Consider the following 58,456-nt stretch of genomic DNA (forward strand, 5'->3'; position numbering starts at 1 on the left):
CGAACCCAGGGCCTTGCACTTGCTAGGCAAGCGCTCTACCACTGAGTCAAATCCCCAACCCTAAACCATTGGTATTCTGTTTAGGAAATTTGCCCCAGTGCCCATGTGTGCAAGGCTCTTCCCCCACTTTCTCTATTAGTTTCAGTGTGTCTGGTTTTATGTGGAAGTCCTTGATCCACTTGGACTTTAGCTTTGTACAAGGTGATAAGAAAGGATCCATTTGCATTTTTTTACATGCTGGCCACCAGTTGAACCAGCACCATTTGTTAAAAATGCTATTTTTCCCCCCACTGGATGGTTTTCGCTCCTTTGTCAAAGATCAAGTGACTATAGGTGTGTGGGTCCATTTCTGGCTCTTCAGTTCTATTCCATTGATGTACCTGCCTGTCTCTGTACTAATACCATACAGTTTTTCTTTTTAATCATAATTGCTCTGTAATACAGCTGGAGGTTAGGGATGGTGATTCCTCCAGAAGTTCTTTAATTGTTCAGAATAGTTTTTGCTGTCCTGGGTTTTTTGTTATTCCAAATGAATTTGCAAATTTCTCTTCCTGAAGAATTGACTTGGGATTTTGATGGGGATTTCATTGAATCTGTAGATTGCTTTTGGCAAAATGGCTATTTTTACTATATTAATTCAGCCAATCCATGAGCATGGGAGATCTTTCCATCTTCTGAGGTCTTCTTCAATTTCTTTCTTCAGAGACTTGATGTTCATGTCATACAGATCTGTCACTTGCTTGGTTAGAGTCACACTGAGGTATTTTACTTTATTTGGGACTATTGTGAAGGGTGTCATTTCCCTAATTTCTTTCTCAGCCTGTTTATCCTCTGCATAGAGGAAGGTTACTGATTTGTTTGAGTTAATTTTATATCCAGCCACTTTGCTGAAGTTGTTTATCAGCTGTAGGAGCTCTCTAGTGGAATTTTTGGGACCACCTAAGTATACTATCATATCATCTGCAAATGGTGATATTATGACTTCTTCTTTTCCAATTTGTATCCCTTTGACCTCCTTTTGTTGTCTAATTGCTCTGACTAGGACTTTGAATACTTTATTGAATAGGGAGGGAGAGAGTGGGCAGCCTTGTTTAGTCCCTGATTTTAGTGGGATTGTTTCAAGTTTCTCTTCATCTAGTTTGATGTTGGTTACTAGTTTGCTGTATATGGCTTTTACTATGTTTAGGTATGGGCCTTGAATTTATGATCTCTCCAAGACTTTTACTATGAAGGGGTGTTGAATTTTGTCAAATGCTTTCTCAGCATCTAACGAAATGATCATGTGGGTTTTTTTTTAGTTTGTTTATATAATGGATTATGTTGATGGATTTCTGTTTATTGAACCATCTCTGCATCCCTGGCATGAAGCTTACTTAATCGTGATGGATGATCATTTTGATATGTTCTTGGATTCGGTTTGCAAGAATTTGATTGAGTATTTTTGTGTCGATATTCAAAAGGGAAATTGGTCTGAAGTTCTCTTTCTTTGTTGGGTCTTTGTGTGGTTTGGTATAAGTGTAATTGTGGCTTCATAGAAGGAATTGAGTAGTGTTCCTTTTGTTTCTATTTTGTGGAATAGTTTGTGCAGTATTGGTATTAGATCTTCTATGAAGGTCTGATAGAATTCTGCACTGGGCTTTTTTCTTTTTTGGAGACTTTTGGTGACTGCTTCTATTTCTTTAGGGTTTATGGAACTGGTCCTTGCCATCTGCATTCCTTTCTTTGCAAATTTGTCCATCACTATGCAAACAATGCAGTTAATGATTCCAGGGTCCGAGGGCAGCTGGAGTTTCTCAAGCAGCAACTTGAGTTTCTCTCCTTCCTCTTGCTCATACTATATAGTATGAGAAATCGGCTGCTATGATAGAAAACCACTGAAATTTGGGGATTTGGGGTTTTTAAAGCGCAAATTAACCTATTCGTACTAATAAAACAATCATTATACATATTACATAATTGTGTGTATTAAATGCTTGATAAGTAGTGGGTACTATCTATTATGTATCTACATCACTTGAGGCACATGGATTTTTTTCCCATGGTGATTTCTTCCCTTCGACCACAAGTCTATGGTGCCAAGGTGCGGTGCTACCTTGTCTTTTAGCCCGATCACAATTTTAGTGACGAGCCTCTCTCCAGACCTTGATTTTCTAACCCCATCTCTTTGCAAAACTCTGGGAAGGGTGTAGAGGGGATGTTTCTGTTGACATGATAACAGTTCTGAAGTGAGTCAGAAGCACGAGGCGGTCCAACTGGCAGGGTTCATCACAGCTCCATTTTTGCTTTCCACATTTCTGTACGAAGAGTTGAATTAGTTTGAGAGCTGAGTCCAGGAGCAGCACAATCTGCTCCTCTGGGGAAAACATTTCATAGAAACCGTTCCTGTCGAATTTTCATGCAACTTCCAATTTTTAATTAGAAACGGGGGTTGGGGGGACCAGATGGGTGGTGAGAGGAATTTAAGGTAACTAGAGAGCAAGTGCTTATAGCCTGAGGTTGAAATCAATAATTGTGATTGCTGGTGGCACTTAATCAATATAATTAGAGTAGTTTCAGGGTGTGCTTTCTGGAGGACCTCCGACATCTCCTGCACTTCAAGTTGGTAAGACCTGAAGTTCTTCACAGCAACTCAGTTAATGCCTCTTTGCAGTTTTGTTTTTGAGATATGGTCTTGCTAGGTAGTCCGGGCTGATCTTGAACTCATGATCCTCCATGTGCCTATCCTCCCGAGTGCTAGGATTAAGGATGTGATATTTCTTAGACCTCGCAATTCTTCTGCAAGTCATAATTTATAGTCACAGATGAGGAGACTCCATAAAACCAAGTAATCTGTACAAGGGAGTAAAGGACGGAGCAAAAGCTCATCGACATAGCCAGGTGTCACCGTCTCTCTACTGTCCTTGAGTCTGCTACAGTTAAGGTTTCATTCTTTTGGATTAAACATTTCCTGAGTAATTGATCACCCAAACAAATACCTTATTCTAATCTTAACATACAACCAGAAAATTTCTGGTACTAGTAATTTAGGATCATAGAGGCCAGCACAAGAAATCAAGTACAGAAGCTAATGAGGTTAAAGTACCAGTCCTCTGTTTAAGTGCAAATAGCCTAGGATGGCCCACTATAGGCAACTTCTAATGTCCTGTGGGATCCTCCATCACCTGAGAGGAAACGAATCAATAACGGGCCCAGAATAAGCATCTCAGAATATAAAGAAATGGGAAAAAGGAAGGAAGGAAGGAAGGAAGGAAGGAAGGAAGGAAGGAGGGAGGGAAGGAAGGAAGGACAACATGCAACCTCATGGTTGCTTCAGGGTCGGTCTGATCGTGGAAGATCTAAGATCTCTAGCTAACAGAGTCCGTGGTTCTTACCACTGATGTTTTAAAACTGTTACTGTTGAAATGGGGAAAATCTAGAGTTCACAAGAAAAATAAATCCCAACTTAAGAGGCCTTCTCTTCTCTTAAAGTGTGTCTGAACTCTAGAAATATCAGAGTTCTCTGTGTGCTTTTTAAAAGGTCAATGGTCTGACCTTTATGCAAACACGAATGGGTATGTGTCAAGGATTTACTTGGTTTACTAGTGTGGTTCAGAGGAGAGGTGACGGCACCTGCATCATGCGGGAGCTAGAGAACAAACATCCTAACGGCAGCTCTCTAAGACCGGTTAATTCATATGTGAGCAAAGCCAAAGCCTCAGCTTTTAACCTTTCAAATTCATTCACATCTGTTCTGGACTCGGGGCTGTACGCCAAGGTATGGCCTCTGGTCCTGAGCCTTTGATTATGTGATACAAACAACAATGTAAAGGAAGAGAGATTTACTTTGGTTTCTGATTTCAGACTTTCCAGTCTACGGTGCTGGTTGTGTTACAGCTGGGCCTGTGGGAAGGCAGTGTTCACTATGAAGAGCGTGAAAGAGGGGGGCCATTGAGCTGATTAACAGCTTCAAGGAAGAAGAAAGAGCAACGGAAGGGACAAGAGAAGATCTTCCTCTTCCTTCCTTCCTTCCTTCTTCCTCTTTTCTTTCTTTCCTTTAAAAAGATTTAGTTTTTAATTTTATGTGTGAACATATGTTTGCTTGTGTCCATTGTGGCTTTCTGGAGAACTAAGAATGCTGATGGCAAGAAGCAGAGAGGGGATAAAAAAGTAGCCCCTGAGCAGGCTAACTCAAAGTCCTGGAGCTGCAGGATGCAAGACAGGGGTGTGGGCACTGGCTTGTGACTTGACAAAGGCCAGGACAAGGTGTGGCAAGTTGAAAGAGTGGCACTTTTTGTTTCCTCCTGTAGTTCGTGCCGTTGATAACTCCTACCGAGGATATCGGTCTTTATTCTACCCAAAAACCCTTGCTAGGAATAGTGTCACCTTCATCCTTAGGGGGACTTTTAAAAAAGGGAAAAAATGGACTTAATGGAAAATGGCCAGACCTTGCAAGGTTGCTCAACTGGTAACACTGCTTACCACCAAACCTGGTGACCTTAGTTCCATCCCTGGGACCCAGAAGGTAGAAAGAAAGAACTGACTCCTCCCACATACACTGTGACATGTGGACACACATCAACAGACAAGTAAATGAATATATGCTCTTAGAAAGACAAGAAATGACCAATTATATCTCCTTGGGTTCAAATCTTATTTCTGCCTTGCTAGGTTTGTGAATGGTTGATCCCACGACTTTCTTTACTGAGAAGATGGGCACACGCTCAGTGCACACCTCTGAGGGCTGCTGTGAGGAGTGAGGGATGGAGTGTGGTACATTCTAAGGCTCTTAGCGCAGTGCTCAGTGGGAGAGGCAGTGAGTGTGGTGCCTTCTTCTTGTCCACTGTCCTTATTTGTCATTCTCCTCCTCATCTCTGATGTCCTGAAACCCTTCACAACTTCTTTCTGAGGACTGGAAGGTAAAGCAAGAAGGGTTGTTCCTACTCTTTCTGAAGCAAAATGGCCAAGAGGGGAGCTGTCCACTGCTACATCAGCTGATGTATGCTACAGCTAATAGGAGGAGGAAAGCTAAGCCCTGGGGATAGCCCATGGGACAGACTAAGACAGTTATAGAGACTTAAGCATAAACTTAACCAACAAATTAGTCGGAAAATCTGTGGGGCTGTTGCTGCCCCCTAGACTGGCCTGGCCCTTCCCCATACTCTGCATCAGGATTGTGTGAGGCTTGAGGACAGGAACTCTGCAGGTCTCCTTTTAGATGAATGTCTAGTGTCATGCTGTGTTTCACATGGAGGACATATACTTGTTGAAAGAAGTGATGGAGGAATAGTGTGTTCACAGTTAAAAAAAAAGATTAAGGGGTTGGGGATTTAGCTCAGTGGTAGAGCGCTTACCTAGGAAGCACAAGGCCCTGGGTTCGGTCCCCAGCTCCGAAAAAAAGAACTAAAAAAAAAAAAAAAAAAAAAAAAAAAAAAGATTAAGCAGATTCAGTGTTGTGTGGGTAATCTAGGTAATGTAATATATCAGTGAACCTTGGACAATGTACAAGCCAACCACTCACTCGAGGCCTGTGCTATCACTAATGACACTTAGAAGAGTCACAAAAAGAGCTGCGTTCTTTGTGATCGTTTAAATACTTAAAGTTTGGGCTCTTTTGTTAAGCTAATTCTTCTTATATCTGACTCAACTTCTGAAAAGAGACCTGAGCTATGCCTCTGGATTGCTCTGAGACTCACCCTGTTCTGCAACGAGAGTCCCAGGAACACAGGCCCAGGGCTCAGTGGGCACTGTCTTCACTTAGTCTTATCCACAAAGCTGAGAATCAATGGAGGAGCTGGTCTTGATCTGGGTTATAGATAATCATATCCGTTCTCCAGCTCTGAAGGCCTGTTTTTCTCTCTCATCCTTTCCTTCCAAGATCCTTCTGACAGATTCAGGAGGAGGCTCTTATATTCGGTGAGGAGACATTGGATAACAGGAGGCAGGTCATGAGCAAGGTCTTGTAAAAATCATTTCTTTGCTGTGGCAATCCCAGGGAAGCACACATTAAATCCCTTCCATCAGTGAAGAAACTGAGAATGCAAAATCATAAAGACTTGACCAAATGGCTAGCTTATAACTAGAAAAACCAAGACCTGAGTCACAGCCCCCCCCCAAGTAGGTGTGTCACATTGACTTAAGAAGACCTAAGACGTCCCTCAGGTGTCCCCAGAACCTTGAGAGCCAGTAGGTGTCACCCGAGAGCCTCCAGAGACAGGAGCTTAGAGCTAACATAGATAAGAGCTGTCCTAGATTTATTTCACAGGCTCCAGAAAGGAGAAAATCACACAATGGACAGTTTGGAAACAGACAGAAGGCAGAATACAAAATATCTGTTCTTCTGACTATCACTGTGGTTCCCCAGGTTTCTGGTCCCTCATCTGTACTATGTCCAAAGCTGGCGAAATAGCAGTCAAGTTAACACATGAGAAGCACTAGGCCTGAAGGAGACTTTCCCCCTCTCCTTGCCTCCATTGCTCAGAGCAGTGGGGCCCTGTGAGACCCCGGTGAAAGTGTGGCTCAGAAACTGTTAGAGCCCACCCTTGCCTGGACCCACAGGGCAATCCTATGGTCATAACGGGTTCTCTCATCCCCGTGCTATTTTCTCGGGTCAAATTCTTTGCTTCTTGGGTCACCATTCCTACGGAAACTAAGGGGAGTGACAGAGGCAACAAGTCACTGGAGCAATAGAACACACTTAGTTCTTCCAGAATGAGAGCACAAAGCGAAACAAAGGGAAACAGAACCCCTTCCAAAGGGGAAGAAAAAAACAAAAGCCTAAAATCCGACAACACACAAGTCCAAATTTCTGAAGCTTTCACAGTCTAGCTGTGAGGTTTTCCACTTAACATCACAATCTTAAACCAAAGAACAAGCGTGACAATTTAATAAAAGGGAAATTCAAAAGAACAGTTAACACTTTCCCTTGACTGCAGGGAACTGTCTTCAGACTAGCATCAACAGAAGGAAGATGAGCCCACATGCTTTCCATTCCATAGTTCACTGACTCAGCCTCGCTCTGAGGCAGCAGCTCTGAGAGCCACTGCTATTCCATAATGCTACCCCAAAGTATATTTTAGCTAAGTTAATTTTACTCTGCCCATGGTATAGAATTAACCTTACTTTATTTCCCAAGCAACATTGTTTTGTAGAATAGACTTCTGTCTCAGGGAAGTTCATGGACAGATTGGATAAAAATATTCATACATATTTCTGGAAAAAACACTAAAAATTAAGATCATACTTTGTTATCTGAGATCACTTAGTCCCGTTTATTTCTTATTTAGTGTTGTTTACTATAGTTGTTTGGACAGGCTTTTCACGTACCCGAAGCTGGACTAACTAGAAATTGCTATGTAGCTCATGCTGGTTACAAACCCATAATCCTCCTGCTTCCCACAGCCAGATTATAGGTGTGGATCCCCTTGTATGGGTTATTATAATTATTACTGCATATAACTTGTGTATGTTAAGGGTTCCACTGTGGTATTTCTATACATGGGTATGACCTGTTCTGTTTATTTTTGGTTTAAACTTATGCATCTTTGTTAAAGGAAGTACACATGTTGACCATTCACAAAGTGAAAACACTTCCAGACCTAGGGCTTTTTAAATATTTATTTGTTTATTTTATTTAGTGTATATGAGTATACTGTAGCTGTCTTCAAACACACCACAAGAGGGCATCAAATCCCATTACAGATGGTTGTGAGCGACCATGTGGTTGCTGGGAATTGAACTCAGGACCTCTGGAAGAGTAGTCAGTGCTCTTAACCGCTGAGCCATCTCTACAGCCCCTAGACCTTGTCTTTTGAGCACAGTGTTTTTTTCTAGAGAGAGAATTTAGGGAGTCAAAGGATATTAACTCTGTAGAGATGGGGATGGTGAAGCCTAATAAAAGGATGTCTTGGCTAAGAGCACAGGGCCATGCCTCCTTTCTTATCAGAACTGCCCATTTGTTTCAGATTCTATACTGGCAGTATGTAGGTTCCTTGAATTAATGGATACGTTATTGATAAATGTTTAGAAAACTGCACCAAAAGATTCACTATGTTTTCAACCATGCAATCCTCTTTGGTTCCTTCTTGGCCAGAGATCTAAGTACATTTGGGACAGGATAATTCTTCATTGTGTATGAAGGACCCAAGATTTGTAGCCTTTGAACATTTTTCATCCAGCACATGCAAATGAAATTTTCTAGCTAGGTTGATGGCAGAACTCCCCACAGTCATTTCCAAGGACTTCCTAGAAAGGCATGAGTGTTCTGAATTAATATCCACACACAGGATGAGAATTCTAGAGCCAAAATAAAATGAGAAGTCCTCATGTGTCTCCACAGCCTCTGCTTCCACAGCCTTCTATAACATCCCCCTTGCTAAATAAGGACTCATTCTGTCCTGAGCATTCCTTGAGCATCCAAGAATATCCATAAATAATGTTCATCTATTCACTAGCTGCAGGCCCATAGCACCAAGCGAAGCAAAACAAAACGCTCAAGAAAAAGAAAAAAAAACAGGAAGGCAACTAGACCTAGTGTTTTCAGATGTCTAGAACACGCAAGCAGCTTCTACTCATTACTTTTCAGTGTGCCAAAACCTGTTCGACACTGCCCTTGCCTTTTCAATAATTGCTTCCTAGTTGGGTTGCTGGCAGGGAAAGTTTATAAGGAGAGCATCATTAGAGATAACGTAGCCCAAGAATTTCCTTGGAAAACCAGAGCAAAGGCATTAAGAGTTGTACCCAAGGTTGCACAGGTCGCAGGTTCGTGGGCAGAAACCAACCGTGGTCCATCACCTTTCCATTCTGTCTCAGAGACAATCCTCCCACAGGCCAGCCCTTCCAACCCAGTCCTGTCGATGCAGCTAGAGCAGTGTTTGAGCCCAATACTCACCATCTCGTGGAAGCCCCATACTCGCACAACTTCCTCCATGTAGACGGGGGTGAGATCACCTTTCCTCAGCTTTATTCCAGGAAACCACTGCGGTGCATGGAGACCTGTGGAGATGGAGAGATTATTAAACTCATAGAATCTAAGGTTATGATTCTAAGCTACTTAACCTTGCTGAACCTCAGTTTCCTGACTTAAAACTGGAGGGCCAAATCTATGGTATAATGACTAAGTGGGATATTTTATTCTAAAGCATATAGAACAGTTCTTGGAACAAGATAAAGCAACAATATAGGTTAATCATCATCGCCGCCATCACCACCACCACCATCATCACCATCACACTATTTATCATCACCATGATCAATCAACAACACTGTTTTCCTTCTCTGAGAAACAATTGAATCAGGCGAAAAAGTGGTTCAATTTCTGCTGCCAACGTGAGTCAGGAGTGGCTCTTCCCTTATTAAGCCGGAGCCCCCATTCACTTTCAGCTCAGCCTCGAAACATGAAATGTATAACGTCAGCCATGGAGACCAGTGGTACAATGAAGTGAAATGTGATTTAATTTTTTTAACAGTAAATAAAAACTCAAGCTCATACCTCTAAGTCAACATTTCTTTTCCTCAAACAGTTTTGCCTCCTTTCCCTGGCTAGCGACCACTCCCTTAAGGGAACAGAGAAGTAAGTTGTGTGCCCTCCCTTCAAAGAAGCCTTTTTAAGCCATCAGACCTGCTCCCTTTCTTCTCACTTGACTGCAGTCTCCACTCTGCTTCCTTCTTGTCCTTTTGTTGGAGACCATCACTCCTGCTGGAGTTGTCGTTAAGCCTCCATATTGTTTATAGTTCTTTTATGTCCCAATCAGCTTTCTATTGAAGAATAGGTAGAAGATAGGAGTTAAGTATGTCTTCTCTCCTGGACTCCAATGTTTTGGCATCTAGGCCCAGGCTGAGCTGGAGGGACTGCCTTTCTCTAGCTAATTTCCAGAGATAGCAATTGACTTACCAAGGAGGAAGATTTTATACACACACACACACACACACACACACACACACACAGAGAGAGAGAGAGAGAGAGAGAGAGAGAGAGAGAGAGAGATCAATGCAGACTCCCTTCCCTACCAAGCACTGCTCTATCAGGCTCCCAGACCCCAGTCCCCATATCCTGATCACATCAGCCAAGAACCAAAAACCCAGGAATAGCCTTCCTTCGTCTGCCTCACCTATTTCTTCAGAAGAGGCTGTTTCTCCTTGTTCAACATGTCTGCCTCTTGGCCAACCCTGACACTTCCCTAGGTATCAGAGAGGTGTGCTTCTGCAGGATCCCTTAGAGTTCATTGGAGGATTCCCTCAAAAGTTCCAGTGGGTAGACTTTAAAAATCAAAACAAAACAAAAAGCAAGTTATAGCTTAGCATGATAGCACACCTATAAGCCAAGCACTTGAGAGGTAGAGGTAAGTAGATCTCTGTGAGTTCAAGGCCAGCTGTGAGTACCAGGACAGCCAGAGATAAATAGTGAGACCCTGTCTCAAAACAACAACAACTAAATTATAACCTCTCTGTGACATAGGTATTATGAGCTTTCAGATTTTCTCGTGTGATTCCAAAGTTTAGCTAAGTTTGAGACCCGTGTTGAGTTTCCACAGTGCATATTTTGAAGCTTGCAGATCTTCATTGTGCTAAATCTCTCATGTCTTCTTTTGGACACTGGAAATGCAAAAGGTATTTTAACCTAGAAACTCACCCCACCCACAACTACATTCATGCAATTGCACAGGCATTCCATAGAGAGGTTGAATTTTGTCATTGAAAAATGACTTTATACAAGGCCGTGAGGGAGTTTTTGGTGAAGAAGGAGTTAAGGGGAATAGCTCTCTCAGATGCATGCTGGGAATTGTAGTTCAATAGCAATGCCTTAAGGCTCTGGTACTGTTGGCGTCCAAAGCAACACACAGTATATCCAGTTCCCTGTGGCTCATCAGAGAGGCAGCTAACTCTGTGGATGCCAGTCAGAAGTCTCAGGTTAGAGCCCAGAACCAGTCTCACTAGCTAGGGTGGCCCTGAACCAAGCTTCTTCTGACTGTACTTCCTTTTCTGTGACTAAAGGGGGAAGAATAATAGTCCTTTCTAGAAGTGGTAGGGGTGGGGATAATAGCAACACCTAGCACAGGGGACTGCTGTGACTTAGTACATGGAATCTGCATTAGGATGTCAGCTGGCATCGGACAGGCATTATATAAGCATCTGATTTTGTTTTTTATTCCTCCGAGCCAAAGCTTTGTTCTCTTGGGTCAGAAGAGGTAAAACCCCACCGATTCTCTCTTTGGAGGAGCACGGTCTACTTGTCCTTTGAGAAATGTTCCATAGCTGTTTGTGCAAACAGTCTTCTCACCATTTCTCTGGAAAACAGTGCAGCTGGGTGTGGTGGGATAGGGCCGGGGAAACAGCAACAGTTAGCTAGCAGATCCAGGTGCCATGGTATGTGCCCCTCCGGTTCGCCTGCCCAGTGCCCATTCCTCTGCCTCCAGAAGCAGCAGCAAGCTTTCCTTCAGAAACCAGCCCTCTCCCATCCCCCGCCTCTGTGGGAATGCCAGCCAAGACGCTTGTGATCGCAGCTGATGGATGATGGGCACCTGGCACCAGCAGCTTAGCCCTCGGTCTCTCACCTTTGAGGAGATACATAAGGATAAGAGAAGGCCACCAAGGTCCCCAAGCTCTCACAAGTTTCTCTATCTTAAAACCTGCTTGGCCAGCCCTTTCTTGGATTCATGAGGCTATCACCATGGAAACAGGTTCCTGTATGCTTAGGTTGGCAGAGGTGGAACAGAGTCTCTCACTTGCTACCAAAGAGTCCTAAATGATACTACTCATAAATCCTCATAGAGAGCTGGCCCTCCTCCGGCTGCCTTTACCACTTCCTATGCAATTCTGACAGAACCGTCAGTCATTGAATACCTCCATCAAGCACACACACACACACACACACACACACACACACACACACACACACACACACAGAGAGAGAGAGAGAGACAGAGACAGAGACAGAGACAGAGACAGAGAGAGACAGAGAGATGCACAGACACATACAGAGACACACACAGACACATACACATACAGACACACACACACACAGACACATGCGCATCATAATTTATCCTAATGTTAATAATGCAAACATGGTATTATTTTGACCTTATCAATGTAGAAAGTGAGACACAGAGAGGCCAAGCAATGCGTTCAAGGCCACGGAGCAAGTAGGAACGATATTCCAGCAGGCCCAATGTCTGCCGTCCATCAGCAAGTGAAGGTTACTGGATCATTTCTCTGCTGCTTCACAGATCCTGGGTGTGGTCAAAGATCCTTAGCCTATTCTGATCTGGTGTGTTGGGGGTTTTATCTCCTTCTCTCCCCTTCCTCTTCACTTCAGTCTTTCTTTTCTTCAGCTGTAAGTCACTTTATAAGAAACACAATTTCTGTCAGCACAATGGACTCAAGCACGCACACATACTGAATGGAGTCAAAAAGCTCACAGTGGCAACAGTTACCCTTACGAGAGCAACTCATTGCAATTCAGAATCATGAACTTTCAAAATCTGCTCGTACCCACAAGACTGATTTCCTAGCTAACTGCTTCTCCTGATTCTCAGCTTCAAAACCCCCGATCTACTCAGAAAGCTGTTTTAAAACGACACTGGTTTGCTTGCCCGGGTGTTTGCAGAAGGGGGTGGGGCCAGGCCCGTTCTTTAGGGTTCCTAATGATTTGTTTACCGCAGTTAATGTGGGGTTTCCTAGGCCACGCCAGGCTGAAGGGAAAATTGGGCTCGTACCCACAGCACAGGCTGTTCCTCTCTCCTCTGCTTTCATCCGCCCTTCTAGATCGCCAGCGCACTCCTGGGACCCACTTCGGCAGCTCTGAGCGTGGCCAGTTCCTCCAATGGCTGCAGAGCTTGGCCCACCAAGGTTGAGCCTCTGCTAAAGCAAAGCATCAGTGACTCTGGTGACTCTCAGCCTTGGCCCTGGATAAAGGTGTCATCTGCCTCATATCACTGCAAAAGCCCGGTACCTCCTCTGTGTGCAATTGTCATGGTATATACCACATGCTCACACCATGGTGATGGCTCTAACTAGAGGAGACCACCACCTTGGTACCGGGGTCTCAAAACAGAGTCCTCTTACCCTCTTCGGCTCACACATGCTCAAGGGCTGTGGGTTAAGAAGAACATTCACCCTCTCTCTTGGAAACCTCTTTTTCAAACTCTGGACCACGTCTAGGTCAACCCTAGGTGTGGAAGTTCTCACCAGACTGGTGGGGTTGTTTTGTTTTGTTTTTGGTTCATTTGGTTCGTTTTAGTTCCTTCATGTGGTTAAACTCTATACCATCAGCACCTGCCATCTTAAGAGAAGTGGCAGCTTCCTAGAGTGACCACAGATATCAACTGACTTGGTATTTATGTGAAAACGTTGCTTACCAAGTCCTGGGAGCCACATGGTCTAAAGTCCTCTTATTTCGGTGACGATGGTGATGGTGATGATGGTGATGGTGATGATGATGATGATGATGGATGGATGGATGGATGGATGGATGGATGGATATTTCTTAAGTATCAGATTCACACCAAGCATTTAGTTTGGTGACCTTTAGTATTCTCAGCAACTCTATGTGCAATGTCCCAACAAGGAAAAAAAACAACAACAACTGTGACTTAAGAAGTTAAGTAGGCCCATGGTCACACTGCTGGCAAGGTACGGAGCCAGCCTTGGATCCTTCTCTGTTGCTCCTCTGCGGCTCAGACTAGGCTCGGAGCCTGTTTCAGCCGGGCCTTCCAGCTAGCTCCCCTGGGTCTCCTGCCAACTCTGCTTTCATTTTTTCTAGGCTCTTCTCCCAAAGGCCACCAGAGTCCACAGGTAGGTTGCCAACTTTATCTCAGGACCTCCAAGTTGTGGAAACTTCTAGCCCTGCAGTCTCCATTTCTTATATCTGCTCCACACTCCCCCCCCCCCCGGGGGGAAGCTTCCCGAGAGAGCAGGATGAGAGGCATCATCAGGGGGATGGCCGGTGGTCTGTCCTCTCTCAAGATTTTCCAAGCCCTTCCTCAGAGTCCTTTCTACGGCTTCTTCCAGAAAGGCTGTCGGCATCCTGCATGGCATGGTTTAAACTGTGCCTGATCTTGGTGGGCGTTTTAATTGAGTAAGGAATTCAAGTCTGGGCTCTAAATGCCATAGAAAAAGAAAAAGTTACTGTCTTTTCAAAATGCCCATTGTAGCTTGTCCTTAGTGCCCCTCACCCCTCAAGGGTCCTTTCTCCATTCGAACTGACAAACTGAGCTGAGCAACTGCAAGTGAATGGTAGGGACATAGTTTCTTACCGTCGCATAGTATCCTCCTGGATTTACCACATCAAAAAAAATAATAAAAATAAAAAAATAAAAAAAAAGACTGCTTGGCCTTCTGGGAGCCCAAAGGCTTATCAATCTTGGTAACTGGTTGTATTTGAGAGCCAATCCTAGGGAGGGGGTATCCTCTTTGACCACACCGATTGTTTGAATCACATGTTTTCCATTGTTTTGTGCCATGCAGGGTAGCGACTCTGTCAATAGGCATCTGTACGGGGGCTTTGGACCTCAGTTTCCCCATCAAGATGTAACATGCAGGGATTGGATTCAAGATCTAGGGTCGCTGAGGATGTTCATGGTTGTAAAATTTATTAGAAATCAAAGAATTAAGAGAGTGACAATTTGAATAAAATAACTGTATAAAATACCCATAGTGTAACCACCTTACATGTAGAGAGATCCCATCCTGCACTTGAAGAAGGATGCAATTTTTAAAAGATTCAACTTGTGGCCAACTCTGAAGTGACACATTACTATTTAGCTGAGGCTTGCCCACAGGTCTGGTTTTCTAAGAACAGTCTCTTTCGCCCTTCTCCAAACAGTCCACGGTGAAGCTGTAACACAGTCCATTTTAAAGTCAGGACTTCTCTAAGACCGTCTTTTTTGATACATGCGCCAGAAAAACAAAACAAAACAAAACAAAACAAAACAAAAACATTTCTGCTTAAAGCTACGTAAGCATCCTACGTCTCTTCAGAGCACCCCGGGTTTGCCCATCCTGTTCCCTCCTCCCTCATTCACTGTTTCTTCATGGAAGTGTGCCCTGACTTCTTTGACCGAAGCAAGTCCCTTTATTACAACACTATGGGGGCAATTTGGGGTTCATTAGGTAACTACATGATTACTGTGAATAGACCACGCATTGCCCTGTGTGCTCCTTGTACACGGTGAATGCCGGCCCTGGTTTTGCAGAAGTTTCTACTTCCATGGAGCTTTTAATCCTCTGAAATCACCACCACCACCACCACCACCACCACCACCACCACCACCACCACCACCACCATCATCATCATCCCAGCAATCAAATAAGACGGTGAACGTGACTATCACCGCCCTCCTCTCACAAAGCTGTTAGATCTAAATGAGCACTTGAGTCAGGAGTCCTAACACCTACCTGTAATCCCACAACTTTAGAGGCTGAGGCAGAAAGAACGAAACCATCACAAGCTACATAGACAGACAGCAAGGATCTCCTAAAGCCAACAAGCAAAAGAGTTACTTGAAGTTGGCGTAGGGTCAGCTACAAGGCGGAAGAGAATGGCACATACAGACCTCTGATGAGGGTGCACTTGAACAATCCGTCTCATATATTCAATTTTAAAAATCAAGAGAAGGGAGGACCTGGTCTGACTTACCGGAGTGGCTGTGCCACTGTGAGGGATGGCTGCCATCGGCATGGTCAAAGGACATTGTCTTTTACTGTCCTAAGGATATTTTCACCCTCTTAGACTGGACAACCCCACGGCAAGGTCAAGCTCTCTTGATTTTGTCCTTAAACAAACTTCCTTTTCCAAGGGAGTGTCTTCTCTCCTATGATCTATGCCAATAAGAGCCTGTGATTTTTATTTGACTCCCAAAGTCATCTTAAGACCATCTGCCATATCGTCCCCTTTCTACACGCAGGATAGTTCCCTTGTTCTGCAAAAACCGCTCGCTCGCTCGTTTCCAGATGACCTGGGATCTCAAAGCGGGGTCTCTAGCTTACTCTAACACTTCCCCACTTTATCAACAGCCTGCTGGGTGAGCCAGGCCCAGTTTCAAAGCCCCAGGAAGCTGGAATTGGCTGCCTCCTGCTGGCAGGGAGTTCGTTCCAGCCTTTCCGAAGGAACTCTGCCAAAGAGGGGAGAACAAGAAGGGAGGAGACAGGATTATACCAGAGATGCTTACAATTCTGCCGCCACCCTCACCGTGGAGGGAGGAGCGGGCCGTGCGAGGTGGTGGGGGATTATGAAAATCAATAATTCATAATAGTTGATAAGTATCGGGCAAGTATTCAGTCACATGCTTTCCCCTGAAATCGACAGTCTCCGTGTGTTCACAGGGTTTATCATTCATCGGTGGCATCCACCAGGTGGGCTCTGCCAGGGAGAGCACGGATTTAACGTCAGACAGTTTCATTTAACTTCCTCTTCCCAGCCAAGACTGGCCCCCAAGCTAGTTTTTCTTACTAGGCTGTTTGCTACATGAAGAGCAAATTCCCAGAGGTTCCCGAGATTGCCCACATCCTATGCTAAGAGGACTGCTCCACCGCCCGCCCACCCACCCACTAATAAGACATAATGCCGTCCTATTTTTGGTAACAATTAAAGGGCCTCCCGGTGAAAGCAGAAAGCTGTTTATTTTCTGTTACATCACTTCGCTAGCCTTCGAAGACCGGTCCGTGCTCAGTGCTCAGTGTTTTCTGTGAAGTGAGTCGGCTCTCTTCCTCCAGCAGTTGGCTCGCTCCCATCTCAGCACCTCGCAGGTCTCTTCCCCCAGCAGTGCGCTGCCTGAACGAGGAACAGCTCACGAATCAGCTGGAGGTCCCTGTTTTGAAAGAGCAGATACAGAAGCAGAGAAGGGTGGAACTCCTATGTGACCTGTTCTTAGAGCGAGACAACCAGCAGCTGAATTCCAGAAGCCCTTGTTCATGTGTGGGGATATTCTCTCGACTGCATGGAATCAGAAAGCATCAGAAGGATGGGAAATGCCTGCATTCCCCTGAAAAGAATTGCCTATTTCCTATGCCTCTTTTCTGTGGTTTTGCTGACTGAGGGGAAGAAACCAGCGAAGCCAAAATGCCCTGCTGTGTGTACTTGTAGCAAAGATAACGCTTTATGTGAGAATGCGAGATCCATTCCACGCACCGTTCCTCCTGATGTTATCTCACTGTAAGGCCCGTAAGCATTTTGATATCTAATTTACAATTTAAAGAATTCCAGCTGGTGGATTTGGGGGTTTGTGTTTATTCTGAGAGGGGCACAGAGCCCCGTGAGACAGAGTCCTCTTGCATGCTTGACCATTTGATAGCAGTGACATTTTTGCTGTGTTTAAAATCTGTGGTTTTGGTAAGCTCCCAGGGAACATGCTTAGCTAGCCCCCCACCCTGGACATTCTCCCGAGGCACCTGGAGCAGGCTCGTCTCTCTCTTGCTTCGCCGGGGAAGGAACAGGATCATACCCTGTAAAATAGTGTGATAATATAGCAACCGCTATGGTAAATCGGATTAACGTAAGCTCTGTTCTCTGTGTGTGTGTCTCTTTGTGTGTGTGTGTGTTTGTTTTTGTGTGTGTGTGTGTGTTTTGTTTTCTTTCAGATCCTTTGTGAGATCTGGTTTTACTGAAATCTCAGAAGGGAGTTTCTTGTTCACACCATCGCTGCAGCTCTTGTGAGAAACATTTATATCCTGACTATTTTTGATATGGCATGTATTTGGATAAGCCTTCTAGTAAAATATGAGCTTCGTATTGTTTCTGTTGAATGTGATGATGCTTCTGAAAGGGGCGAGAACATTGGTAAAGCGGGAGATAGATAGATGGGTTATTTGTAACTTCGCATCCACCATGAAGGTTGATCCTTGCATGGGTAAATTAACTAACCTGTAATGCTATCTAGTTTAACGACTGTTTATGAAGTTGTTGGGACGATGCAATAGGAATACTAATTTTGATAATCTTACTTTCATTTTTAACTTGGGAACTCCGGTTATTTTGCGCTGGAGTTCTTGGGTTTGTCAATACAGAGCCCAGAATCACATATGCGCTCAAGATGTTGTCTTGCGGGGATCTGGGGCAGACTGCTCCTCTGTGTGAGTTACCATGCGGGGAGAAAGAGAAAAAAAAAAAACCACCCTTGGTTCTTTCTAGGTAATTTCTTAAAATACTAATTCTCAAGAGACTGCTTTCTAATCTCCTCTAATTTATAACTTGTCCCCTCGCAGCGAGGGAAAGATGATATTAATAAAGCAAATACTCCCTGTTCTATGTTTTGAGATGGCCACAAGGGAACCACATATTCAGTCCATGCCTGAAAAATATTCAAAAATAGCACTGGACTAGGAAATCAGACCGCTCCACAGGATAATGAAATATGTATAATTTGTTCTGATGTGTCATGTTTGGCAATGGGAGTCTAGTTCTTAATGGGTTCTTAACCACACGAGAGTCAAGGGGTCTCCCCTGTTCCAGCATCAATCGTAGGTCAGCAGATAGACATTTCCAAGACAGACACAGTCAACTGTCAATATATGTAACTTGAGGTATCTTAAGATTAAGATCCAAGTTTTTATTTCTTTGCTTTCTAGATTTATATGTTTCCTTGCCATCCATGCTTAGCCATTGTGTTGAGATCATTTATAGATAGGCAAACACTGTGAATTTGAAATTTGAGAGTGTTGTGTTCAAATCTCACCCCACTAATCTCATCCACGTGGTCTCACATGGTCTCGTTCAGACCAGCTCTCCCTCCTCTCCCCTTATCTTCAAAATGGAAATGATAAGACATATTTTTGAAGTCTTGTGATCAGATATATATATATATATATATATATATATATATATATATATATATATATATATATGAAAGGGTCTCACATAGTTCATGCTGGCTGACCCTGCCAAGAGCTCTGCTGGCCCCTCAGCTTCTGATATTCCTCCCTTTTCGTCCCCACTGCCGGGATCAAAGGTGTGAACACGCAGCCTTGGATCGAGTTCAAGATGTGGTGTATTGGATGTGGCAAAGTCTTACATGTTTTATAAAGGCTGAAGCTTTAATTCTTGACGTCAAGATAAAAACGCATAAAGTTACTTGATACAGTCTGTCAGAAATCCTAAAAGCTGGACTGACCGATTGCATTTACAAACTTGGTCAAGGTGTTTTGACATTATATAACAAGGCTCATTATTGTCACTCCCTGGCTAACGCCTTTGGTCGGTTGGCAATTAAGTACACAATACCTAAGGGGTTGTTTATCCGTTCGATGAAGGGAAGCGGTAACACGTCAAAGAAAAAAAAAATTAAAACAGGTTTTACGATTCAGAGAGGAGCAATGTCTGTAAGTCTGGGATCATTCTGTAGGCTGTGCTCATCCTGAGAAAACGATCAGTTTTGCTTACACTATTCATTAGTCGTATAAATGGCTTGTTTAAAATGGACTTTTTTAAAAAACGTGCTAAGGCACCTGAGATAGATAGTTCAATAGATCGGTCCTTAACTTTCAAGACCTCTCACTCCCCCAGCGCCCTCTCGATCTGACACTAGGTGGACGTTAGCTGGACACTGGAAACCTGGACTATGTGCTACTTTCTTTTTGTTGGGTGGACCCAGCCACTCTGAGCACAGATGCTGGGCAGTGTCATAGAAATAGTTACCGGCTGCTGCAGGGCAATGTGGTTTCACGTATTTAGAATCACAGAGGGAAGCCAAGGGCCTGGTTTTAAATAGCCCACACCGAGTGTGTGTCATATCCCTCTGTCCCATGCTCCGAGTTCCTATGGAACATTCCAGCCCTTATTGCTAAAAGCAGTTCATGTTTCAGAAGTAACAAAGGAGCCAGGAGTTCTGTCCTGTGTGTCCTTCAAGACCTCATCTCAGCCGACCTCAGCAGAGTAGATTTGAAATACTGATTTTATGCAAAATCATCAAAAATCCAAGTTTGGCCATGGGCTCCAGGACCATGTTTTTAAGGACTTTGTTTCCCACGCAACCTGCCCGTTGTTCTCTGCTTCTCCAAGTGCTCAAGAGAAATTCAAATGAAAACATTTTCACCAAGCAAGGAAATAAATGGCTCTGGCAGGCTATAATTGCAGACAGAAAGTGCCCTGTGGACAGTACTGCTGGGCTACCTGCTATCATCCTGCCATTGGACCAAGGTGCCACCAGCATTGCGGGGGACTGGCGATGAATTCTAGACCCTGGATCTATGGGTCCATTATGTATCTGTGAAGAGAACAACTTGGGATCAATTCTGCTTGATCTTTGTTGAAGGCTTCTTTGTTTGGATAGAATACGGAAAGCCTGGTTCCAGTTAGGTGTGGCGCACCCCTGCAATCATAGTAGTACTTGAGAGGTCTGAGGCAGGAGGGTCTAGAGTTTGAAGCCAGCCTGGATTAAAAGAAAGAAAAAGGAGGGGTCTGTGATGAGGTGTTCCATTCCTGTCACCTACTGTTACAACCTGATATTATGGCCACGGTCCCAAGTGCTTCTTCAGACTTCCCTAAGCTGAGAGGGATGATGAGGACTGTGGCAGGCTGTGTGGCAGACTGTGTTGAAGAACAGGAAAAATAAAACCCACACTCTACCTGAGAAGAGAGAAAAATTAAACTGATCCAATAAAAATCAATCAGATCTGAGCTGGAGAGATGGCTCAGCGGTTTAAAGCACCGACTGCTCTTCCAGAGGTTCTGAGTTCAATTCCCAGCAACCACATGGTGGCTCACAACCATCTGTAATGGGATCTGATGCCCTCTGCTGGTGTGTCTGAAGAGAATGACAGAGTACTTGTATATAGAAAATGAGTAAATAAATCTTTTTAAAAAATTGGCAAAACTACTTAAAAAATAAATCGATCAGATCAGCCACACAAAACAATCCCCTTATGGGGAAAAAAGAGACGTTCCCCAGCAAATGTCATTTTCCTTCATGTTTTTCACAGGGCCAATTTGAAGCATAACCAATGAGCGTGGTTACGTATCCCTGCTTGCTCTCTGTGCTGGAGTGGTACATTCAGTGAATGCAATTTGGAGAAATGTGTTTTCGCACATAACGGCCCAGACCCTTCCCAACTGCAGCCCGGAATCCCCAGTGATGCGGGCTCACGATGAGAGGACTCAGATTTAAGAGAGAAAAAAAATGTGGCCATGTTGCCACTTGTTCACGACACTTTAATGAATTAAGTCTCTTCAACTCCTAAGACACACCTATTTGGTGGCAGTGAATGTCAGAAGTAGTTCTTAGTATAACTCTCAAATACATAACAAAAAACTATACAAATTCAATAAGACCAGGAAAAAAAATATCCACTTTTTTCTTCTTTTTTTCAGAGCTGGGGACCAAACCCAGGGCCTTGCGCTTGCTAGGCAAGCGCTCTACCACTGAGCTAAATCCCCAACCCCACTTTTTTTTTAAAGTGAGATTTGACCTTGGATGAAACATAAAATTTACCTTTGATATAGGGAAAATAGCACTTAACAAAATTAATGCACAGTTGACACATAATTACATAGTCCACAAGGAGTCAAAACTCAAATAGAAAAGCAAACGGCGTGTGTAAGAAATCAGTTTATTCTTAGCACAGTTCTTCATTAGGACTTTTGCTGTCTTATTTGTTCAGAGAAATACCCACAGCTGATCTCTCCCTGTAAAAACCACTGGTTCGGGCTGGAGAGATGGCTCAGTGGTTAAGAGCACCGACTGCTCTTCCCAAGGTCCTGAGTTCAAATCCCAGCAACCACATGGTGGCTCACAACCATCTGAAATGAGTCTGATGCCCTCTTCTGGTGTGTCTGAAGATATCGACAGTGTAATCATAATATATAATAAATAAATAAAATGTTTTAAAAAAAAACCCACTGGTTCTCTACTCTAAGTAAGAGGAACAGAATGTGGCAATGTTGAACAACTCAACTCTACCAGTCAGCTTCAAGGGTATGAGGACGATTTCTTTCTTTTCAACCCCCACCAAGGCCCCCACCCGGAGCTGAGGATCGAACCCAGGGCCTTGCGCTTGCTAGGCAAGTGCTCTACCACTGAGCTAAATCCCCAACCCCATAACTGGTTATATGTTGATGAGTAAGTCTTGGTTTATGTCCAGCAGATGCTCTATTAGGCTCCCTGCCCCTGCCCCCAAATTTCTCTTTTCCCCTAAAATCTATAGGTCCATTTTTGTTTTTGAGACAGTGTCTTAGTGCTCCAGGCTCTTCAATCTAGCAAGGACAGTCTTGAACTTGTAATACTCCTGTCTTCATGTCCCAAGTGCTGGGATTAAAGCCATGCACCCCCACCCCCAGCCACCAAACCCTGTTATGTGCTGTTGGGATCAAACCCAGGGCTTCGTGCATACTTTGAAAGCATTCTGCCAATTCATTGCCAGCCCAATTACACGGATTCTTAAATCTGTGTAAATTACCTTTAGATGAGGAGTGCTTTCAGTAAAAGCATGGTTTACTCTTCCAGTGATTTGGACCAGAAGCCCGATGGTGACCTGCCTCACCTCCCATGATTCACTTTCACCTGGGAAGTGCCCTTCCCAGCAACCTGAGAATCTGACTCTTCCTCTTCACCCAGACCTGTCCCTGCCTGAGGGACTTTCCGTAAGAACCCTCCACATTAGTGTTACCTTCTTTGAAACAATAGCTGTCCCGGTGCCACCCAAGTGCTTGGAAGCTTTTAATGGTTCCTAGGAAAGGAGAGAAAGTCAGAGTACCAGAGCTGGTGTTAATAGTGCTTGGCTCTTTCCTGTTTATTCCGGACTATCAACCACAACACTAACCCTAGCCTCTCCCACCCTGTATACACCAGGGACACTCGTGAGAATGGGGTGCCTCCTCCTTAGCCTGGTATCTCATATTCTAGATGCTGCTGCTAAGGCTTCCTGAAGTTTGTTACTTAGTTGTGCTTCTGTCTGATCCATGTCTGATATGTAGGGTCAGAAGTGAGTCATAGCCTAGGGACGAGCCTTGGGATGTAAAAGGTCAAACTTTGCTTCCTACGTATTTCTTGATGCTGATCACCATAGCCATAGACTTCTAGTAAAGCATTTTGTTATGGTATCTTGGTCAAATGTTCAGCCTTTCACCCCAATCTCACATAAATTAGTGGGGTAGAGTACCGGAAAGTGGCGAGTCATCAGAAAGTGACCTACACGCCCCTCCCCCCCCCACACACACACACACTACAAATGCAAAGAGATACTCAAAATTCTCTGAAAAAGATTGCCAGCACTTAGAAGGGACACATCTAACTCTACCTGGCACCCACTTTATCTTTAGCCCCACACCTTCCCCATCCTTGCTTCGCATTTCGCTTCCTAGGCTCTTAGTTTGACTCTTCTGTGAAGGGTAAGCAGTCTGTCCACCCTGTGGCACAGAACAGAACCAGTAGAGAAGCATTAGGATGAGACAATAGTGAATGCATCATTTCCTTGCTTACTTGCGTCTGCTTAGTTAAAACCAGTGTCTATTGGGGACCAAGGGAGGAGAAGAAAAACAGATAAGTATTTATTGTGTAGTTGCAAGCAGTCTCGAAACTAAAGCAAGATATTTTCACTGCAGTGAATGAGTTCGAATATCCCACCATGTAGCAGGCACAAAGACTGGCTTCTTGAGGGACACAAAAGTGACTGGCCTGTTGTCACTTCACCCCAGCATGGCAGCTCCAGGCAGGTGGTGATCGATGACAGACAGGTGGATTGTATTTTGGTTGTTCCTGGATGCATTGTAATGTATCAGGTGACCCTGATGACGTGCAATCAGAAGAACTGATGTTTGGCCGATAGGTGGTGATGGCAGTGCCAGCTGGTGGTGAGGGTGTGGTTAACATGGGCAGCAGAATGGTTGCAGGAGCTTTTCCGTGTGAGCTGGGGAGTCACCTCTGCCTCCTGGAGAGCTGGCAATGTGGCAAGTGTTAATAGCTTTGTGGTCAGATTCTCTTGAGTACCAGTTTCCCCTCTGATGCTCATTAGTTGTGTGATTTAGGGTAAATCGAGCCAAGCATTGACATCTATGCCTATGAAGTGGGAAATACGTAAGAGAACTTAGTGCACTGGATAGCAGTAAAGATACCGTTCCTTTAAATGAGTGAATGCTGGATTTATCACAGTGGTTGATTTTTTTTTAAATTGGACCTATCATAGCATTACACTAGTGTCTGCTTATACAATCTGAGCTTGTCTACAACCCCAGATTTAAGGTTCTGTGGCCCTATACACAAGTCTCTATGAGGACCTGCTGAGAAATCTTGCTTTCAAGTATTTTTTTATTGGAAATATGAATTATTTATCCCTAAAAAAATGTTTACCCCTCTCACTTCTACCTCATGAATAACCACTACCACAGTTTATAAAACACGTCAGATTTTGCTTAAAATAACTAACCTGGGCCAGTCTTCAGATGAGCAGTCTCATGGCAGCATGTGACTAGAACTTAGACATAAGAGTCTAAAATCTGGGGGCTGGAGAGATGGCTCAGCGGTTAAGAGCACTGACTGCTCTTCCAGAGGTCCTGAGTTCAAATCCCAGCAACCACATGGTGGCTTCACAACCATCTGTAATGGGATCTAATGTCCCTTCTGGTGTGTCTGAAGACAGCTATAGTGTACTCATATAAATAAAATAAATAAATAGAAAAAACAAAAAAAAGTCTAAAATCCAATATGACCATAAATGGACTGTGTAACATCAAACAGAGTGCAAAATGGTGCTGGACCTCAAATCCTATAAGCATAAAACACCAAAGGAAGAGTAGGTTCTGGCTTTAAAAGTCAAGTACTAGTTGGGGTGGTGAGATACATAAAGAAGGCAGTTGAGCATGAGACAACAGGAAGCGGAAGCGATGGGCAACTGGGGAAGACTCAACTTACCTGAGTGACATCCTTGTCGATTATTGCTAATGGATGAGCACAAGGTCATTATCCTCCTAACTCTTTGGGGAAACAGAAATCTGGGGATATAATTTAAGCAGGACCGTGACAAAAAAACACACTGAGTTGACATTAGGGGATTTTCTCACTAATATTTAAGGCTTCCTCTATTCTACAGACTTGGGAAGATGGCTCAGTGGTTAGGGGACCTGCTCTTGCAGAGGACCTACGCTCAGTTCCCAGAACCCACATAGCTGTTTACCTCTGTCTGTACCTCCAGTTCCAGGGCATCCAACACCTTCTTCTGACCTCTGTAGAGACTGCACACACATGGTGGACCCACTTACTCATATGCATAAAATAAATGCATCTATAAAAAGAAAATAACAAAAATATATTTTAAAACACATCTATTCTATCCTAATCTATGAATACTATAAGACAGAAAATCACTTTGTTAAAGAAACAGATAAAAATTATTATATCAACTCTCGTAAGAGAGCAAATTAGATTGGTAATCAAAAGAACCCACAATATAGAATTGTCTCTACAGTTATTGTTAAAAATGCTAATGAACTGCTTTTATGATGCCCTGGGTTTGGTCCCCAGCATCTCTATCAAAAATAAACCAAAGCAAATAATACAGTTCCTAATCCCCTAAATAAGTGGAATGGCGCCTAACTAGGCCTTCTGTGGGGTGGATGAAAAGAAACTGTATTTAATACCAATCTCCTAGGTCTATGATCCAAAAGGAATTGTTGGACCCACTTACATAGTAAGATGGTGGGTGTTTGCATATGTAAAGTGCAATTGAAAAGCAATAAACTCAGTGCTGGGGAGGTGGCTCAGTCTAAAAACTACCCGCCACTCAAGCATGAGGCCCTGAGTTCAAACCTCAGCACCCAATAAAATTTCCAGGCATGGTGGCTCATAGGCTAGGAAGGAAGGAACAGGAGGATCTTTGGAATTTGCTGACCAACTAATCTGTGAGCCCCCAAATTCAGTGAAAGAATCGATAGATAGATAGATAGATAGATAGATAGATAGATAGATAGATAGATAGATAGATAGACAGACAGACAGGCAGATATAGATAGATAGATAGATAGATAGATAGATAGATAGATAGATAGATAGATAGAAGACAGACAGATAGACAGGCAGGCAGATATAGATAGATAGATAGATAGATAGATAGATAGATAGATAGATAGATAGATAGATGATGAATGATGAATGGGGGAACAATGGAGGAAGACACCCAGTATCAACCTCTGACCTCTATGTGCATATACTACACACACACACATACACACACACACACACACACACACACACACACAGAGTTGTATACACACACTTTAAAAATCATTGAAGGAATCTCTGAAAACGAGAAGCTAAACTGTACAACTACAAATAAGTCTGAGAGATTTCCTCACGAGGAGCCGTGGACTCAGCCCAGGCTTCCACAGCTAACTTTCTCTACTCTCCTTTGAGAACTCCTACTGAAGGTTTACCGGCCACACAAGAAAACCAGCCAAGCTTTGGCAAGAGGCATTGGTTACTTTTATAGTGTCTGGTGCTGCTCACTATAAATATTTCCATTTTTATATCATTATTGTGACCTTCCCAGGTATATTCAATTTTTTTTCCAGAGGAAGTACCAAGTACAGAGAGGAAGTACTAAGAACTAAGTACAGAGGAAGTGCTGAGTCCTCAGAGGGCCAGGTAGCACCCTCGTGCCTGTTAAGCAGTGGAAGCAGCAGAAGTGGTGGAACTGGCCTTGAAACCTTTGCCCTTCTTGCTAACCATTTCTGTTTACTTCCTTCTGACATGCATAATCTTGGGCGAGTTTGACTTTTGTATAGTCTTATTCTCCAAATCAAGTCCCGTCTAGCAAGTCAACCTTTGCCATTAACGAGGTTATTCAGGGGAAATGTGCCCTGCTTCCTGGGGACAATGACTGAAAGGGAGTTTCAAAGGCTCTCTGAAAAAAGTGGCAGGATCGCTGGCAAGGACTTCCTAGTATCCCTAGGTTTCACCTTCATTTGTATGGGTAAGCCCTGGCCTCCTTGTTTGAAAAGAGAGACAGACAAGCTGACGGGGGGCGGGGGGGGGGAGGCAAAATAGTAAAAGAAAAGGGCCTTCCTTCCTTCAGAGTCCTGTTGTACCGTGGTGCTCTCTAAACCTGCGTCCAGAGGAACAGTTATCTTGCAAGGATAGAGTTGGGTGCCCCAGTGAGAGCAACTGCATGTTCCTTCCTTGCTTGGCTGCTCCTGGCACACCTTGGCGTAGAAAAGACTCTGTAATTAAAGTTGTTCCACTCTTCCCAACCTCCCCTAGAGTATGGGTTCTATGGGACATCTTTGTCCACACACAAAGCTTACTTATGAGCTTTCTTAATTAGACCTCACTTTGTTCTAAAGCAGAGGGTCCCAACATTCCTAATGCTGAAGTCCTTTAATACAGTTCCTCAAACTGTGGTGACCTCCCCCCCCCCCAAGCCATAATATTACTCTCACTGCTACTTCATGGCTGAAATTCTGCTACTGTTATGAATTGTAATCTAAGCATGTGTTTTCTGGTGGTCTTAGGTGACCCCTGTGAAAGGATCATTTGATCTCTCAATGGATTGTGACCTATAGGTTGAGAACTACCATTCTAAAGAGCCGTGATGGCAAGACATGGCGACAGGCCATATCCACGATTCTAAAGGAGAAATGAAGCCATCTGCTCCATAAAGGAATGACTCAAAATGGTTTTGTTAAAGAGTCGTGCCTCACCATAAGGCTATCCACCTGGTCAAGCAGCTTGGTATAAGCCTGCCTTTTCCTTAGGGACCTCCAAGTAGATGCTCCTCTCCCAGGAAGTAGATAAAGACTTGCAGTTCAGTGATCAGGTGAAAGTCTCCAGAGCTGGAATGTTCTCTTTGGTTTTTAACCAAAGTGACTTTTCTCATTGTTGTTTACTTTGTGGCTGAACCAGCACTGCCCTGGAACCATTCTGTGAGACACTCCATACGGGTTGATCTCAGTGACTGAGGGGTCCTGCTACCAATTAGATTGAGAAACCTCGTGTTTAATTGCCCTTTGAAGAGTCTCTAAGGGACAAAAGGACACACAGAGCTAAAAAGCCCGATTAATTTCCTCAACCCACTTGCCCTAAACGTAGCTGCCTTTTCTTCCTCATGTGCCTCTCTCTCTCTCAATCGCTGAAAAGTCTGAACATGAAGGGATACTGCTTGGGAAATACAGGTCAGCCATTCTGGTTTGTGGCTAACGGGCAGAGCTGGTGGGACCAAGGGGAGGAAGCTGGCTGTTGTCCTGAGCATTAACCAGTCCCTTTGGGACAATCACCCAGAATGCCAGCTATACCACGTCTCTGTGGTGTTCCAGGGAGATACCAGATGACTTCAGATAAACACAGAGAGGGGGAGCTGCCTGCTATGTCGGTTTCTAGAAAGAAAGCATTTTGATAATCCTGAGATGGCACTGTATAATAAAGGGGAGGGCTCATGCCCAGGGGGCGCTTACAGATATGAAATCTATATTCTAATTCTGGCCCACCTGTGACAAATTTTAAAAAAGGAAGGAAGGAAAGAAGGAAAGAAGGAAGGGAGTGAGGGAGGGAAGGAGGAAGGAAGGAAGGAAGGAAAGAAGGAAGGAAGGAAGGAAGGAAGGAAGGAAGGAAGGAAGGAAGGGAGGGGAGAAGGAAGGGAGGAAGGAAGGCAGGAAGAAAGGAAGGAAGGGAGGGAGGGAAGGAGGGAGGGAGGGAAGATGGAAGGAAGGAAGGAAGGAAGGCAGGAAGGAAGGAAGGAAGGAAGGAAAAGAAAAAGTCACATTGTTCACCCTCTGCCAGCCTCAGTTTCTTCGTCTGTCAAAAGCAGAATTTAGACTTCATATCCCTAGAGCACCTCCCCCTTGGTTATGTAGAAGTAAATTAAGGTTCTTTGCACCCAATCCTTACTGCAAAGGTGGCAGACTCCTTAAGGATTCTCCGAATTACATTGAAAATAATTCCCAAGGATGAGAGTCAAAAATAACTGTCGAATAATTCGCTCTTCAGCAATGCTTCCTACTTTAACATTCTCCGTCGTGAGAGCCCATCTAAAAATATTCGAATGTGAATTATTCACATGGCTCATGGCACTCAGAACATGCGCGCTTGGCTGATGTGAATCACCGGCTCATTGTCAGGCAGTCTTCAGCCGGCCCCCTTCTTTTGGATAACGAACATCACTATCAGCCGGACGGTCTGAAATGGTTAAGCAAGGTTCTAAACACAGTGACAAGTCCCTCCAGCGATGCTGCCACACCTTGCGATGGCTGTGTCTGGTTTGTTCTCCTTAATGCAGATAGAGTACACACAGACACAGACCCAGAGGAACCCAGTTATGTGCTGTGCGTTTTCACACGCTGCTGCTGGATGCCAGAGAGCCTGGACCAGACTCACCAGAGCTATCTGGCAGAAATGGCGCCCCTGGACCTCAGTGTTCTCCCACTGCTAGTGTTTTCTTCTGTGCAGATAATTCCTGTCAGGAACACTGGAAACAAGCTTATCTGCATCCTCTCAAAGGATTCCGGAGGCTCATCCAGGGAGTTCTTTTTGTCATTGTAATTCCTGTTTTAGCAGAGCAGGAACATCTTCGCCTACTCAATGTATTAACATACAATCGTAAGTGGCAGGCACAAGCTTTGAAGACAGATTCCGTATTCCATAACCCATCCATGGCAGACTCTAGGTGACAGCCGGATGCCACCGCTGGTCCTTTTTCCTCAACCATCCCTCCTCTGTTGTCAGGAGAACGTGCTGTAGGTGAAAGAATGGAGCGCAAGGCCCTGGGTTCGGTCCCCAGCTCCGGAAAAAAAAAAAAAAAAAAGAAAAGAAAAAAAAAGAATGGAGGTGCCGTTCACGGGCTGGGGTCAGTTCTGATGTTCAGGTGGTACAGAGGGTCTGAGGATGTTGTTAGGGCCAGGGGTCCTGGCACGGGGCCAAGTGAGCAGCGTGATTTTTCTCAGCAGACGTTACACTCTGCCATATTTTGCCATCTGCAGACAGACCTTCATCCCAGCTTGCATGCCAACAACACCACAAACCTAGATTCATGTCTTTACAGTTAAAAGTGGCCCCTTCCACTTTTAACGCACTTTTAAGAGAAGTGCGTGCGTGCATTAGTGCCCAGAGAGGATTTAAGGCTAGGTGGCAATCAAGACCTAAGTTTTGTGATCCTTCGTGGTGTTCCTTTCTTGGCCTTTGGAGGAAGAAACTGTTTCTGGGCTCATATGCCTGACCTGTCGTCTCTCTGAATGGACCTTGTGTCTGGTTTGTCCACCTACGACAGCCTTAGCCTTGAATTCATATAGCCAGACCTTTCTTCTTAGGTCCTCTGCCCCCTCATTCACTTCTCTGCTGCTGAGCGAGCCCAGGTTCTATTTTAACCTAAGTTCCCTGGTAACCGTGTTGCCTACACGTCTCCTTTTGAAAGCTGATCTTAGCTTTCATCCAACCAAGACCACTCCTCCCCACCTACACAGACACACACACACGCACACACATGCAGACACACACACACATGCACACACACATGCATACACACACATGCACACACACGCGCGCGCACACACACACACAGACACACACACAGACATACACACACACAGACACACACAGACATACACACACAGACACACACACACACATGCACACACACACACACACACACACACACACACTAACCTTATGGCCATGGGACTAAAGTGTCTCAAAAAGAACTATGCCTTAACCCTATAGGCAACCATATACAGGCAAGTGGAAGAAAAAATTACAGCATGGGTGGGATCAGTATGTAATATATAAAGTCATAGCCTTTGGCCATGGTGTATATTGTCAATAAAGTTATGGAAGATTTTTTCATGTAGTTTCAAAAATATTCCAAATTTCCAAATTATATGTAGTGGCATATGCTCACACATTATATTATAATTTTATATAATTATAATCATAATATTAAGGAGGCAGGGGCACCTGGATCATTGTGAGTTCTTGGCCGCCCAGGGTTATAGAGTAAGACCTTGTCATGAGAGAAAGAAAGGAAGAAAGAAAGGAAGGAAGGAAGGAAAGAAAAGAAAAAGGAAGGAGAAAGAAAAAATATTCTAAGTAATGCTTAAATAAAATATGCAATTTAAAGCTTATTATAAATCAAAATTTGACTATATTTTACACAGTGGCAAAGCCATACTTCTGCATGTCCTCATGTCTATACTAAAAGAATAAAATATGATTGAGTCTTAAACTCAATAAGTACCCAGGAGGATAGTAGAAGAAAATAATAAAGAAAAAAATAAAACAATGCATTAAGAAGGAGTGGGTATGACAAATAAGTCCAAAATGTCACTATTGGGAGGGGGAAAAACTAGTATTAAACGGCAGCCATTTGGAAAGAGCACACTCACAAGTTAGAAGTCCTTTAATTACTAACAAGAAGCAGAATGATGTTTAGGGAAGAACCAAGGAAGTGACCTACTTTACATCATGGGACTAAGCCCCAAGTGAGCCAAAGAAGCCATGACTTCATAGGGATAAAGTGATAGACTGGGTGTTGGTGAAGAGGAAGTAGATCTTCCCCTACTCAGAGTCAGATGTGTTGATTCACAAGGATAGCATAAAAGCCAGGCACTTAAAAACATCCAACAGTAGAAATATGTAAGTCCATCCTGGGAAATAGAGGCAGGAAAGGCGTTTGTATCCAAAGGTGGTTACAGTAGGTAGTAAAAATCGGAATGCTCATTATAGTACAGTATAATATACTACATTATAATATACCTGTAATATATAATATAATATAATATAATATAATATAATATAACTACATCATAATATACCACGACACGAAACGCAGTCATCCGCTAAACTGTATTATTAAAACATCACCATGGAAGAATGTTCATGATGAAATGAAGAAGTGGAAAGAGCACACAGCAAGCTGGGCGCTCAGCACACCTGTAACCCTAGTCCTTGGGAAGCTGCCGGGCAAGGATCACAGGTTCAAAGCCAGTCTGGGTACAAAGAAAATTCTAGCCCAGTGTGAACTGCAATGTGAGACGCCCCATCATTCCCCCAAATCCCGAAACAGAAAAGGGAGGAAAAAAAAAAGACACAGAACAATCCACAGCTTCTGCTAATTTGATAAACATACACATGCAGATATCATGTATGTGATATGTGTTTTGTGTATGCGTATCAGTATATATCTCTGGATAGTATGATAACAGTGTTCTCTACTTTGTAAATTTTTTCTCTATTCTCCTGAACTTCTGTGGGACATTTATGTAATATGCGAACTGCATTCAAAAACTGCATTTAAGTGTTCTACTTTAAAAATATAGATTGATATAACATCTTGATGTAACTGAAATTATTTACATCGATCATTTAAGCACGCCTTGTAAGCCTATGTGAACTGAGCAGTGTGGTGACCGTTTATCAGAATACTGGGGGTTTTATTATGTCATACAGGCCCCCGTGCTGAGAAGCCACCCAGTATGAGGAAAAGGGGTTGGACAAAGGGGTTTTGGACCTCATGATTTTTAGCAAAGTCATGAGTAGTTCTTTGGACCTTGCTGTCCTCCCGTCAAACAGATAGCAATACTAGTCCTACCACCTACACAACATTGTTCTAAAGCCCACATAAGATGCTCCAACAGGGGGTTAAGAAGTGTAGAGTATTTTGAAGGCAACAATTACCAGTACCTGCCCGGAATTGGTAGTTGATGTATGCAGTCTTTCTAAATCTTCCTCCTGGTAAGGAAACATACACTCCCTTGGTTTATAAATAAATAAATAAATAAATAAATAAATAAATAAATAAATAAATAAATAAATAACAAAACAAGAAAAAACCTCCCCACTCCTCCCACAGCTTGTTTCACCAAATATTAAAAAAAAAATGCTTATCCCTTGAGGAGACATAGAGAGGTCAAGGCGTATCCCTGATGTACGTCCACCGAAACTAGTGGGAAAATGCCTCGTTTCTTCCTTCCTTGGGAAGAGAGGAAGTAGCAGAGACCTCGGAGGTCTTATGGGACTCAGACAGAGGCAAACCATACATGACCTCTACACACTGGGATATCTCCTAGCAAGTCTGCACAGACCTCGGATCTCTGCTCAGTCTAACCAGGCCATGTAGACAGCACACTGGTCCCCACAGATGCCACCATGACACGATACTGCTATTGTGATGTCTGTCCCATCGGCTTATATTATTACAGGCTCTCATTATGTGCATTTTTGGGGACAGGGAAACCCACAGCCCCTCTGAGCAACCACTGACTGCAAGGATCAGAGGATTCTTGGTGACCATCAGTGCAGGGGGTATCACAACTGACCCGGAAGCTTCTCCCCGTGCACCCTGACTGCGTGCATCCACCCAGACAGCGCTGAAATAGCTTGGGCCACACTCCAAGTGCAGAATTTAACCAGAATCCTTGAGAGTGGGAAGGAGTTGTCAGTATTTTTAGGCTCCTTGGGTGATTCTAAGTGCATCCGAGATTGAAAAGCGCTGGTAGGATCTAACACAGTTCCAGGCATCTCGCCCACGCGCCTTCAACACTCTTCCCTTTGTGAGGGCTCCATACGTGGTCAATCCATGTGTGGTCCTCGAACACCCTTCTTGTCATCGATCCAAGGGCTCTCTTTTCCCTCCTCAGCAGGCTTAGTGTTTCAGTTGTCAGTTCCAAAAAAGGAGGAGGAGTATTATTGCCTACCCAATACTACTTTACCGAGCCAGGCCATTTGGATCACCGACTGCTGTCCAATCTAGGGATTGGCTACACTGAGGGAAAAACTAAGTCTTTCTTGTCCTTAAAATCCATGGAGAGGACCACAGAGGTTATGTAAAATAAAAGAACCACTCTGCTCTGCCACAGGACTGTATGAACATGTGCTAGGGTGGGTCCTAGTTCCCTTGACAGAGACTGAAGAATACTTGCTATATCTGATTTAATCACACATCATATTATTGAAATAAAATGTATTGCTAACACTATAAAAATAAAAGATTTGAGTTTTTCTTTATAGAATATGATTGATTCATGAGTCTTTTCAAGGTTACATTAGTTACTAAAATTGTTATATTGAATGCTAAAATGCTAAAAGCCACTCAGGTATATTTAGAATACATGTTACAACCCCATGTTCATAGAAACCACTATCAAATTTAGAATTAGAAAGCTATGGTATTCATTACTAGCTCACCGAAAGGAATTTTACTTCTAGCTTGTATAACAAAATTTGAAACAATGTATTTTTATTTTATGTCCTTGGTGTTTTGCCTGCACATATGTCTGTGTGAGGAGAGCCAGACCCTCAGAACTAGAGCTACAGACGGTGGTTAGCTGCCAGGTGGGTGCTGGGAATTGAACTGGGATCTTCTGGAAGAACAGCCTTAACTGCTGAACAGTCTCTCCAGCCCTGTAAGGAAAGAAATTAATTGGAGTGTACTTATACACAAAGAGAAGGACACCATCGCAAGGATAGTACTTCTCAATGGTGTTTGTTTACAAATACGCATCCTTGTGTCCAGCACCCAGGTTAAGAAGCCAACCGTTATCACCCTAGAGACAATCCCTGTGATCACTTAGATCAGTTAGAACTACCCTCCAGGAAAAGCCACGGTGCTGATGTCTGCCTGCATAGACTTGTTCGGCTGGGTTTTTTTTTTTCTACGTTAATCATGTAGAATTCCCCTCATCGCGTTCTGACTCCTTTCCTTAGAATATAGTTATAGTTCAGCCTTGTAGTTATAGTTTCAGCCAGAGATTTTAGTCTTTGAAATTTAGTTCAGCAAACATGTTTTTTTTTCTCAAAACCAGGAACTGGAATAGAATTGGGGATGCAAAAACCAATAAAGGCAGGTCCTTGCTTTAAGACTGCATTCAGTATCCTAACCTAGCAGTGACCGGAATATGATGCAAAGTGAATGTCTCTTTGTTCGACCAATATTTGTTCAATATTTACAATGGAATGGTTACTCTCACTAGTTCTAGGGATAAGTACTGAAGAGGACAGCCAAAGTTTAGAAGAAATCCCATCTTTCATCTCTGTGACATCCATAGGCAAGGGATGTTCGCTGGTATCCACTTCCCAGCCTGTCTCGCTCTGGCTAAAGGATGAAAGCTATTTCTTCCGGCAACTTGGGAGTGTGGGATGCTGAATTCCCAGGTGTACCACAGGGCAGTCTGCAAAACACTGAGCCAGAGAAGCACTTCTCTGTATCTGTCGCCACTGAATTCTACTCTCTCTGTCCTTATTGCTGCCCTGAAGGAGAGAAGCAAAGCCCTGTAGGCTGCTCAAGCCTTTGGGTGTCAGCTTACCTAGGCGTAAGGCTGAGCATCGTGTTGCTTTCCAAAACCATAAAACGAGAAGAGACAATTACCAGAGTTGTGATGGAAGTCATGAACCTTGGACCTTCATTTTAATAAGCACAGGCTGTAATGTGCATTTGATTAGTTGCTCTTGGCTTTTCGGGACCTAGTGAATTACTTGAGTAAAAAAAGCTATGACGTAAGAAGGAAAGAGGGATTAGAAGTGAACTTCAACACCATTCCAGGATTGGTAGCTTGGGAAGAAACAGAAGAGGTTACTTCATTTGGCTGGCTCCTTCTCTGCCTCCATTCTTTTATGGGAAAGGCTCAAGTCTCTGGAAAAATAGAGCGGAAGTAAAATTCACACACCTGTGTTCCCACCCTTTGGCTTCGCTTACCAGCCCCTACTCAGTTCATGTCGAACCCTCCCTTGATTATTCTATTCAGTAAATTACTCATTTCAAACTACCTCAGAAAGTAAAAATCTCCAGGCCTAATCTCCTCCATTAACAGGCTCGAGGGGTGGGGGGTGGGGGGTGGGGGGTGGGGGTGGGGGGTGGGGGAAAGTCAATTGGCTAGTTACTAGCAATTACATTTAACCACTACCTTTCCAAAGTAAAAATATCACAAGATTTACTAACAGCATTACTATATTATTATTAAATTGTCTGACACACAAATCTATTATTTAGCCAAAAATACCTGTTTTTAAGGTTTCAGTTAGAAAACTGTTAAGTTCTCCAACAGGGTCCAATAGGGTGTGGTGAATGCCACAATAGGATTGGTTAATGCCCTTTTTTCTCGGTGATTTTGAAGCCAGGTCCCTGTGAATTTTGAAAATGCTAATAAATTTGTCCAAGTAAATGTGTTTCTTTTAATTATTTAGTAATAAGGGCTGGAGAGATGGCTCAGCAGGTAAGAGCACTGACTGCTCTTCCAGAGGTCCTGAGTTCAAATCCCAGCAACCACACGGTGGTTCACAACCATCTGTAATGGGATCTGATGCTCTCTTCTGATGTGTCTAAAGACAGCTACGGTGTACTCATAAAAATAAAATAAACAAATATAAAAAAAAGACTGAGCGTAGAAGTCAACAGGAACCCACTCTACTTAAAAAAAAATTGTCTAGTGATAAAATGGCCTCAGATTCCCAAGTGTCATCAGCTCCTATCTTCAGCCTGTCCTGTTTCCAAATTATTGAATTTTTTTTAAAGAAAGTGTTTGCTGTTTATAACCACTGTCCACTGCACCTGCTATGAGCTATAACACAATAAGAATGGAGGTCCATTTTTCCTACAACTCCTAGTATTAAACTCCTAGTGTCAATCATTAAGTAATGACTAAAGATCATTATTTTGACCTTTCAAAGTCAATTCCAGAAGTTTCTAGAACATGTTTTCCCATGAAAATGACCGCCAGCGTCTCTGTTATAGGACCATGTAAATGTTGATTTGGTCACGTCTGCTGCCTACCTCCTCTGCTTGTCTCTCAAAATGCTTCCCAGGACCTGTGACACCTCACCCGGAGAGAAGATCTTGCAAGCATCCCTTCATTGAGCACTTCAGGAGGAGATACTCAGGCGTGAGAAAAGCTGCCAAGGTTTTCTGTATAAACCACGCTGTTATAGAAAACACAGACCTACCCGTGTCAGCCTCCACCTGTTTCTCTGAGAGACCAAAGCAGCGGAGATCGGGCAGCTGAGCGTGTAACTGTTCTCATTGTGTGTACCTCTCTCTGGGCAGGTTATTCACGTCGAACTCCTTTGATGTGATCAGTGACGATGCTTTTATTGGTCTTCCACACCTAGAATATTTGTAAGTAAGAAAAATCCCCCTCCCCTGTAGCCTTGATTCAGGATAGGTTCTTTTCGGTGCCTATAGCTGTCTGACCAAATGAGGATGTTGTTGCCTCTTACAGATTCATAGAAAACAACAATATCAAGTCCATTTCAAGACATACTTTCCGGGGACTCAAGTCTCTGATTCACTTGTAAGTATAGGTGATGGGATTTTTTTTTAAAGCTTGTTTGGTTGATTTGGGTTAATTGAGGTTTCTGCAGTGCTGAGATCAAACCTAGAGGCCTTGTGCACGTGGGTGAACACTCTGCCGCTGAGCTATGGTCCTAGCATTAGTTTTGAGCTCATGAATTCAGTTTGGTATCCAAGGTTAAAGCATCCATTTTATGAGTGCTCATGAAAATTTAAGAGCTCAGATTCTTTCTCTTCATGCACACTTGCCACCTTCCCTGTCAGCATGAACTCAGGAAATTGATTATGGTTACTATTTTTAGCCTAAGTGGAATATAATTAGAAAAGCAATCTATGTAGGGAAATAACATAACTGAAATAACTTTTATTATCCATATCATCCCTCACTTCACGGAGAATTAGGGGCTGACTAATGTCCTTTAACTTGATATCCACTGTTTAAGTCCTGATTCTATATGCATTTAAACCTGATGTAGCCATAGGCAGTCTCTATGTAGTACAGGGACAATCTATTTTATAACTGAAATATTTCGTTATTCAATGGGTGATTCAGGACACAGCAGTCATTCTTAACAAAGGGCAATTCCGTTTCCCAGGAAATGTGAAGAAATACAAGCTGTGCTTGCTTGTCACAATATGGGACTGTTACCAGCACCCAGTGGGTGGAAGGAAGGGCTGCTCCCAATTAATATCTAGTATGAAGGGCAATCTGTGCAGCCAAGGATGACCCCGTCTTGAATGGCGCAGTAGGGAAGGGAAACATCTCAACCACACGAACCACATGAATCTCTCCTCGCTTCTTCCACCTATTTAAGACTGGGGGCAGGGAGTTATTTGTAAGGAGAATACACATTAGAGATAAAACATGTACCCATGTTAGAGATGAAGAAACAGTTTGTGACACTAGACACTAAATCTGGAGCCTCATGGAAGCAAGTGTCCTACCAGTGCGTGGCACCCCTGAACCCCCATTTGTTAGTAGTAGTATTTATTTTAAGACAGCATCTTACTAAGATGCCCAGGATAGCCTTGAACCTGTTCTGTAGACTATACGTGTCTTGATTTTTTATGATCCTCTTGCCTCAAATACCCTAGTAGCTGGTATTACAGACCTGCAGAACCAGGCACAGCTCAGACACAGCATCTTGAAGGGGAGATGTGATTATTGAACTAATTCCTTATGGAACTATAAAAACATCAACTCAGTTGTTGAGCTGCAGTTTTATTATCTTCATTCATTCATTCATTTATTCATTCAATGAACTCAACTCATTCAATGGCGATTTCTTAAATACCTCGTATGAGTCTATGCCCTCCCTGTCAGTGGTATAATATGATGTGACGATGGCTGTGTCACAGGATGAGCATTATGTAATTTTTTATCATGGAGTCTAGTTTTGCAGAATGTTTATCTGCAGTGAAAAAGAAAATAAAATAAAACAAGCCCACAAAACGTGAAATGAATATCCATTACCTCATGTGGTGGTTAGAATGAGAATGACCCCCACAGGCTTGTATATTTGAATACTTGGTCCCTAGTTCGTGGAACTGTTTGAGAAAGATTAGGAGGTGTGGCCTTGTTGGAGAAAGTGTGTCACTGGGGATGGGCTTTGAAGTTTCAAAAAGCCCACACTAGTCCCAGTTAGCTCTTTCGGCCTCATGCTTATGGGTCGAGATCTAAGCTCTCAGCTATGCTTCAGAGCCATGGCTGCCTGGCTGCTACCATGTTCCATACCACAATGCTCATGAATTCTAACCCTCTGCAATATAAGCGCCCAATAAACTCTGTCCATTATAAGTTACCTTGGTCATGGTTATCTCTTTGCAGCCATACAAGAATAACTAAGACAACTGAGTCCGAGGTCTCCTTGATGCATATGAAACTCACCCATCAGGGCCTCTGTCTAATGCTCGGCATCAGCGTGCGTCTCCGAGGCTGTAAGATCCATGGCCTCCCTAGGAGAATGAAGCACAAGCGTGCTGTGCTCGCCTTGCTAGGGTGCTCCAATCTCAGAAAGCTTGTGGCTTCTCTCAGACTCCTTCCATAGAATGGGAGAAAATGTTCTCTCTATCTCACCAGGAAAGGATGGAAGAAGGGAGCAAGGAAAGAAGGAGGGAGAAGAGGAAAGACGCACAAACCAGAAAGGAGGAAAGGGGAAAAAAGACCCATAGAGCACCATGCTGAAGAATACCCACTTTGCTTGACTGAAGCTCCTTTTGCCCATCACACAAAGTGGGAATTTAAGTTTAGAGCTTTAGTGGTAGGGAGACTATCAGGACAGGAGACCGCTACAACCTGTGCTAACTCTCTAGAACTTTTCAAGGTCAAGCAAAAACCAAAATGAGTCTTTCAAGAGAAAGGCATGCATCTTAAGAAGTATACAAACCTAAAATGCATAGGTGGGGCTGTAGGGGAGAGCAGGAGTGGGGAGACAATGAGGTAATGGTTGATCAGGCAAATGGAACTTTTGCATCTTTACTTAATATATGATGCTGTTATCATTTTGATCTATAAAAGTGACAACATCATATGGGTCATTCTAAGTCATAACTGCATAGGGTACCATTTAAGTTTTTCAAGAAGTAGGTAAGACTCATGAAAACGAGTGTGATGCAGTCCCACCTTGGAGGAGCTCCTTCTGTAACAGGAAGAGCAACTGGGTGGACGAATATTTTCTCACTACATGTCTTTGTCTTCAGGTTTTTCTCCTTTCTACTTATGCTGTTCTTGACGATGTATTTCCTGCTTCGCCTTTCTTTAAGGAGAGAGATGGAGCCAAATGTCCCTCTGCCTGCTCCACACATTAAGTTCATTTCCTATTACTTAGTGCTTGCGAGAAAGCCTGGAGTTTCTTGGCACTGTTAGTTCCTTCTTTAAGGTGTGAGGCTACAAAGAGCACTTTCTCCACCTTTGATGGATTGAAGGGCAGAGCATTCGAGCAGTGAGGAATTGTCAGTGAGCCCTCTAGCCTGTGTACACCACAGGAAACATTTATAAAGCCGTTTAATATTCTTACCTCATTGTAGCCTCCATGAAAGTGCGAATTATGCCTGAGAGGACACTGCTTTCCTTCTCATCAGCGACAAAGTCAGAAGTTACCCAGGCCTTCAGCAAGGCATCTAGTGAAGACTCCCCCATGTCAGTTGAAGCAGACCTCTCTCATCGAGCGACATGCTAGTACGTAATTTGTGGCGTAGAGATGTGAAAGCTGAGCCAGAAAAGGCTTTCCCATACAATAGGCAGATTACAAGCTCAAAGGCCAAAGACCGCATGGAAGGAACTAAAATTGATAGCAGGAATATTCGTCAAGCAACCCAATCTGGCCAATGACAGACTCCTGAAAGGAAAATAGTGGACAAAGAGAAAAGTTGTGCAGCCATGGTGTCCGCATGAGGGAAAGTGATTAGATCAACTGCTACTTAGAGACAGAGTGGATTGCCCGAATAGTATCTACTGTTGGAAAGCTAATGAATGGGTCAGTGAGCATGGTTCTAAGTGAACAAAACAAACAGCTCTTCCAAAAGTACAAAGAAGAGATGCAGCTTTAAAAATTGAGAAAAGGGCAAGAGAAAGCTAAACGCAGAATGAACACCCCCTACCCCTCTTGGGGCTCTGACATTTACCCCTTCCCCAGAGTCCCCAGAATTCCAAATCCAACTCTGTGCTACTGGCAACGATCACACCCCTGCTAGTGCAGGAGGTAAACCATAATCTGCCCTAAAACAGCCTCTTAGCCCACACCTGAGATTAAAACAAAAAAAATGCCAGGAGGCACCGGGCCTGGAATGGGTTGAAGCCAGACACAGAGTCGATGCTTTAAAGACTGATGGTCTCTGGACATTCTAGCTCACCAACTATACTGAATGCTTGCTGATAGCTTCTTTAAAAAAAACATTTTCTGGTCATTCTGAGGGTTAAAATCCCCTAGCTTGGGCGATTAACCCCTGTAGCCTATCAACAGGGCATCAAGTAATGTAGCCTTTGTTCTATCTCCCCTCAGGAGCTGTGCAGGCTCTAACTTCCAGCCTTCTAGTTGAAGTCACAGGAAGAAAAGAGGGACACTTTGAAAAGTGATTTTAGCCTTTATTGCTAAGCTCTTCAGAAAGTTTCTACAAAAGTTCTCCTTCAAATAGTTTTCTCTAAAAAGTTCTTTACTCCCAGTGCTATGCCTTTTCTTCAAAGTTCTTGAGTTCTGACTCCTTTCTTTGCCCTCAGCACTTACACATCTCTTGGAATACATGACCACATGGTTAAAAGTTCACAAGTTTGCACATAAATTCAAACCACAAATCGAATAAGAAGTTTGCAGCAGAGCATGCTTACATGCATACTATTAAGAGTAATTACCTGGCTAAACATTCGTCATCTGTCACAAGCTCAACAGTGTGCTACACCATAACTTTTATGACTAAGTGATTAGTGAGGTTTTGCATAGATAAACCCAGTCAATATTTTATCTTCTGTCCTTGAACTTATATTAAATCCTTAGTTTCCTCTCTATGACCTTTGGTTAAATGTTTTACAACCTCTTGGAATGTGCTCTATGTTGTATGCTCTATGCCTTCTTGCTATCTCAGAAGCAATTAACTCATGACAGGAAGACTGGCAGAGTTCTCTTTGCGGATTTTGTCATCAGAAAGGACTTAATAGCAGTCCCATCATAAAAGTGCTTAATAGTTCCTAATGTAATTTTAGTAATTCTTATAGGATCAACATTAAGATACTATTTAGTATAATATATATACTAAATATATATTATATATATAAACATGTAATACATATTTGAAAAAAATGAAAGAAATCCTGAAGACAAGAGCCCCACCCTTATTCCTTCCCATTCCCCAAACTCAGAGAGGTAAGGCTGGATGAACACATTTAGAACAAACTCCTTCCACTCTGGCCTGATATTAAACCGGCTGCAAAGACTGGGTCCATTCCTAAAGAAACAATGAACTTGTATCCCTTTGTATATTTGTCTTGCTAGGCTTACTTCTGTAAGGGCATTTACAGACTATTTGAAGATCACTATAGATAACTCAGTCACTAAGATGCTTATGTGCCTGGCATCCCAAGTTCTAGCCTCAGAAAGCACAATTTAAAAAATAGCCAGGTGTAATAGCATATTTTGGTAATTTGGCTCCTATAAAAGTATTAAGACTCTCTCTGAATTGTTTTATTCTGAGTGTCCTATTATTATATGGGGATACGTCTATAATGCTAATTAAATATTGGGGGATTCAGTTCACAGCTTGGGGAAGTTCGAGGCTAGGGCACTGGGAGTGGCTCACTTCTTTTTTTTTTTCCCCCCCGGAGCTGGGGACCAAACCCAGGGTCTTGCGCTTGCTAGGCAAGCGCTCTACCACTGAGCTAAATACCCAACCCCGAGTGGCTCACTTCTGGTGATGGCCTTTTTATTGGCCAAATTCAAAGGTAGCAGCATATGGTGTTTTGTGGCAAGGGATCTGTAGTGTGTGTTTCTCTGTACCAAGACACAGAGTTAGGAACAAAGCACACAGCACTGTGGATGTCCATGACTGAGACCATCACCTTCCCATTCTATGGAACTGCTTTCACAAATGCCCTCATCTCATCATCCCCCAGTTTTTCCATAGTGACAGTTTCAGGGCCGATAGGGGTTCTCAAAAGTGTAGCTTCACTTTAGAGTGCACCTACAGCCCAGGGCTCAGATCACCTGGGATATTGCCTCCATTGAACGCCTAGTTGCCTTGAGGCTAACCGACCAGCATCAGGCACTCTGGAAGGCAGGCATCCCATCATTCCATCTGCCTTAGTGTTCTTTCTCATGGTTTGCCTGAGAAAACCTTTGATTGTGGCAATGGAACCTACTGGAAAATCGCCGCTATGGCAAACTAGACTGGATCAGACAGCACATTTGTTTCAGTGCCGAAGAGCTGTGCTGCTAAGAAAGCAACACCCACAGCCATCTGGGATGCTCCCACCCGCCCTGCAACCATCCTCGACTTGAGCTCGTGTCTCTAGCGACCTGCAGCTTCACATGCTGATATTCTAGTTTGATGCAAAATGCAGACAGGGCACAGGACACTGTGCATTTTCAGCCCTAATCCAGGACTGATGTGTTAGCATCTCCCTGTGGATGCACGCTCACCGCTGTGCAGCTGTTCACCCATTTAATCTCCAAACAAGCTTGAGAGCTAGGTGTTCTCGAGTATCTGGCTCGCCTTGCTGTCAGTGGACAGTTATAGTTAATTAACTGGAACTTAATAGCCCTCATCACTCAACTTTGGGGCCTCCTTTCCTCTTGATTACTCATACCCGAGATGTGCTAGCTGACCCCTCGTTCCCACTGCAGTGTTTCTCACTGTCCTTTCCACTGGAGCAACTCTGGACAAGATCACCAGCGATACTCTGAGAGCAATTGGGTTCCAGATATAGATGCAGATGATATAGACAGACAGACAGACAGACAGACAGAGGTATTGCTTTTCTTTCTTTTCAAGTCAAGGGGGCTTATGTCCCCATATATGGGCTTAAATTCACTACGTAGCCAAGCGTGACCTTAAGCCTTCCCATCTTCCTTCTTTTACCTCCCAAGTTATGGGATTGCAGGCATATATCACCATGCCTGGTTAATGCAGTGCTGGGGCTTGAACTCGGGGATTTGCGCATGCTAGTCAAGCATCCTAGCAACTGATCTACATCCTAGGCAAGCACTCTACTTCCCAAGCTGCACTCCCAGCCCTCACCATCAGTTTACAGATTACTAACACCATCATTTTACCTATGAGTAATCTGGAAACAGGAGGGCTAATGACCTGCCCCAGGCTTTGAACCTAAGGAGACAGGTGGCAGAAATCCCCCTTTATTCACGATACGGCACTACATCCTCACAAGCCTGTCAACACTAAGGCTAACACGAAGACTTCTTAACTGATTTGGAACACAGGGGTATCCTTGCTTTTGAGATATTGCAGACATCCGTCCTGTCCCCGGCAGTTCTCAGCACGTAGCAGCTATTCCACAACAGACAGACCGCAGACACTTACCCTCTAATACTTCCGCATACCTGTGCAAACAGTCCTGGCCCCACAGGTCCACAGCCACAGTGACAGTTCAGTGTTACTGAAAGGGCCACTGAGTATTACCAGAAATCAAGAAGAGCATTTAGCAAATTGATTGTCATTGCTCACAAGCTATTCTTTTATTCCAAATTTAAAAAAAAATACATCCTCATTTGAAAAATTCAAATCTATACCAACTATTCAGATCTTAACCGTTAAATAGGCCACTATGGTTTGAGTAAGATTTGCACCTTTAAGCTCATGAAAGAGTATAATCTCCCCAAATCCTATGCTAATGGTATTGAGGGTGGGAAATTAGCCTGGGTTTGGCGGTATCTCTAGGAAATGGTTTAATTTTCAATAATGTCTTTGGGGATAAGCTCACACGACTGAATCCTGGAGAAGTGGTATCTGCTCTTTGCTGTGTCTAGATAAGAGAGCTTCCTCTCACCCACTGCGGACTCCCTGCTTCCCTCTCTCCCTCCCTCCCTCCTTCCTATTCTTTCCCTCCTTCCCTGCCCCTCTCCCTCTCCTCCTGCCTGCCTCCCTTCATCCCTGCCCCTCTTCCTCTCTCCCCACCCTACTCTCTCCCCCTATCTCCAGCCTACCCCTCTCCCTCCATCCCTGGCCCTCTCCTTCTCCCCCCCCCCCTGCTTCTCTCCCTTCCTTGTTGCTCCTCTCCCTCCCCCTCTTTCCCTCCCTCCCTCCCTCCCTGGCTTTCTCCCTCCCTGACTCTCTCCCTCCCTGACTGCCTTTCCACATTCTTTATTCATTTGAAGGTATATATAGATGACATTCTTTGAGCTCTCAAATCAGAACAATCAAAGGAGTAGCTAGCAGTGAGGAAATGCTTTCCTCAGTCTCTCACGGTCCTGTCTTCTGTAGTCCACTAGCCCCACCTGACACTCCGTGTCTTTGGACTTCCTAGAAAAGTCCCTTGTCAGAGGTAGTGACTCCTAAGCACATGTGGCTTAAAGCACTGCTTCCAGAATCATCTGACTGTTGTTAGAGATGAAGCCATAAGCCTTTCACAGGGGAAGGTATGGAGATGTGATTTAGGAGCAAGATTAGGAGTTGTAGATCATTCTGACCCAAGAGGAACTGGCTTCATAGAAAGCCTCCAAAACTCAAGCCTGCCCCCCCATTTCCCTGCTCACACCAGTTTGCACTGCACTCTGGAGCTGATCTGGGAGTCTTATAGTGAATCTGATGGAGGCAGGCTTGGGTCAAGGCAAGAACCTACTGTTCCTCTGCTCATCCCAACTGAAAGTCAACTGACACCTCTGAAGGCCACCTCTGTCCCCAGACTCTTTCTCTTTTACTCCAAATTTTTCTTATTCTTAGTCCTAAGAAGTATTCTCATGGTTAGTATTAAAGTCTGGATCCGATCTAACTCTTGCTCTTACCAGAGTGTCCCAACGAAGAGACCAAGTATGAGACCAATGTGAAATTGTTTCTCTGTAAAGCTGGCTGGAGGCAGGCTGGGGGGAGTGGGGGTGCCGAGAAAATGTAATACAGACTGGAAAACTTGACACTGAGGTAGAATATGAAGGGTCAGATAATCCTAACTACCGTAGTGGAAGCCTAGTCTTAAAGCAAACAGTGCTCTCTCAGGCTCTATAGATGTCCCAGCTACGTAATAGGGCCCAGGCCTCATTCTCTTCACCCTTTTGGGTAAAAAACAAATGTTGAGCAAACTGCCAAGAGCTGTTTCTCCTTAGCAGCCCCAGCCTGATGCCCTAGGTGTCTGTCCTCTGTGGAGAGTCTCTCTGAAGCCCTCAGGTGCCTGTGGTGGATCCAGGAGGTCCTGAGCTCTCTTCGCTGCTGGCTCTCTCAGGGCACAGGACACTCAACCAACAGTTTCTCAATCTCCACAAGATTCTTCTGTACATCTTGAGACCTCTATCCTCTCTCTGCCTGGACTATACACACTTTTTCCATATTTATTTTCACTTAGGCATTTTGTAATGCATCGGGATTGGGCCCCCTTTTGTGAATCTACGAAATAGTCTGTGTTAATTGTGAACCATTGTTTGTTTACACAATTCCTTATTTAAAAAGATGCCAGTTGTTTCCAGTTCTGCACAGTCAAAGACAAAGGCAGATGAAAGATCTTCCCTTGCTTATGCAATGGAATGCTGGCTAAGGTTTCCACCTTCTCCTCGTCTGGGAATTGTTAAACACTCTTAACTGGCCCTTGGGTAGTTCTCTAACCCACCTCGAGTTTACCAGTTTGCTGATCCCCTCCTGAGCCCGAGATGTATTTTTCTCCACTTCCCATTCAAGCTGCACTAGAAACACGCTCTTCCTCAGAATCCATTCAGTTTTCTGTAAAGTTATTCCCAGACTCTTCGGTTCCTTGGTGAGTCTCTGCTCACACCTCTCTGCCTGTGTTCTGCTCCTCTAAATCGACCTGATGGCTCTGGGGCTTCCCAGAGACCCAGAAAAGCGATCTGAAATCCAGTCCAAGGCTGAACAGACAGGAAAGCCTTTGTTGTGACTCAGGCTTATTTCCTCTCTTAGTCCAACTTTCTCAGTCTTACTGTTCATCAAACCTTCATCAAAGTGCCATCCTTTTGTCTGTAACTAACCTTCACATTGCTCATCATTGCTGCTACGTGTGGACGGCCATGACAGTACATTCCTGCAGTCCATTTTCCAAAAATGACTTCCTGGACAATATGCACACAGGAGCCTTTGCCCTTTCCCTTGCACTCCCCCTTCGTCTCTCCACTCCCATTTTAAAGAGCAATCTTGATACTAAATATTATCCTAGGCTATCTTGTTTTCTTTCTTTCTTTTTCATTTCTCTTGTTCTAACAATATTCAAGATGAGATACTGTTGTTCCCACCGATAGAAGTTTCAGTTCATGTTTGGTTTGAGCCTATGGCAGCACATCATGGTGGGCATATGTTGAGGAGTTAAACTCTTAACATTCAGAAAACAGAGAGAGATGGGAAGTGCGTTGGTTACTTTTCTATTGCTGTGATAAATACCACGACCAAAAGCAACTTGAAGAGAAAAGGGTTTATTTGGCCTACATCTCCTGAATCATAGTCTCTTGAGGGAAGCCAAACCTGAAGGCAAGAGCTGAAGTGGAAGCCAGCCATGCTGCTTGTTGACTTGTTTCTCAGTTTTCTCACCCATCTCAGGAGCACCTGCCCAGGGATGGCACTGCCCACAGTAGACTGGGCCTTTCCACATCAATCATCCATCAAGAAAATGTCCCACAGGCCTGCCTACAGGCCAATCGGATGGAAGCATTTTCTCAATTGAGGTTCCCCCCTCTCTGGTGACTCTGGTTCGGGTCAAGTTAACAAAACCTAACCAGCACAGGTTAGGACCAGTCACAGTCTTCTTTCAAGGACACAGCCCAAGTGACCTCCCACTAGGCTCCACTTCTTAACATTTCTACCATTTTCTAATAACACAACAGAGGCTGAGGACCAAGGCTGTGCACATGGACCTGTAGCAGATGTTCAATACCACCATGGTATGTTTGTTAGAGAGGATGCAGAACAGAAGCCATCCAGCTACAAAGTGGTAGAGTTCTGATTTCCACCCAGCTCAAACTGACTGCAAAGCCATGCCCTTCATCACCAAACCCATTGTCATGGAGACCTAAACATCCTAATTTGTTTCCCATTCTTACATTCCATAGCTCACTGAAAAAAAAAATTATGCCATCTAGTAGTGATTTCTAAAACCAACAAACAGCATAACGAGCTTTAAAGTAAGTTCTAAAAAGTCAGGAATGCTCGAATGTGAAAAAAAATCTCATATTTAAGTAGAGGAAGTAAAAGAGAGATAGAACCTAGAAGAATATTTTAAAAGGAAGTCGAGAGGATTTTTCAAGGGCTTTTGAGACCAACAAAAGGCCCCTTCTGTTCTAGACTTAAATGCTATTGTGAGAATAAATCAAACATGCTAGCAAAACCCCAAAAGTGTCAGTACCTTGTGCCGTCTCCAGAACTTGATCACTCATGTTCACTTTTCTGTCGTGTGCATACATTTCTCTTACCTTGTTACTAGCAGCACTGTATTCTGGCTTCTGGTTGGTAACCCTTAGTTAGCAGACGCATTCTAGTTATTTGCGTAACAGTGACTAAGAAGAGAAAGAAAATAATTGTGTGATGACAGGGTAAGAGTCAAGAGAAGGGAATAATTAAAGAGGAAGGATGGACATAGTGAGAAAGCCTTTTGCAGAAATGGAAAACCAGAAACAAGGGAACACACTTTGGAGAGAAGAAAGCACACGAAGGCAAAGGGATTGGGAGTTTAGCTGCTCTCTGAAGCAAGGGATTGGATTGGGGAAGGAAGGAAGGAAATCAAAGTCCCAGCCAAAAGAGGAAGGGCATTTGGAGGTGGACATTATCATCTGGTGTAGTCAGGCATCGCTTGGGAAGCATCCACTAGGCTGGACCTCTCTCTGCAGAGGAGTCTCGGGTTATGAATTCTAAGAGGGACACCCAAGCACTATTCTGCTGATGGTTCAATGTTGCTATTGCCTTAAGTCGATATCAAGAAGTATCAAGTGTTACGTCAGTGCCGAGTGGATATTGAAGGGAAGAGGTCAGAGATTGAAAATTCAACAACAGAAATTTGAGTAGTATCTTGGGAAATAAAAGTACTATATATGTAATATAAGTTATTTCTCCTTGTGTGAAATGAGCCAATTCAAGTCAGATTATAAAGTGTATATAAAGGCAGGTCTATCGGGAAACAGCTCTGAGGCCAGTTCACTGGTCCCAAGGAAGAAGGCCAGAGAAGTGTCCATGAGGAAGGGGAGAAGAAAGAGAGAAAAGGGACCACAGAGAGAAGTGGGACCAATATATAAGAAAGAGCCTCTTAGGGAGGGCAAGCCGAGTCCTGGGCTGGGAAGTCGAGGGTAGGGTATGCCAAGAAGGAACTGAGGGATGCTGGGAGAACCTGGAGACCAGGTCCACTTTAGTATATTAAATATGAATCTCAGTTGCTTGTCTTGGGTTTGAATTCCCACAATTTAACAGACTGAAAATGATTTTTAAAAAGAACTTATAAGTAAGCTTTATCATAAATGCATTTATTGAATTTTCACTACATTTTTGTATCACTCTTTTTTTTTTTTCTTTTCCTAGGAGTCTTGCAAACAACAATCTCCAGACACTCCCAAAAGACATTTTCAAAGGCCTGGATTCTTTAACAAATGTGTAAGAGGACCTAAGAAATCACTGGCTAATTAATTTAAAATAATTAATAAGACCTGATATTGATGATTAGTATTTTTAATTGGCTTTAAAATTATAATGTTTTCATTGACGTCACTCCTGCATCTACACAGACTACATTAAACGCCTTTGTGATTTAGCATAGGAAACTCTGAATAGACAGTACCCAGGCATTACTCTGACCAAGTGTGTCTTTAGGGGCGATCGTAAGGGTCACTGGGGGAGCCTAGAGAGGAAAGACCTCCACAACAATTTCAAAGTCTCTCTCTCTCCCTTTTTTTTTTTTTCTCATGAAGTCCAGGAAGTAGGGCTACAAAGAAAAAACATAAAGGAGTCTGAGAAACTGACAGAGTAAGATGAAAGGTTACACCCATGGGTTGGTCAGGCAGCAGAAAAGGAGCAGGAAGTGGGGGAAGGGAGGGGAGTTTGCCTTTTCTCTCATTAGCCTGAACAACAACCCTAGGCTTAATCCCTAGGAATTTGGCTTAAGCCCCAGGAAGGGAATGAACTTAATTACTTTTGACCCCTTTTCAAACAAAAGAGCTTTCAAACTTTGACTTTTAAGCCTCCGAGTGAAAGATCTTCTCAAGGAATTTGTATATTTTGCTGTAAGCAAAGCAACTTCTATATGCCCAGTCCTCCCAAAAGCAATTTAGTCTCTCCTTAAATGTCTTCCAGAACATTAGCAGGGCATTTAAATGTCATAAAGTAGAATATAAATAAAATAAAATATAAACAGAGCAGAATATAGGAACAGATGAGAAGACGTGTGAGAACAGTTTTTTATTATCGCTTTAGTTTGCTATAGAATATAGAGAGGAAATGAAATAAATATAAATGTACCATGATGAAACTAATAAAGTAAATATAATGGTATATGTACACACAGAGAGAGGATATGTATCTATACGCATATAGATATCCATGTCTCTGAAACAGCTTTTTTTAATAACAGCAAATTCTGAATTAAGAATTTCCACCTAAGCCCAGAATTTAGCTTCAAATCGAGAAGCTAATGAAAACCTTTCTTTGTTCTTTGCAGTTGTCCGCAGCTCCACTCTCTTGCCCGCTTTCCCAATTCCTGAAAACTGGTTTATTTCCAAGCAAGTGCCGGAATCAAGAAACCTCCTTGAGAGAGAGCTGACAGATCAGTTATCTGCTCTGGTTTACCAGAGCCCAGAAGGGCCGCTACTCTCGAGATGAGGTCACTCTGGGAATGTTTTGAAAGTTAAATGATGCCCTGTGGCTTACTTGGAATATAGTTCACGATGGGGCTTCTTTCCCATCCTCTGTCAACGGAACACTTAAAATTTGGCTCAGACCCCCCGCCCCGAGAATCCCAGAATGAGTTTAAGCCAAATCAGGAATCATTTCAGAAGTACAAGGATGCATGATAACTTATCTTTTCAAGGATCTTCTGTTGATTTTTTTTTAATGGACATGGACTTTAAGAAATAGTTAAATACTCTTGTGTTTAAAATTATGTATGTGCTGCATAAAGAGTGGGAAGCGCCTATCTTAAGGATTCTGTGTGTCCAGAAAAGAAGTTGGAGAACCAGCACAGACGCAGAGAAAAAGAGAGCTTGGTGATCCAAGGCCATAACTGGAAACTTAAACTCTGCCATATAGCTTATTCCAGGCACAGGCTGTCCTAGGTATTATGTCTGCATTAACTCTTCTGTGGTGAAGTCATTTCTTATTAAAGTGGAATTTGTAGGCCACAGAATAGGATCAGGATTAACTGTGTCTATGAAGAAGAAAAGCCAGTGGCTCACTGGATTTAATTAACTATCAGACAGCAGTCACCACATTCTGTCCTCCAGGCCCAAGGAGGTAGCTACTGGACACTCACAGCCAGGGGGCCCCTGGGGTGTGTGCTAGTTCAAATGAAGCACTTTACATTTTACATCTATTCATCTATTTATTTATCTGTGTCCAAGGGACCGAGCCCTGGCCTTTTAATAGGCTAAGCATGCATCGAGATCCTTAATTTTTTTTAAAGATTTAAATCGCAATTTTCTCATTTTATTATATTAGAAAATAATTACATTTGGAACAACTTAGGTATATGAATCTATTTTCGAACTATGAACTTTATGAACCCTAAGCATAGATCATTGCATTTCTGATGCAAATTTAGCATCAGAATCGAGATGCAAGCATGAACTATTCAGAGGACCTCAAAGATGAGAGAGAGAAAGAGAGAGGGAGAGGGAGAGGGAGAGGGAGGGAGAGAGAGAGAGAGAGAGAGAGAGAGAGAGGATAGACTATTGATTAATCAATAGGCTATCTTGATAATGTTTAAATTGATTACACATCTAGATGATGAAATTTTGAATGTGTTAGAGTAAACAAAAGTTTAAAATGAACGATACCTGTTTCTTTTTACACATCTTTAGTGCCCCTATTTTAAAAAAAAATACAACTTACGTATATGACTCATATGCTATTTCCGTTGACTCTACTCTTCTAGTCTAAGACACCATTGAATCCAGACAAAACCAGGTTACTAGGTTCTGGGTGCTGTGCAATCAGCTTCTGAGCCCAGACTGAATAAGCAGTGAGGTTCAGCTCATGCAGGTTAATGCTGGAGTTGACGTCACGCGTGGGTCATGACAGGACCCGTGTACTGCAAATGCAGCAGACGTTTCTGTTCCAGGGACCTAAGAGGGAACTCATTTAACTGTGACTGTAAACTGAAGTGGCTGGTGGAATGGCTCGGCCACACCAACGCAACCGTGGAAGACATCTACTGCGAAGGACCACCGGAGTATAAGAAACGTAAAATCAACAGCCTCTCCCCCAAGGATTTTGACTGTATCATTACAGGTAATGTATTGAAAACCATTTCTACAGCAGAAAATTATTTAAAAGGCTCCCTTTTTTGCACGTATAAAAATTGATTTTTTTTTTAATTTGTTAAGAACCATTTGAGCGGTTTAATGTGTGGAGACATTATGAGCCTTTAAAACTCTACATGCTTCAAAATTGTAGAATTGCCATTTTATTATTTCTCCGAAGTAAATATATGACTTACGGGTATTTGGGATCTAGCCAGGAAGCGAGGTATTAGTATTACCTCACATTTATTCATCTTCTTTTCCTATTTTTGCAGAATTTGCAAAGTCCCAAGACCTGCCTTACCAGTCACTGTCCATAGATACCTTTTCTTATTTGAATGATGAATATGTAGTCATTGCTCAGCCTTTTACTGGAAAATGCATTTTCCTGGAATGGGACCATGTAGAGAAGACCTTCCGGAATTATGACAACATTACAGGTGTGAAAAACCTAACAATATTGACTAGAGCATTAAACTGCTTTGACAGAGGGCAACAGAATCGGGGGAGTTTATGAAGACTAAGTCCGACTAGTCTTACTGGTGTTAATCCCAACTTTTAACTAAGTGATTTGAGACTGCCTGCTCAACTTTAACAAATCTTTAGTTCCTCTCCTTGTAAATAAGAGTATTATCTAACTCACAGGATTGTTAGTAAGGAAATGTGATTATATATTCAAGAAACATAGCATAGGGGCTGGAGAGATGCCTCAGCCATTAAGAGCCACTGGCTGCTCTTCCAGAGGTCCTGAGTTCAATTCCCAGCAGCCACATGGTGACTTGCAACCATCTATAAGGAGTTCTGATGCCCTCTTCTGGCATACAGGTGTACATGCAGATAGAGCACTTATATACATAAAACAAATCTTAAAAAAAAAAATAGAAAAGAAAAGAAACGTAGTATAGTACTGAGTATACAACATATACTCTAGGAGAAGGAATATATTTCTTCAGAATAAAGTGCTGGATCGCAGTGATTAATTCTAATCTAGGTTCTCTGACTGTTTGGCTAGATAAACCCATCGCCTTCACTCTATCCTCATTGTTGTTAACTGTAAAATAAGCAGATAAAGTAAACCGAGCCTGGTAGTACTCATATGAGACTTCATCTCTCAGGAGACTGAGCCAGGCCGATGGGATCAGGAAGCAGAGCTCAGCTACGTAATAAGACCCTGTTTCAAACAAATGACAAACTGTTTTGTGTGCGAAGGGGCTGAGGAGAAGGCTCGCTGGGTACAGCAGTTGCTGCACAAACAGGAAGAACTAAGTTAGATCTCTAGCACCCTTGTAAAAAGCCATAATGGCAGGCAACTCTCTGTAAGTTCTGCATTGGAGAGCCTGGGGGCTGTAGCCAGTCGGGCCAATCAGTGAGCTCAGGGTCGAGTGAGAGACCCCGTCTCAAACCAGGGAAGCATTTGAGGAAGGTGCCCAACACTGACCTCTGACCTTCACACATGCACACATAGATGAGTGCATCCTCGATGCACATATGTACAAATAACGTCACAGACACACACACACACACACACACACACACACTCAGGGGGGCACTTTTGAAAAATAAAAGGAAAGGGAAGAAAGTGGAAATAAGTCATTTCCTGTTTCTAGCTCTGAGAAAGGACATAAGAGTATATGATACAAAAATATGGTTATCACTATAATTATTATATTATTATATAATTATAATTAAATCTGCTTGAATTGAAAGTAAGTGATTAAGTAGGGAAGACTATTTTAGATCAACTTTCAAACTCTGTTGCATATTTTAAATAAGATGTTAATGTATTCCTTGAAACAAAAAGGGTTTTGTAGACCAATAAATCTGTAAGTCATCTCTCCCTCTTGGAGATTAATTATAAACATATCAGAGATTATGAGAAACCCTGCAGTATGTAAACCTGTTGTCAACATTTTTTCTTAATTTGTTCATAAATTACATTTGTTCCCAGGTGGGAGAACCCTTAAGTTTTGTTCCCATTTCAACAGTTTTTAAAATTGTAAAGTATCAATCAAAAGAGTTCTGAAAGCAGTTGTTTTCTAACATCTCAAAGCCTGCTCCTAAGAATACCCAGACCTTCTTATAAAAGGCCATCATTAGCTTGGCTTGGTGCCACACTTGTGTAATCCGAACTCAGGAAGCAGAAGCAAAAAAGATTGTGAAGGCCAGCAAAGGAGGGCAGAAGACTTAGCACTAGACAAAGTACAAAGGGTTATAATTATTAATTAGATTTTTCCAGTGGTCATAAACCCATCCATTATCAGATATCCAAATAGTCCTTTCTTTCTTTCTTTTTTCTTTTCTTTCTTTTTTTTTTTTTTTTAGGAAGGTCAAGCTTCTCTTTCTTCGTGGATTTTCCAATGTGTAGCAGCCTCTGTGCTGTCTAAGCTGAGGTCATCTGATGTGTTCACATTACACTGTTTGTGTCAGGATCTTGCTGTGTCATCAAGGCTGGCCTTGAACCCACAACCCTCCTGCTTCAGCCCAAGCATTAGAATTACATGCATGTGTCACCATGCTCAGCTTGCTGTGGATGACACTGCAGACTAGAACTTGAAAGGAATGAGTTGTGGGCTTGTAGATTTTCAGAAGGCTTGCCTTAGATGATAGTTTAGCCTGGTCCTGGTACTGTAATGGAATGCCTTGGGCTGGGTTACTTATAAATATCAGAAATGTATTTCTCACAGATCTGGGAGCTGGGAAGTGCAACAGAATCAGTGTCTTGTCAGAACTTGCTTTCTTCTTCAAAGATATCTAGCCTCTTTTCTATGGATGCACAGGGCTACAGGAAAGACTAAAAGATTAAAACAATTCTCTCAAGCCCTTTTATGAGGACTCCATTGCTGTGATTTAATGACTTCCTAGAAGTCTTGTGTCTTCATCTTGTTCCACTGAGGATTTCATTTCAGTACGAGTTTGTGAATTCACACATATTCAAACCATGCAGACCACAAATAAAGCATGGTATGGTTGCTAGTCTCTCCACCATGGACAGGCAGCACTGCCTGCCTGTGACATTATTTCTTGAAGAATACATATGTAGCCACTGAATTCTTCTCAACACAAGCTCACCAAGCAGTCACAATCACTCTGTCCAGCAACATGGGCACCTGAGATGAAATCTGGTGGCCTCCCTAACACATTCTAACCCTTACTGGGTAAAAAAGAAAACTGACCCCAGAGATGTTGTCATCCTCTGTAGGTTACCCAATAACTTTAGTTCTGAAAGAAGTGGCAAGTAGGGGCAGGAGAGATAGCTTAGTTGGTAACATGTTTGGTGTATGTGCAACATACACATGCACGCACACACATACATGAGCGCACACGAGTCTCGATTTCTTTTTGTAGAAAGATTTCCTGTGGGACTCCTTCCCTCAGAGCCCTAGAGCTATAATCAGAAAAGTCTGGGGTAGATTTGCTCTGTAGGTCTTTGGATTTCCAAGTATTAAACTCCTTCTAGGAGATAGTATTGTATTTGTAAATGTAATACTCTTAGCTAACAGACACTAACATAGGTCACTGGCCAACCCTTTATTTTCCCTAAATGATTTTAAGCAGTGCCCTCTTCCTCTTTCCCTTCTCACAAGGGTTCCTCTGCCTTTTTTATTTTTCTCCTACAGCCAGTATTCCAAAGTTCCAGATCAACAAGGTTTGCAGTAAACACTTTCAGGCCAACCAAGGCTATATAGCGAGGCCTTGTCTAAATAAATAAACAAAGGGGTTGGGGATTTAGCTCAGTGGTAGAGCACTTGCCTAGCAAGCGAAAGGCCCTGGGTTCGTCCCCAGCTCCGAAAAAAAAGAAAAGAAAAAAATAAATAAACAAACCAAAGAGTCTGATAGGCCCGTGTTTGAATCACAGCTCTGTCTTTTGGTAGCAGAACTTAGCCCCTCTGAGTCCAGATGGCTTTGATCACTGAGAAAAAGAAAGAAAGGCAGTGCACATATTTACCCTTAGCATTTGAGAGGGAGAAGTTGGAGATGCGTGGATCCGAGGTATCCCAGTCTTAGTCACAACATAGCAAAACTCAGTCTCAGAAAGCAAACAGATGCACGCACACCCAAAGATAAGGAAAGGGAAGATAGCATTTAACTCAACGTTATTGGAATAATGTAATGTTTTAATAAAGCGTATGTTCAGAAATGGCAGCTTTCAATTACAAAGGGAGAAATTAAATCAGGTATGTCAGGGAAAACAAGACTTAGGAGTGCAGGGAGTGAAAGGAAAGAATTCTGGTCTTTTATGTTCTGTGTGTCTTTTAAGTCTAGAGCCGGCGACATGACAATGGCATTGTTCATAACAAGCCCCTGTGGTTATAAAGACCCAGATCCTGAGGACAATGCTGCTTTAGTCTTGGAGATTAGTCCTGCCTAATTAACCAAGGGAGTTTCTTCTTTTAGGCTGATCTCTGTGGAAGTTTCCAACCCCAGCCTGTGTATTTACATCAGTAGCTCTCAACCGTCCTGGTTGCAGTGACCCTTTAATACAGTTCATGATATATGGCCCCCCAGACATAAAATTACTTTCTTAGCTACTTCATAACTATAATTTGGCTACTGTTATGAATCGTAACATAAATATCTGTATTTTTCCAATGGTCTTAGGCGACCCCTGTGAAAGGTTTATTTAACCTCCTTTTCATGACCTATAGGTTGAGAACCACTGATTTACATGTTCTAAAGAGGGTGGCCACACATCTAATGTCTCATCTGTTTTTTCCCCAGGCACGTCCACTGTGGTGTGCAAGCCCATAGTCATTGACACTCAGCTCTATGTCATTGTGGCCCAGCTGTTTGGTGGCTCTCATATCTATAAGCGGGATGGCTTTGCAAACAAATTCATAAAAATCCAAGATATTGAAGTTCTCAAAATTCGAAAACCCAATGACATCGAAACATTCAAGATTGAAGACAACTGGTACTTTGTAGTTGCTGACAGTTCCAAAGCTGGCTTTACTACCATTTACAAATGGAATGGAAACGGATTCTACTCCCACCAATCCTTACATGCTTGGTACAGGGATACTGATGTGGAATACCTAGAAATAGCCAGACCACCATTGACCCTCAGAACACCTCATTTGATCCTGTCCAGTAGTTCTCAGCGCCCTGTTATTTACCAGTGGAGCAAAGCAACACAGTTATTCATTAACCAGACTGACATTCCCAACATGGAGGATGTGTATGCAGTGAAGCACTTCTCTGTGAAAGGTGATGTGTACATTTGCTTGACCAGATTCATTGGCGACTCCAAAGTCATGAAGTGGGGCGGCTCCTCCTTCCAGGACATTCAGAGGATGCCATCTCGAGGATCCATGGTGTTCCAGCCTCTTCAGATAAATAATTACCAATATGCAATTCTGGGAAGCGATTACTCCTTTACTCAAGTGTATAACTGGGATGCAGAGAAAGCCAAGTTTGTGAAGTTTCAGGAGTTAAATGTTCAGGCACCCAGATCATTCACGCACGTGTCCATTAACAAGCGTAATTTTCTCTTCGCTTCCAGTTTTAAGGGAAACACACAGATTTACAAACATGTCATAGTTGACTTAAGCGCATGAGACACCAAATTCCATGGCTGCCATCGGAAACTTTCTACAGTGCGTGTGACCTGGATGAACTCAATGCATGATGACTCTTCTTATCACACTTGCGGATGAATTACCTTTCAACATTGAGACTGCTAAAGCCAATACTACTAGAATCACCATCCTTAACTGTCCAGTCCAGTGGTGTGGGAAGTTACCTTTTATAAGACAAAGTTTCATTACGTAACTGTTCTTTGCAGTGTAAATAAGCGTTTAATGGTATCTGTTACTCCAAGAGGAAATATTCATATGTACTTTTCCATTTATTTATTCACGCGTCCCGAAACAACTGCCAAATAAAATGTTTACACTTTCTTTCATATCCCAAAGGTAATTATTTACAAGAGCTGTTTGATTCTTGTTGATTGTGTGTTGAGGAAATAGTTTTATACACTAGGATTATATTTGGATCAAGGATTTACGGTATGACATTGAGTAAAGATAACGAATGAAAATGATTTCCCATAATTTATAAACATGTTTATCCAGGTTCTATCAGTGGATCTTGAATCTCAGAAGTTACGACTTTTAGGGACACTTCAAAGGTGAGAGGGTAACGCCCTTCAAAGAGAGGGAGAGCTTGTCTATTATTTTAAGGCTAACCTGCAATGAAAAGGAAGACCA

General features: G+C 43.1%; 1 protein-coding gene and 2 long non-coding RNA genes across 6 annotated transcripts; 1 reads left to right on the top strand and 2 right to left on the bottom strand.

Annotated features, from left to right (window-relative positions):
* Window positions 1-7,578: 7,578 nt before the first annotated feature.
* LOC134483993 (uncharacterized) lies at window positions 7,579-15,193 on the bottom strand. Its single transcript, XR_010061254.1, has 2 exons — window positions 10,086-15,193; window positions 7,579-9,732 (listed from the first exon to the last, which is right to left on the bottom strand). It is a non-coding gene; the product is annotated as an uncharacterized LOC134483993 (long non-coding RNA).
* Window positions 15,194-16,577: 1,384 nt separating this feature from the next.
* On the bottom strand, window positions 16,578-33,048 carry LOC120100027 (uncharacterized). 4 transcript variants are annotated; one of them, XR_010061257.1, is made up of 4 exons: window positions 32,963-33,048; window positions 32,562-32,609; window positions 25,075-25,182; window positions 23,431-23,960 (listed from the first exon to the last, which is right to left on the bottom strand). It is a non-coding gene; the product is annotated as an uncharacterized LOC120100027 (long non-coding RNA). The 4 variants fall into 4 exon arrangements; XR_005499667.2 differs by adding an exon at window positions 16,578-16,784 and having other exon boundaries at window positions 17,365-25,182; window positions 32,562-33,007; XR_010061256.1 differs by having other exon boundaries at window positions 32,562-33,007.
* Window positions 16,807-58,152, top strand: Lgi1 (leucine-rich, glioma inactivated 1). The gene is made up of 8 exons (NM_145769.4): window positions 16,807-17,128; window positions 17,554-17,625; window positions 36,916-36,987; window positions 37,091-37,162; window positions 49,321-49,392; window positions 52,070-52,239; window positions 52,526-52,690; window positions 56,970-58,152. Exons 1-8 carry the CDS (start codon window positions 16,914-16,916, stop codon window positions 57,803-57,805), a joined length of 1,674 nt encoding a protein of 557 aa, NP_665712.1. The 5' UTR covers window positions 16,807-16,913; the 3' UTR covers window positions 57,806-58,152.
* The last annotated feature ends 304 nt before the right edge of the window (window positions 58,153-58,456 follow it).

This window comes from Rattus norvegicus, chromosome 1, assembly GCF_036323735.1.
Source record: "Rattus norvegicus strain BN/NHsdMcwi chromosome 1, GRCr8, whole genome shotgun sequence".
Taxonomy (NCBI): Eukaryota; Metazoa; Chordata; class Mammalia; order Rodentia; family Muridae; genus Rattus; species Rattus norvegicus.

Excerpts from the sequence above, each read along its gene's own strand:
- Lgi1 (NM_145769.4), top strand. The coding sequence starts at position 16,914 with ATGGAATCAGAAAGCATCAGAAGGATGGGAAATGCCTGCATTCCCCTG. Across the intron at positions 52,240-52,525 it reads TTTTGACTGTATCATTACAG|AATTTGCAAAGTCCCAAGAC; the intron begins GTAATGTATTGA and ends CTATTTTTGCAG. Across the intron at positions 52,691-56,969 it reads GAATTATGACAACATTACAG|GCACGTCCACTGTGGTGTGC; the intron begins GTGTGAAAAACC and ends TTTTTTCCCCAG.